General features: G+C 42.3%; 2 protein-coding genes across 2 annotated transcripts; both read left to right on the forward strand.

The window, feature by feature from the left end:
* The first annotated feature begins 46,478 nt into the window (after positions 1–46,478).
* LOC122640535 (50S ribosomal protein L18, chloroplastic) lies at positions 46,479–46,842 on the forward strand. The gene is made up of 2 exons (XM_043833757.1): positions 46,479–46,648; positions 46,817–46,842. The coding sequence occupies exon 1, from the start codon at positions 46,479–46,481 to the stop codon at positions 46,623–46,625; it is 147 nt and encodes a 48-aa protein (XP_043689692.1). The 3' UTR covers positions 46,626–46,648; positions 46,817–46,842.
* Positions 46,843–57,677: 10,835 nt separating this feature from the next.
* On the forward strand, positions 57,678–59,392 carry LOC122638880. The gene is made up of 3 exons (XM_043831731.1): positions 57,678–57,810; positions 58,700–58,810; positions 58,866–59,392. The coding sequence occupies exons 1-3, from the start codon at positions 57,678–57,680 to the stop codon at positions 59,390–59,392; spliced, it is 771 nt and encodes a 256-aa protein (XP_043687666.1).
* The last annotated feature ends 12,697 nt before the right edge of the window (positions 59,393–72,089 follow it).

Consider the following 72,089-nt stretch of genomic DNA (forward strand, 5'->3'; position numbering starts at 1 on the left):
TGTGGGGCCACATGTTGGGCCGCATAAAATGGGTAAAAAGGGAAAAAGATGAATCTGGGAATCCACGGGGCCGCAAGGTAGGGCCATAGTGCACATGTGCGCCGCATGGCAGGGCCGCACAGGCGTGCGCATCACCGTGCGGCAGGGCCACACAGGCTTGTGCATCACCATGCGGCAGGGCCGCACAGGCTATGCGCTACATGGCAGGGCCGCACAGGCCACGATGCTATCTTGCAAAGCTGCACAAGGCATGCAGGGCTGCCTTGCGAGGCTACGCAGGGTGCATTAAGCTGTGTCTTGTCTGCAGGGCTATCGTGCGTACGATGTACGCCTTATAGGATGAATGGGGAAGTTTACGATGTTTGAAGAGTTGGTTTTTAGGGACATTTTCAGTCTTACATCTGATTGTCATCATCATTGGGGGTGACAAAATTCAGCGTCTACAGTTTGCCCCTCTTTGGCCGAGGCCTGTGCTAATAGCGGAAGAGCGAAGACAAAATATCATTTAATTTTATTACTAGGAGCATATACTATTGCCACTTTGCTCAAAGGTGGCGAAGTTAAGCGATAAAACCATGTCTCGTCTGAACCATTCTTGAAAAACCTGAGTATAACGATAAATGAGGGTCATGATTATAAGGAACTACTCGACTAAAGACGAGCACTGTGAGGGTCACTTGTGAGAGTTAGAAAGAACCACTCAACCAAAGATGAGGGTCGGGAAGGCCACCCGTGAGGGTAATAAAGAACCGCTCAATCAAAGATGAGGGCTATGAGGTCCACCCGTGAGGGTTATAAACAACCACTCAACCAAAGACGAGGGTCGTGAGGGCCACCCGTGAGGGTTATAAGGAACTGCTCGACTAAAGATGAAAGTGAAATGGTATTACCTGATTGGGTTCTTACCTTTTGAGGTAACATTGCTTGCATGAACTCTGATTTTTGTTGAACATTGCTCGGCTGATTTTTCTCCTAGCATTCGAACATTGCTCGGTGGGATTCTGATCTTTGAACAATGCTCAGTTGTATTTCTTCCTGTCGTTCAAACATTGCTTGGTGGGCTTCTGATCTGAAGTGGCATTGCTCGCCTGTACTTCTGATGATGTAATAGCATTGCGACAATGAGACGGCATCGTGACCGAGTGATGATAGTGTATGATGAGATGACATCGTGATCGAGCTTTTTGAAAATGTAACGATGAGACGACATCACTACCAAATTTTTAAAAATACAATGATGAGAAGAAGGCATCGCGACTGAATTATTGAAAGTATAACGATGAGATGGCATCAAAACCTTTTTAAAATATAACAATGAGACAGCATCGCGACTGAATTTTTTTGAAAGTGTAACAATGAGACGGCATCGCGACTAAATGTTTTAAAATGTAATGATGAGACGACATCGCGACCGAATTTTTTTAAAATATAACGATGAGATGGCCTCGCGATCGAATTTTTTTGAAAGTGTAACGATGAGGCAACATCGTGATCTAATTTTTTGAAAGTGTAACTATGAGACGACATCGCGACTGAATCTTTTAAAAGTGTAACTATGAGATGGCATCACGACCTTTTTTTTTTTTTTTGTTTGTTGAAATACATGATGTTCCCCTACCCAAAGTTTTTGAAAGAAGAAAATAACTTATGGTGATAGCAATAAGGCCCAAGGGAAGTCATGGCATAGAGGCCCAAGAAAAAAAAGAAATGGCATTGAGGCCCCAAAATTTTTTTTTCCCACGAAAACTGCGCGGTGCAACTGTTCGGGGCACTGGCCAAATGGAGCTTTCACGCGGGGCCGTAGCTAAGCCACAGCGTTACCAAGCAGCGCTGCCAGGCCTGCGCCTAGCTCCCTTGCTATAAAAGAGGGGCTCCCTCATTCCTCACCCCCTCTCTTCGGCTTTCCATTTTAGAGCTCTACCCTGTCTCTTCTTTTTCTTCTACATTTCTTTCTTATTCTTTTCTGGTTTTTGGTTTTTGATCTCCTTCATCATGTCTACAAAGAAAGCTCGGTCTGGAAGTCCTTCCTTGGGGTCAGTGGGTGACATGCAAACATAATGGTACATAGGTACCACTATCATGGACACAGCCTGCCACAAATGCTGCACTATCTGGGGTCAGGGCCTCATAAATGTAAGTGACTCTTGCCTTCTTTTCTTGCATAGCATGTGCTTGGTTCAGTTTTTTTTATTTCAGCCATTCGTTCCGTAAGATCTCTATTCCCCTGGTTATAAGAAATACTATCATACAAACCACGTTTGGACGTGGTATTGGTAGCTCCACCCTACTATGCAAGAGAGGGTGGATTGCATGGGGCTTGGTCGTACGGCCTAGGTAGTCGCCCCAACTGTCTCTGTAGGAATTCCTACGAGACCATTGCCTGGAGCTTCAGGATTGCTTAAATCTTACATGCATGGTTAGTTTTAGGGGTTTTGTATGTGATTATACTGCCTAAGCTTACTGTTACAAGCATTCTAAGTTCTAGCCATGCATTTACCTTGACTTCATGTCTGATCATGCATGCAAACCATTGACAGTGAGCTAAAATGCATAAATCCTTACATGCATGAACTGATTTGCATTCTAGGGCCTGAGATTGTAGCTAAAATGCATATGCATACTTGCTGTTATGTGTGTAGATAAGGTTTAAATGGCTGCATGTTCAATCTCAGCCTTCCTGGCTTGAATTATTTGATGTCAGAACCCAATCCATCAACCAATTGATAAACCCAATTTGAAAATCCCTAAGACCATTGCATAAGCTTAATCCTAGGCTATGCTACCCCCAGAACTCATCCCAAATCGAATTAGGGAGGAAACCTATTGCTGAAATCAAGTTTTGAGTAGGAAACTCATGTTCTACAGGCACTGGAGCATGTACTGGATGTTTGGTCCAAACGTCCAGTAAATCGTCCAGTGTAGCTGTTTGATGTAGATTTGATTCCAGCCTGTTTGATTTGCACCTGTACACCTTGGACTGTGTTAGGGGCATAAAAATTACCCTAAAATCATACCCCAACCATCCTTGCTGGTAACCATGTCTTGGGGTGCCAGTGGACCCAAAAAGGGGGTCAAAACCCGTAAAGTAAACCAATCCAGACCTGGAATAGAACCTTGCTACTGTTCCCATAATTGCTGAACAATGTTGAGCAAACCTAAACAAAACCTGGAACTCTAAGACCCTTTTTAGATAATATTTAATATGTTCTAATGGTCCGGTCAACATAGGTTATAACCCCGAACACGAGGTCTTGTGTCTGACACCAACTGAGACAGAGCTTGCTGAAGGACAAACAGGATTAACACAAGGTGAGTGGAATTACACCATGGGTATAGGTGTAACATGACTGATAAGTCATGACAACAACAACAACAATATTTACTATCTTATTTATTAAATTGCTTTATATTCCTATTTGTTTCTGATTCGTATCTGATGGCTATTGGAATTGAATGTTAATGTTATACTGGTGGAAATGCTAGATTAGATGTCGTAGCCGGCTTGGAAATGAGGCTTGTGGTAGCCTGTAGAATGGGATGCGATTGACACCATCCGACTCATACTATGCCATATAGAATGCATTGGGCTAGAGTATCATCACCCGTGGTACGAACCCTTGCCAACAGGGGTTAAGGTGTTGGATGTCTGTGGGAGAACCTATATCTAAAGAAAAAGGAGAATTATGTTACACCGAAAAGGTGATTACTTAGCTGAATTCCAGAGAAAGAAAAATGTTATACCAAAATGGTGAAAGGTGATTTCATAAACTAATCCCAGAGGGCTAGTCGGGCTGACCATGGAGAGCATGCTGGAGCCGACTGGTCCTCTCTGACAACTCAATGGGTGTATCGCGAGAAGGGGTTAGAAGCCCGCACCAAGGATACATGTATTGGGTATTGTAGTAGCACTTTTTCCTACCTTAGTTGTGATGCTAGGTGGCTTAATAATAAAATAAACCTCATCTCATGTAAGACTCATTTGGTTTTGCTTGCATATGCATACATGGTTATATTTTATTCACGGGCTCGGTGGAGCTCACACTCTTGTATATCTCTTTTTTTGTTTAGATGATCTTTCAAGAGGATGTGATGTTGGCTGGGAGGCTTATCACAAGAAGGAAGGTGGTTTTGATTATGATTGTGTAGATGTGGACCCGGACGGAGGCTATCCCTCTGGTACGGGTGATCTCAATGATGGTTGAAGATGGCCCGTGAAGGACGGGCAGTTTACCTCTCCTAACCTAGGGAATTCTTTTTTATGTAGATACTTGTCTACTGACTTTTTCCTTTTTTGTATAGCTTGTGTGGGGCTTCTATTGTCTGCCTCTTTTGTTATTTTGTGAGCTATTGGTTGGAGGTATGGTGACTATCCAGATGGTGGTGTTGAGAAACAATGAATGTACGATTGTATCTAAACTTGAAAGTTTATGTAAATATTAGTTTCCTTTGCACTATGTAATTATGTTTTATCCATATTTATGGGTGTTTGTGTTTATGAATGATATTAATAGCTTCTAGATCCTTGTGGTTTGGCAGATTGCTACTGTGCAATTCGAGTCACCTACCTAATCTTCCCAAGGGGTGGTTTGCGGTGTAACACGTACAACATCCAACATCCCTTACCTCTTGAGTTTGAAGAAGAGGCGAGTGGCTGTCGTATTGCCAAAAGTAAATTATCTGGGAGGGGTTGATTGCTCAGCCTGGATTACTAAAGGAGCAGCAACTGTTGGTGAAATTTGTTGCTCGGCGTATTGAGCGGTAGTAACTGCATTCACTTCGGTACCTTTCGCTCTTCCTCCTCTGTTATTTATACCTGAATAAGATCTGGAAGGCTCTTCGGCATAAGTCTGGGCTTGTTTTCCTTTGAAGAGCTTGTCCTCAATGCGCTTCCTAATGGCTATGAGTGCTTTGAAGGTCTTAATGTGCTGACATAGAGGTGATCATGGTACTCTCTATATAGGTTTTCCAATATGATTTCAACCTATTCTGATTCATTTGGGCGGTTCCGCATCGTGGACGCCTTTTCATGGAACCTCATGATGAAGTTAGAAAATCCCTCGTCAGCTCCTTGGCTCAGGGTTTCCAACTCAAGCCAGGTGATGTCCACTTAGGTGTCATAAGAGCACTATTTGATGAATGCCTTCATAATTGCCGACCATGTTTGAATCTGAGTTTGGTCCAATTGGGTTAGCCACCTCAGAGCTGATCCTGCTAACGAGTAAAGGAATGCTTGTCCCATTTAGTTTTCTATGAGGCTCCATGACTTGGCTACTGTAATAAAAATCTTCAAGTGAGCTCGGGGATCTCCTGCCCCGTCGAACTTGTCGAGCTTCCATTTGAAATGTTCGGTATTCTTTCTCCAGTTAAGCAGACCATGTATTCTTCTGGTTTCTCAATAGCCTTTCCTTTCATTGCCACTTTGATCTTCTCAACTTTCTCCCTCATCTGCTTCTCCCTTTCCATTTCTGGTGGGTCCTGGTGAACATTGATGGCTATATCCTCTTTTATTATGATCCTGGGGTGTGAGGCCCTAAACATCATTGGGGTCACCCTTAGCTCCCCGGGGGTTAGTGCATTGTCTGCTCGAGATTGACCTTGCATTGACTAGACCAACTGCGTAACTAGCTGTTTCATCCCCCTCATTTTCTTCCACATGTTATCCATTACCTGACTCAGTAATTCTTTTAAACAATTAGCCTCTGGCGGATCCATGGTGCTCGTGACAGGGGGTGACCATGTTAGACTTTGTCGGGGACTAGAAGTCAAGGGAGGTGAACTAGAATTTTCAACAAGCTTAGAAGGTGGAATCGGGTGGAGATTGGCCTAGTTCAATCGATCGCCATGACAGTTCCACACTGGTAATGAGGATTTTCTTTGTCGCAGAAACTGTGCCTTGCAAAGGTAAAAGGGGACTAATTTAGGACTCAAGAGGGGAGATTCATTTTTTTTTTATCTTGTTTTAATATTTATATTTTTTTTTGTTTACGAGAAAATATATACACGCATATATGTATACAACCAAAGTGAAGGTTCACTGTTTGGTCTCTCGATTCTATTTCACTTGGTTAGTCGATGGTAAGGTTTGCATCTACGTTCAAGACTGCTCAGGAACAACCCTTGCGATCTTGTGGTTTGATGCAAGCTTACCATAGATCCTTCATCGTTTAATAGTTCTCAAAAAAAATCATCACAAGGAGATCTAATCGAGGACTTCTCAACAATGTATCTTTTCCTAATACAGAACACTTCTGTCACACCCCAAACCACCCCCTAGGGGGATTGGGTAGGTGACCCGAATTGCATAATGGCAATCCGCCAAATCCCATGGATCTAGAAGCAGTGCTTACGATCATGGAACCATAACCATCACTTTACCATAGGTAAGATCAGAGTGTCGCAGATAACCACAATTTGATAAACAAAAGGAAACGTAACGATACGGGAAAAACAGTGATAACATATACATATAAAGTTTTACATTTCCCATCAACCCACACACGAAGAAAACAAAGTAACAAAGCTGATAAGTACAGTACTACATACAAAGAAATATACAGGGCGAGCATACTCAACCCCAAAAAGGAAAAAAAAAGAGTAAAAACTACAACGACCAAGTCAGAACGGGGATAACTCTTGATAACCCAAAAAGGAGTCCCCAAGTCAAAAAGCTATCATGATCACACTTCAATGGTCTTCATTAATAACCACCGAAAATGTGCGCAGGATTGGTATGACCTCCGTCGGAGTCCACACCAACATCATCGTAACAACCAACAGTCTCTCCTCAAGATGGCCCGCCATGCCACAGCGGCATCCACCTGCAAAATCATCTAGGTAAAACATTGCATAACAGAGTGTGAGCCCCACTGAGCTCATGAGCAAATAACATCAATCATGCATACACGTGCAATTACAATTCATAATTTATATGATCCTACATGATATGCCCGTTTAGATTATTTATTAGCCACCTAGCAGTACAACTAAGTTGGGTCTGTGCCACTACAATCCCCAATACATGTATCCCTGGTGCGGGCTTCTAACCCCTTCCCACGATACACCCATTGAGTTATTAGAGAGGACCAGTCAGCTCCCGCATTCGTTCACCAAGGTCAACCCGATCAGCCCTCTGTGATTAACCTGTGGGACAATCCATTTCTTTCTTTTCTGGCTTATAGCTCATATGCACCATTCCGGGGTTCTATTCATTTCATGCACCATTTCGGTGTTCTATTCATTCCTTTTTCTCTTTTCTCATTTTTCTGATGGTCGCCCCCACAGGCATCCAACACCTTAACCCCTGTTGGCAAAGGTGTGTGGCACGGGTGATGAAACTCTAGCCCCATGTCTATATGGCATCGTATGAGTCAGGCGGTGTCACCTGTACCCCATAATATGGGCTACCGCAGGCCTCATTTCCAAGCTGACTACGACATCTAGTCTAACATTCACAATCATCATGGAAGAATTCACAATGTTGATCAACAGATAGTCATTATACAGTGATTTGAGTAGCTTGAACAGAAGTAAATAACACAGCAATTTTATTCAATTCTTATTAGCCGGCATCAAATCATAATTACATATACGCATGTGATAGTGCTATTCACTCACTTGAGTTGGGTTCTAAGCCCTCAATTGCAGTTCCCACATCAGTTTGATTGTGGTCCTCGAGCACGGGATCAAGTCCTAGATTTAAATCAAAAGTTGTCATGTTAAGTTGTCAGTCTGTAACTGGGAGTCCTAGGGTTACCCTAAACTTATTGGGTTGACCCAGGGTTCAGTTGGTTCTCACTTGGAATCACTCAGCCTTGCACTGGGCCTTAGGTCATGTCCCGGTGCATTATTCAGTGTCAGTGGCTCAAGGGGTAAAATGGTCATTAATAATTGTCTGCACTTGACTCAAAGTTAGAACTTGATCACAGTGTTGTCCACAGCTTGACTGTGCTGCAGGACCAAGCACAGCAGGGTTTCTTCTACTTGCAGGGCCCACTAGGGTTCTAAAGCATTCCCAATAAAGGACAGATGTGGGGAAGGGTATTTTAGTCATTTCTAACCTTCCCACAGTGTCCAGGGGGTAAGTGGGTGAGATCCCCCAGGTCTGGCCACCATAATAGCCCATTTTACCTCACTGGGCGATGGCTCTGGGCCTTGCTGCATCACCCAGTGGCTGTACAATTGATACAGGATGAGTTTCCAAGATGGGGCCTACAAGGCCGGGATCACGCCTGATCCTCTGCATGTCAGAGGGGTCTAGTAGCCCCTGAGCTGGCCTACCCATTGGTTCAATTGGACCCTCCATTAGATCCACCATCAAACTGCCAGAGGTTGCCTAAGCAATCCAGATGAATAGTATTCAGGGTTTTTGCCAGGCTTGGGGCTGGTTTCAACCACATGCAAGGCTGGAAAAGCCTGAGAAACAATGGTTCAAGGCTGCAACCACCTAGGAGTTGGTCTCTGTAGCCCTAGCTTGCACCCAGGGTTCGAAATCTCAGAACAATAAGGCCAACTGGCAGTGCAGGTGGGCACAAACAGATTTCGGCCCAAGGAACAGCATAACTAAATGTTTAAAATGCATAAATATTTCAGATCTTCCATGCACAAGGTCTGCATGCCAGATCTGGACCAGTACTGGGCAAACCCTAGCTGTTCTGGGCTGCCCAGGGAGCAAAACACAAGGAAAGCAAGGAAGAGATAGGGAACAACAGTATATGTGGGTGTTTTATACCTACACAGAGCCAAGAAAGGGCTCGGTTTCTGGCTGAGCAGGGGTGGTGGCAGCTCCTCCTCTTCTCCTTCCTTCTCCCTTCTTCTTCCTTCTTCTTCCCCTTCCTTTTCTCTCTTCTCTCCTCTCTTGTCTCCCCATGGTTTCAGAAGAGAATAAGATCTCTAAATGAGCTCAGGCCTGCCTATTTATAGGCCCCAAACCAACTGAGGTCTATTTGGCCATTAAGGCTCTTTTTAAAAATCTATTTTTGAACTGATTCTGACTGATTCTGGGTTCTCTGGTGGGGTCCACAGTGAACTGGGGGCATGAGGTGGTCCCTCAGACTCCCCTCTATCAGTGGAGGGTGCCCATGTCCATAATGGGTGGTTCCTATAATTAAAATCCAATTAAATAATTAAAATCAGTCACTGGGCGATGCCACTGGGCCTTACTGCATCGCCCAATGCCATGGCCTAGAGAATTCTAGCAACTGAAACTCAAAGGGGCTTGCACAGGGATTTGACCCTTGGTCAGGGTGTTGTCCCCATATGCCCAAATAGGGGTTTTTGGCACATTTTACATAGGTGGGTCCCACCATTATAGGGAGGAGAGAGATTACCTGGGGTTTAAGCCATACATCAGGCTGTGAGCTGTGCAAGAGTAGGGGTCCACTGTTCATCTTCTCACAGGCATAAAGGAGGACATGCATAGGGTTTCTTCATTGATCCATGTCACTGGAGTGATGCTCCACATGGATCCTAGTTGCCTGATCAGGGGTTCCTATCCTTGAACCAAAATTCCAGCCAGTCAGGAGCAGGGTTTGACATTTCTCCCCACCTTACAAAAATTTTGTCCTCGAAGTTTTCTTACCTTGTAATCCAAAAAGTTGAGGATACTTCTCCCTTATTTCTTCCTCACGTTCCCATGAAGCTTCTTCTACAGGGTTATTTCCCCATCAAACCTTTACGTCGGCGACTGTACGGTTTCGGAGGTTATGCTCCTTTCTGTCTATTATCTCCGAAGATTGTTCTTCATAGGTCATATCCACGTCCAACTGTTCAGGTTCAGTTGATAATACATGTGTCGGATTGTTTAAGTTCTTCCATAGCATTGACACATGAAAAACATCGTGGATGCCTAATAAGGATGGTGGTAGAGCTAGTTGGTATGCTACGGGTCCCACTTTATTAAGAATTTCGTATGGACCGATGAATCTTGGACGTAACTTGCCCTTCTTGTTGAAACGTAGCAATCCTTTGGTTGGAGAAACTCGAAGGAATACTTTTTCTCCGACATCAAACTCAATATCCTTCCTTCAGTTATCTGCATAACTCTTCTATCTTGACTGGGCTGCCTTGATCTTCTCTCTTATGATGTTCACCTTGTCGCAAGTAGCTTGAATCATTTCGGGTCTGAGATATTTTCGCTCACCAACTTCATCCCAATAAAGCGGAGTTCGGCACTTCCTGCCATAGAGTGCTTCGAACGGTGCCATGCCAATGGTGGAGTGATAGCTATTATTGTATGCAAATTCTACTAGTGGTATGTGAGCATCCCACCTGCCATTCATTTCCAAAGCACAGGCTCGGAGCATATCTTCTAAGGTTTGAATGGTTCTCTCCGACTGTCCATTAGTCTGCGGATGGAAAGCTATGCTTAGATTTAGTTGAGATCCCAATGCCTGTTGCAAACTTCTCCAAAACCTTGAAGTAAATCGAGGATCTCTGTCAGACACAATACTGACAGGTACGCCATGTAAGCGGACTATGTTCTCAATGTATATCTGGGCAAGCTTCTCCATTGGATAACTTATTTTAATTGGTATGAAGTGAGATGCCTTTGTCAGTCCGTCTACGATCACCCAAATCGCATTCATGCCCTTTCTACTGTTGGGCAGATTCGTCACGAAATCCATAGTGATTCTTTCCCACTTCCATTCAGGTATGAGAAGTGGCTACAAGAGTCCATACGGTCGGTGTCTCTCCGCCTTTATCTGTTGATAGGTGAGGCACTTGGACAAGTATATTGCTATGGTCTGCTTCATTTCTATCCACCAGTAATACTTCTTCAAATCCTTGTACATCTTTGTACTTCTAGGGTGGATAGTATAGGGTGAGCTGTGCGCCTCTTTCAGGATTCGGTCTTAAAAATCAAAATCATCAGGCACGCACAATCTATCATGAAATTTCAATACACCATCTTGGGCCAATGAAAAATCTGGATCCTTATGAATACCATGTTGAACTTCTTGAATTATCTTGGCCAGCTTGGGATCCAATGGTTGCTTCACAATTATCTCCTCTCGTATCGACGGTTGTAGCTCCAACGATGCTAACTACACAGTCGCTTTTTTGACCACGAGTTCCAAATCAAATTTTTGAGCTTCTTCTACTAACTGCTCACTTATAACCAAGGATGCGAGGGACACAGTTTAAGATTTTCTGCTTAATGCATCTGCCACAACATTGGCCTTACCGGGGTGGTACTAGATTTCACAGTCATAATCTTTTACTAATTCCAGCCACCGTCTCTGTCTCATGTTCAGCTCCTTCTGGGTGAAGAAATACTTCAGGCTTTTGTGATCGCTGAAGATCTCGCTCTTTTCACCGTATAGGTAATGTCGCCAAATTTTCAACACGAAGACTACCGCAACCAACTCCAAATCATGAGTGGGGTAATTCTTCTCTTGTTCTTTTAAATGCCTAGAGGTGTAGGTGACCACTTTACCTCTCTGCATCAGGATGCCACCTAAACCTGTTCTAGATGCATTAGTGTATACCACCATTCCTCCAATTCCGTCCGAAATGGTTAAGACTGGAGCTGTTACCAATCGGTTCTTCAATTCCTGAAAACTTTTCTCGCATGTTTCATTCCACTCAAACTTGGCACCCTTCTTCGTAAGCTTTGTCATGGGTGCCGAGATACGCGAGAAATTTTCAATAAATTGATGGTAATAACCAGCCAATCCTAAGAAACTTTGGATCTCCGTGGCATTCTTTGGAGTTTCCCACTCGAGAACTGCTTTCACCTTGTCGGGGTTTACTTTGATGCCATCCTTGGTGATGATATGCCCCAGGAATCCGATTTGGTGAAGCCAAAATTCACATTTGCTGAATTTGGCAAAGAGCTGGTGTTCTCGCAACCACTGCAACACAATAGTAAGGTGTCGTGCGTGCTCTTCCTCACTCTTAGAGTACACCAGGATGTTGTCAATAAATACTATGACAAACTTATCCAGCACGTTATGGAATACTCTATTCATCATATCCATGAATGCTATTGGGGCATTGGTTAGCCCGAACGATAAAACTAAAAGTGTCTGTATCGAGTTCGGAATGCCATTTTATGAATGTCACCGCTTTTGATCTTCAGCTGATGGTATCTCGAGCTAAGATCAATCTTGGAGAAAACTCTCGCTCCTTGTAGCTGATCGAATAGGTCGTTAATATGCAGTAATGGGTATCGATTCTTGATCATCAGTTTATTCAACTCGCGGTAGTCGATACACAGCCGCATACGACCATCCTTTTTCTTTACGAATGGGTGCTCCCCAGGGTGATACACTGGGTTGAATGAATCCCTTCTTTAGCAGGTCTTGAAGTTGTGCCTGCAATTCTTTCAATTCGATAGGTGCCATTTGATATGGTGCCTTGGATACAGGTACTGCTCCAGGAATCAAATCGATCGCGAACTCTATTTTGAGGTCCGGCGACAGCTGAGTCAAATCTTCTGGAAATACATCAGGAAATTCTCTGATGATGTGGAGTTCCTCCAAGGGTTTTATCTTTGCCTCTGTGTCCATCACAGTGGCCAAAAAGCCTTGGCATCCTTCTTCTAGTAACTTCCTCGTCTGGAGTGCAGATAATGTTATCCTTCTGGATTTCCTTCTTGGTTCACTTTGATAGGTGAAGTCTGACCCATCTTCCAGTTTAAATTTTATCCTTTTCTCCGCACATAAGATGTTTGCACCATAGACAGTCAGCCAATCAATGCCTAATATTACGTCAAAATCATTTATATCCATCTTTATCAATCGTGCGATTAGTTTCTTCCCATAAATTTCAATCTGACAGGGGTCGTAGACCTCCTTCAAACTCACGATACTCCCTGTTGGCGTGCTAACTACTAACTCATACCCAATATCTCTTGGTTGATCTTTCATCTTACTCGTAAAGGTTGAGGAGACAAAAGAGTGGGTCACGCCCGAGTCGAATAATACTTGCGCGGGTATGGTTGAGATATTCAGGGTACCTAGGATTTGTAGGTAATTTAGGTTACATGAAGTAGGCCAATTATTCCCTATAGTTAAGTAGTGTTCAGCAACTTACCTGTCAATACGTTGGGGTTTGCCTCAGCTTCTTCATTTGTCAAAGCATACACCTTTCCTTGTGTCTGATTGTCCTGTGGCTGAAATGGCCTAGTGTAGGGATGATTTGGCTAGTTGTTGCTGTATCCACGCGATGTACAATCTCTGGCCATATGCCCTTCCTTGTTGCATAGATAGCACTTAAAGGGTGGAGCTCCAGGTGTCAAGGCTTTACTTGCTTGACTTATTTCTGGTTGGGCTGGCAAAGTTGCTATCGTCGCTTGACTCATAGTAGGTTGAGCAGGTCGATTGAATGTGGGGCGGAAAGGGGTCTATCCCATGATCGGCCTATGGTACAGACTCGAAGTAGGGCTTGAACTTGTTCCTCGGTAAACTTTGTTCGGCCAGCCATAGGTTTGAAAATTACTTAGCCTTTTTTTCAAACCAGACGACATAACAATCTTTTCTTTTTCCTTTTCCTTAAACCTATCCTCCATTCTCTTCAACTTATGAACCATTTGAGCATAATCCCAAATGTTCATAATTGACAGTACTGACCCTATTTTAGTTTTGAGTCCCTTCTCAAATTTCTTAGCCTTACTAACTTCCCCCTTCAGGTGCTCTGGAGCAAAATGGAATAGATCTTCAAATCGCTGTTGATAGTCCAACACTGATTTGGTTCCTTGCACTAGTGCAATAAATTCCGCTTCTTTCCTGTCCTTAAAGCTCTTAGGGAAGTAGTTCTTAAAGAAAATTTCTTTGAATTATGACCACGTGGGATTTGGGTGAGCAGCTTCCAAATTAGGCCTAGTTTCCTTCCACCAAGCTTCGGCTTCATTCTGCAATTGATAACCCGCACAAATAATCTTTTGTGCGTCCGTGCACTCGAGTACTTCAAATGCCTTTTCTAGGGCACTGATCCATCGTTTCGGCTGCATTGCTTCAGAGGTTATTTTTGAAAATGCAGGCGGTTGGAGTTTCTTGAATCTCTCCATAACCTTAGCGGTGGAATTTTCTGCTAAATGCTGAGGCACAGGTGGTGGGAATAGCACTGGTCAATTGAGTGGTGGTGGTGGTGGAGCACGCTCATGCATCATGGTTGCAAATTGCGTAGACATCTGGCCAAGCAACTCTTGTTGTTGTTACATGGTCCGCATCATCGTGGTCATGAATGAAGTCACGTCATCGGCTGCCACACTTGGCTAAGGTGCTGCTACAATAGTTTGTGCAGCCGCTGGTGCTCCTAATGAAGCAGCCGATGCCTCAGAGTTTTGAGCCTCCGTTCCGTTTGGCCACTAACCTCCGGTACAACTCTAGGTTGTTTACCTTTACGACCTCCACGAGACCTTCTAGTGTTGACCATTTTTGCTTCTCTGAAAAGAGGAGCGTGTTCAATATTCCAATTCTATCATGGATCAGTAGTTGTTTTCTAGCTAAGCAGGTACAAATCTAGTCCACAGTTCCAATGAGTATCATGAGTCATACCAGTAAGGTGGATTGTTAGATTCATTGTCTTGGTTTATTAGGTGACGTATCTTATTGAATGCTTTATGTTTCACTTTCTTATGCATTTTATGTGTCAATATGCTATGCATGGCACTAATGATAAAGTTCAGATTTTTAAATAAAGTCTTTTAATTATTTACCTGATCTAGCAGGCAAGCATCTCCAGCTTCTTCCCGGTCACAAACTCCAAGGCATGCAAGTATCCTATGTTGGCTGTAACCTCCTCAACTAAGGATAAGTAGAAATCTCGTTCTCCTTGTTCAGTGGCGTCTGCAAGTGCTAAATATACTATAAGTAGGTTCTCGGCACGGCCTCGAGTATCACGTATCCTAATCAGTCTCCTCCTGAGCTGCCTAATAAGTCGCATGTCGTTGGGATCTCTAGGCCTCAGGTAAGGTAATATCTGTCACATAAAATGGTTCTAGGCATGAGGGCATACTTAATTAAAAGAATTAAGTACACAACTACTGAAACTTAAATAACTAAAGATCAATGAAACAAATTCTTGGGTTGGCTCGAGGTACCTTAACATCTAGGTGTTCGATTTACTACGGACCCTATTAGGTCCTATTCTCAACTATTCTAGGCCTTGATTAGGATGAGATCTATGCTCCCCGTACTTACTAATCCCTTGATACAACATACTTACATATCTAAGTTCTATTTGCATAGCAGCACACCAAGTAGTTCGTACATCACAATATTCAAACATGTAGTAGTTAGGTAGTATACTCCAATCATTATACACATTTATTATATATATATATATATATTAAATATTTATCATAAACACAACAACAAAAGTTTTTCCCCTTTTTTTTTTCCACGTCCTATGTGCTCTATTCAACCCTCAAACAGAAATTTCACCCCTTTGGATTTAAGAAGGTTGTGTTTGCTTAGTACTTAATTAATTATTATTATTCTTTTTTTTTTTTTTTTTAAACCATCTGAAAAAGTTCATATTTTATGTTCATTAAGGGTAATATGGCCAAATCTCGAGTCCTTGTATGTAAATAACCCAAAACAGCAAATCTGCACACACTGGGCAATGTCTCTGGGCATTGCCACATCGCCCAGTGCCATCGCCCAACGAATCGGGCGCAGGGTTTTTATATCCGAGAGGGGCCCATTTGTCTCCTATTTCATTCTAAACCTCTTTAAACACTTGGGAGAAGTCCTTGGAGGGTAGTGTAACCTATTCCACACCAAATCCTCACATTCCCCTGTGATTTTCGTGAGTCTACACGTGCCTAGGTATGCTTTCTTCTCTACATTATCTAAATAGTTGTTTGTTTCCTTAAATCTTTCCTTGGGTTAGGGTTTCTATCATTTTCCTTGCCCTAACCTAATTGTTTTTTCTATTCCTTGTAGGAAATGTCTACAAGTCGCTGTACTACACAGAAATCGATAGCCCAAAAGAGGTTACGAGTCGAATCCGAGGAATCTTCCTATTCTTCGGTTCCACCATCATCCTTTAGAGATGATTCGTCTTCAGAGGAATCGGATTTTGATCACCATATTTTCCCTAGGTATGTTTTCTTTGGAGACTAGGAGGATAGTTTTCATAGCTTTGATAGGTTCAGGGAACACTCTTAAGTTTGAGACTGCTTATAAACCTAGTGCCAGGGTGATCAATAGGTGTGTAACCTATAATATTTACCCTAAGGGTGGGAACAAGGGAAGTATTTCCATGATGAGAGCATATATTACTTACTGCCTCTTGGGAGCTGGTCAGGGGGGCCCAGTCATCAACCTCCCCTATTTATTACTTCAGGTGATGCTCTATCATGGTAGGAACCCGGCTGATGGGAACCTTCCTTATGGGAAGTTTCACACTTTGGTCTTCCGATATTTTGGGGTTCCATTGGAGGGCGAGTTCATTGATAGGGTCCGATCCAGGCCTATAGATAAGACTTCTATCTTAAAGATGAAGGTGCTTGGTGAGGATCTAGTAGAGGGTGAGGAACAGATGGAGATGCCTAAGGGTGAGCAACAGGGTGGAGAGCAAGGTGGTAATTCCCTTGATGAGGGGTTACTTAGAGATGAGCAGGGCATAGGTTAGGGTGGTTTCGAGGACATTGGCACTCAGTTTATCAACTTACCTGCCTATGAGATGACCAGTGCCACAAGTTCGTAGGTTCTAGGGCCTCCACAGTGGGCTCAGATGATGTCACACTTCCAGAGTCTTGGCACTCAGCTCTCCAACTTAGTGACCAGGGCTTTACTTCTTTGGAGATGAGAGTGGGGTCTATGGAGCAGCGTCTAGATTTCTGGGACAGGTTTTATAGAGTTGATTCTCGCCAGACTCAGCCTCCTCCTAGTGATCTGCCTCTGACTGAGTAGTCCCAGCAGTTCCGGGCTTTCGTGCTACGTGGTTCAAACTATTTTTTTTTCTTTACGCTTATGTACTTTTCTTTGTTTGAGATGAATCTGGTTTAGTGTATGTTGTTTTTTTTTTTTTATCAGCTATGTAGTTATTTCATTTCAGTCCATGTAATTAAAGCTTATGTAAAGACTTAGTTGTAATTATCTTTTAATTAGTGGAATTTATGCACTTTTGTTCATTTACATCTGCCCCCCCCCTTATGGCTTTTAGTTATTACGTGTTTTACTGTTTAAAGCTTATTAGTCCTAGTCTGCAAACCATAATCGTAAGAAGAGCCTCACGCTCTGATACCAAGCTCTATCACACCCCAAACCACCCCCTAGGAAGATTGGGTAGGTGACCTGAATTGCATAACGGCAATCCACCAAATCCCACCGATCTAGAAGCAGTGCTTACAATCATGGAACCACAACCATCGCTTTATCATAGGTAAGATCAGAGTGTCGCAGATAACTACAATTTGATAAACAAAAGGAAACGTCACGATATGGGAAAAACAGTGATAACATATACATATAAAGTTCTACATTTCCCATCAACCCATACATGAAGAAAACAAAGTAATAAAGCTGATAAGTACAGTACTACATACAAAGAAATATACAGGGCGAGCATACTCAACCCCAAAAAGGAAAAAAAAGTAAAAACTACAACGACCAAGTCAAAATGGGGATAACTCCTGATAAGCCAAAAAGGAGTCCCCAAGTTAAAAAGCTATCATGATCATACTTTAATGGTCTTCATCAACAACCACCAAAAATGTGCCCAGGATCGGTACAACCTCCGTCGGGGTCCACACCAACATCATTGTAACAACCAACAGTCTCCTCCTCGTGATGGCCCACCATGCCACAGCCGCATCCACTTGCAAAATCATCTAGGCAAAAACATTGCATAATAGAGTGTGAGCCCCACTGAGCTCATGAGCGAATAACATCAATCATGCATGCACGTGCAATTATAATTCACAATTTATATGATCCTACATGATATGCAAGTCCAGATTATATATTAGCCACCTAGCGGTATAACTAAGTCAGGTCCGTGCCACTACAATCCCCAATACATGTATCCCAGGTACGGGCTTCTAACCCCTTCCCGCGATACACCCATTGAGTTGTCGAAGATGACCAGTCAGCTCCCGCATTCGTTCACCAAGGTCAGCCCGACCAGCCCTCTGTGATTAACCCGTGGGACAATCCATTTCTTTCTTTATTTTCTTTTCTTTTCTAGCTTAAAGCCCATATGTACCATTCCAGTGTTCTATTCATTCCTTTTTCTCTTTTCTCATTTTTCTGATGGTCGCCCCCACAGGCATCCAACACCTTAACCCCTGTTCGTAAGGGTGCGTGGCACAGGTGATGAAACTCTAGCCCCATGTCTATATGGCATCGTATGAGTCAGGCAGTGTCAATCGTACCCCATAATATGGGCTACCACAGGCCTCATTTCCAAGCCAACTACGGCATCTAGTCTAACATTCACAATCATCATGGTAGAATTCACAGTTTTGATTAACAGACAGTCATTATGCAATGATTTAAGTAGCTTGAACAGAAGTAAATAACACAGCAATTATATTCAATTCTTATTAGCCGGCATCAAATCATAATTACATATACACATATGATAGTGCTATTCACTCACCTGAGTTGGGTTCTAAGCCCTCAGTTGTAAACTCAGTTCCCACAACAGTTTGATAGTGGTCCTCGAGCACGGGATCAAGTCCTAGATTTAAATCAAAAGTTGTCATGTTAAGTTGTCAGTCTGTAACTGGGAGGCCTAGGGTTACCCTAAACTTACTGGGTTGACCCAGGGTTCAGTTGGTTCTCACTTGGAATCACTGAGCCTTGCACTGGCCCTTAGGTCATGTCCCGGTGCATTATTCAGTGTCAGTGGCTCAAGGGGTAAAATGGTCATTAATAATGTCTGCACTTGACTGAAAGTCAGAACTTGATCACAGTGCTGTCCACAGCTTGACTGTGCTGCAGGACCAAGCACAGTAGGGTTTCTTCTACCTGCAGGGCCCACTAGGGTTCCAAAGCATTCCCAATAAAGGACAGATGTGGGGAAGGGTATTTTAGTCATTTCTAACCTTCCCACAGTGTCCAGGGGGTCAATGGGTGAGATCCCCTAGGTCTGGCCACCACAATAGCCCATTTTACCTCACTGGGCGATGGCTCTGGGCCTTGCTGCATCGCCCAGTGGCTGTACAATCGATGCAGGCTGAGTTTCCAAGGTGGGGCCTACAAGGCTGGGATCACACTTGATCCTCTACATGTTAGGGGGGTTTGGTAGCCCCTGAGGTGGCCTACCCATTGGTCCGATTGGACCCTCCATCAGATCCACCATCAGACTGCCAGAGGCCGCCCAAGCAGTCTAGATGAATAGTGTTTAGGGTTTTGGCCAGTCTTGGGGGTTGGTTTCAACCACATGCAAGGCTGGAAAAGCCTGAGAAACAATGGTTCAGGGCTGCAACCACCTAGGGTTTGGTCTCTGCAGCCCTAGCTTGCACCCAGGGTTCCAAATCTCAAATCAATAAGGCCAACTGGCAGTGCAGGTGGGCACAAACAGATTTCGGCCCAAGGAATAGCATAACTAAATGTTTAAAATGCATAAATATTTCAAATCTTCCATGCACAAGGTCTGCATGGTAGACCTGGACCAGTACTGGGCAAACCCTAGCTATTCAAGGCTGCCCAGGGAGCAAAACACAAGGAATGCAAGGAAGAGATAGGGAACAGCAGCATATGTGTGTGTTTTATACCTGCACAGAGCCAAGAGAGGGCTCGGTTTCCAGCTGAGCAGGGGTGGTGGCAGCTCCTCCTATTCTCCTTCCTCCTCCCTTCTTATTCCTTCTTCTTCTTCGCCTTCCTTTTCTCTCTTCTCTCCTCTCTTCTCCCTCCATGGTTTTAGTAGAGAATAAGAGCCCTAAATGAGCTCAGGCCTACCTATTTATAGGCCCAAGACCAACTGAGGTCTGTTTGGCCATTAAGGCTTTTTTTAAAAATCAATTTTTGAACTGATTCTGACTGATTCTGGGTTCTCTGGTGGGGTCCACAGTGAACTGAGGGCATGAGGTGGTCCCTCAGACTCCCCTCTATCAATGGAAGGTGCCCATGTCCATAATGGGTGGTCCCCACAATTAAAATCTAATTAAATAATCAAAATCAGTCACTGGGCGATGTCACTGGGCCTTGCTGCATCGCCCAGTGCCATGGCCCAGAGAATTGCAGCAACTGAAACTCAAAGGGGCTTGCACAGGGGTTTGACCCTTGGTCAGGGTGTTATCCCCATATGCCCAAATAGGGGTTTTTGGCACATTTTACATAGGTGGGTCCCACCATTATAGGGAGGAGAGAGATTACCTGGGGTTCAAGCTATACATCAGGCTGTGAGCTGTGCAAGAGCAGGGATCCACTGTCCATCTTCTCACAGGCATAAAGGAGACATGCACAGGGTTTCTTCATTGATCCATGTCATTGGAGTGATGCTCCACAGTGATCCTGGTTGCCTGATCAGGGGTTCCTGTCCTTGAACCAAAATTCCAGCTAGTCAGGAGCAGGGTTTGACAACTTCTCATCAGAATTCTGTCATTGTCGCATTATTTAGACAATGTATCTTTCTCCAAGGGACAATCGAGGCTACATTTTTTTGATACACCGATCGAAATGGATATGCGATATGCATCGAGGGACATTCGAGGGACAAATAGAATTCTTCTCTTGATTGGTATTCTGCATCAAAATTCGGTCGCGATGCCATCTCATCATTATAATTTCAAAATTTTTGGTCACGATGCCGTCTCATTGTTACAACTTCAAGATTCGATCATGATGTCGTCTCATCATTACTATTTCAAAATTTGGTCACGATGCTGTCTTATCATTACACTTTCAAAATTTGGTCGTGATGCCATCTCATCATTTTACTTTCAAATGGTTGCGATGCCATCTCATTGTTATAGTTTCAAAATTTTGATCGCAATACCGTCTCATCATACACTATCATCACTCGATTGCGATATTGTCTCATCGTTACACTTTCAAAAAGTTGGTCGTGATGCTGTCTCATCGTTACAATTATAAAAATTTGGTCGTGATGCCATCTCATCATTACAATTTCAAATTTTTTGGTCGCGATGCCATCTCATCGTTACAACTTCAAAATTCGATCGTGATGCCAACTCATCGTTACAATTTCAATTTTGGGTCACGATGTCGTCTCATCGTTATAACTTTAAAATTCGATCGAGATGCCATCTCATCGTTACTATTTCAAAATTTGGTCGCGATGCTGTCTCATCATTACACTTTCAAAATTTGGTCATGAGACCATCTAATTGTTACACTTTCAAAAAGTTCGGTCACGATGTTGTCTCATCGTTATAGTTTCAAAAATTCGATTGCGATGCCGTCTCATCGTACACTATCATCACTTGGTCAAGATGCTGTCTCATCATTACACTTTCAAAAACTCGGTTGCGATGCCATCTCATCCTTACACTTTCAAAATTTTTGGTCGCGGTGCCATCTCATCATTACGCTTAAAAAAAATTCGATCACGATGCCGTCTCATCGTTACAATTTTGGTCATGATACCATCTCATCATAAACTATTATCACTCAGTCACAATGCTATCACATCATCAGAAGCACAGGCGAGCAACGCCTCAAAGATCAGGTTCCCGCCAAGCAATGTTCGAACGCCAGGAGGAAATCTGGCCGAGCAATGCCCAAAGATCAGATTCACACCAAGCAATATTCAAATGCAAGGAGGAAATTTGGCAGAGCAGTGCCCTAAAGAGCATGTTTCCTCCAAGTAATGTTCAAACGCCAAATGGAAATCCGGCCAAGCAGTGCCCAAAGATCAGGTTCCCTCCAAGTAATGTTCGAATGCCAGGAGGAAATCCAGCCGAGCAATGTTCAAAAAGATCAGAATCCCCGCAGGAAGATGTTCAAACTCCAGGGAAAAACCCAGCCGAGCAATGTTGCCCCATCAGGTAAGCACGCGCTCAGGAATGCCATCTGAAATCTCAAAAAGGATTTAGCAAATGATTTTGCCAAAGTGTTGTTTGAAAAAAAACATCTGTCACCCATGAGCAAAGTGACAGCAGTTTTCGCTCATCAAATGGTTTTGTCGAAACGAGGTTTTATCATTCAACTCTGTCACCTATGAGCAAAGTTGCGGTGATGCATGCTCTTGGTGTCAAAATCAAACGATCTTTTGTCTTTGCCCTTCGGCTATTGGCACAGGCCTTGGCCAAAGAGGGGCAAACTGTAGATGTTAAATTTTATCACCCCCCAGTGATGATGATAATCGGACACAAAAGACTGGCAATGTCCCCAAAAACCAAACACTGTATCAGAAAACACCTCCACTCCTCCAGAAGGCGTGCATCATGTGCATAACCCCCACCTCCCTAGATGGCCCCAAACAGCCCACAAGGCAGCGTCACGGTTGTAGCTCCGCAAGGCAGTGCCCTAGACTTCACGGCCCCGCCACCCGACATGGTTTTATAGCTCAACTCTACCACCTATGAGAAAAGTGGCGGTGATGCATGCTCCTGATGACAAAATCAAACGATCTTTTGTGTCACACCCCAAACCACCCCCTAGGAGGATTAGGTAGGTGACCCAAATTGCATATTGGCAATCTGCCAAATCCCATGGATCTAGAAGTAGTTAATACATTCACGAACACACACATCCATAACTTTACCACAAGTAAAATCAGAGTGATGTAGATAATCAAATTATAAGAAGAAAGAGAAAGCATAGTGATACAAAAAATGTTTGTGATACATATACATAAGTAAGGTTTGTCCCATTCCCCATTACACCCACAAACAATACAGTAAAAACTGACATATACATAAGCTGAGGTAAAAATAACTATATACAAGGTGAGACAACTCGACCCCAAAAATAAAAGAAGAAACTAAAACAGAAACAAAGACGGGGATAAACTCCTAACAAAAATAAAAATGGAGCCCCCAAAACAAAAGCATCAAGAGCGCCCCTCACTGGTCTTCATTAATAACCACTGAGAGCACTCGCATCATTGGCATGACCTCCATTGGGGTCCACACCAATATCATCATAACTACAAGGGCTCTCCTCCTGGTAATGAGCCTCCATGCCACAGTGGCATCTATCTACACAATCATCTAGAAAGAAAACATATATAATAGAGTGTGAGCCCCACTAAGCTCGTGAGTAAAACATATCATCATGCATGTATATGCAACCACAATCCACATGATCCTACATGATATGCAAATTCAGATTATTTATTAGCCACCTAACAATACAGTTAAGTAAGGTTAGTGCTACTACAATCCCCAATACATGTATCCCTAGTGTGGCTTGGTTACCCCTTCCCGCGATACACCCATTGAGTTGTCGGAGATGACCAGTCAGCTCCAGCGCACTAGTCCTTGGTCAGCCCGATCGGCCCTCTGTGGTTTAACTTGTGAGATAACCGACTTAATATCAAATTCACCTTTTCGGTGCTTTCCGACATGTAGATCGAGGATAAACTTTGTTTGGCATAAAACCATAATTCACCTATTGGTGCTTCCCAAGCATGTTGCTCGAGGCTTCCCGGCTTATTTGCCCTGGGGCATCCCAGCATGTAGCCGAGGCTTCCCAGCATAAACGACCGAGGTTTTACAGTAGTCCTCACAGTTATCCAACACCTTAACCCCTGTTGGCAAGGGTGCGTAGCACCAGTGATGAATCTCTAACCACATGTCTATATGGCATCGTCTGAGTTAGGCGGTGTCAACCATAACCCATAATATGGGCTACCACAGGCCTCATTTCCAAGCCGGCTATGACATCTAGTCTAACAATCACAATCATCAAGAAATATCCAACAGAGTTGATCAACAGTCATAGGATGTGTAATAATTATGAAATTGAATTGATTAAGTAACAAGCATTATAATTAAAGAATTTAATTGCTGGCATAACAATATTGTTACACATACATACACGATAACATTTCACTCACTTGGGTCTGGTTCTATGAACTCAGTTGTAGTTTTAGTTTCCGCCGCAGTCGTGGGATCAAACCCTAAGTATAAATCAGAAATATTTCATTTAATATTCCAAACTATTTTTGGATGTCCTAGGGTTGATCTAGGTTCACTGGATTGACTCGGTGCACAATTGGTCATCACTTGGAATTCTTTGGCCCTTGCACTGGGCCTTAGGCCTATGTCCTGGTGCATCATCCAGAGATTGTGGCTTAGGGGCAAAATGGTCATTTACCATAGTAGTACATGATCCTAGGTCATAATAGCCTCATAACATTGTACCCAATTCAACAGTGCTGCCGGGCCAACACAGACAGGGTTTCCAAGCCCTACAGGGCCCACTTAGGCACCCAAGGTATTCATATTTGTGGATAGATGTGAGGAGGGGTATCTTGGTCATTTACCACCTCCCTAAACTGTTTATGGTCCATAAGTGGAGGCCCCTATAGCAGATTAGCAAAATTACCCTTTTTAATTCTCTGGGCGATGTCTCTAGGTGATGTTTGCATCGCCTAGAGCCTATTTAGAACGTAAATAGGCTCCAATTCCTAGGTTCTGCAGCATGGGCAGTGCCCTAATCATCCCCTCATGCATGTTAGGTCATCATGGACCCCTTGGGGTGTACTTTGCACTAAATCTCATGGATTTTTACCTAGACCCACCACTTGGCTGCCAGGAGCTGCCCAGACAGCCCAGTTAATAGTAACCCAGTGTAGCTTCAGCTGCAGACCATGGATTTAGCTACATGCAAGGGTGGTTTCACATGTAATACAGTAATCTAAGGCTGTTGCAACTCATGGTTAGGCTGCATGTAGCCAGGGCTCACAGATCTAAGCCTAGACTGCCTGTTCTTGGTGTAACAGTGCAGTGTAGTTTGGCACAGGCGTGGTTTTGATCTCAGGCATGTAACAGCCACCAAAATATAATCAAAAAGCTCAGATCCTCCATGTATCATCCTTGCATATTGGATCTGAGATGGTTCATGGCAGCCCCCAGCTGTTCTGGGTTGCCAATAGCCAGAAGGGCATCAAGAACACCAGAGATTCATGGAGAAGATCAGTAGTAGCACCACAACAGCAGGTATAGGTTCAGTTTTATACTTAAACTGAGATGAGAATGGATGCAGATGCAAGGTGAGCTCTTCCGCTTCTTCTCCTTCTCTTTTCTCTCTTCTTTCTCTCCTATGGTTTCAATAGTGCTAGGAACCTCTAAAATGAGCCTAAGGCCCCATAGTTATACGCCAGCCTCATACTGAGGCCTGTTTGCTTGCTTAAGCCCCTTTTGAGAATGTGTTTTTAAACTGATTCTCAACCATTCTGGGCACTCAGGTGGGGTCCACAGGGGTCCAAGGATATGAGGTGGTTCCCCAGACTCCCTTCAACCTATGGAGGGTGCCCATGTCCAATATGGGTGGTCACTACACATCTGTATATTAAAATAATACATTTTTCCACTCTGGACGATGTCTCTAGGTGATGTCTGCATCGCCCACTGCATCGCCTTGAGATTACAGCAGGGTTGTTTCTCTTTGGGCTTTCATAGAGGTTTGACCCAAGGTTAAGGCCTTGCACCCACATGCCACTCAAGGCCTTTTGCACCTATTTTTAGGTGTGGAACCCACATTCATGGAGAGGAGAGAGAATACCTGGAGGCCAAGCAATACATGATGCTGTGGGCAATGCAACTGCAGGGATCAACAATCCATCTTCTGATAGGTATGTAGGAGGACATCCTCAGGGGTTCTCCATTAAATTCAATCACTAGAGTAATACTCCACTGTGTGCATGGATGCCATGTCAGGGGTTTCTGTCCTTCAATAAAAAATCCAGCCAGTCAGGGGCAGGTTTGACATTTCTCCCCTCCTTACAAAAATTTTGTCCTCAAAATTTGCTTACCTTGTAGCTTGAAGAGTTAGGGATACTTTTCTTTCATTTCTTCTTCACATTCCCATGAAGCCTCTTCTATAGGATTGTTTCCCCATCAAATCATTACAAAGGTGACCGTGCGGTTACGGAGGTTATGTTCCTTCCTATCCAATATCTTCGTAGGCTATTCTTCATAGCTCATATCCACGTCCAACTGTTCAGGTTCAGTCGAGAGTACATGTGTCGGGTTGTTGATGTATTTCCTTAGCATCGACACATGGAAAACATCCTTGTTGAGAATGCCACTCAGTATGCTACGGGTCCCACTTTGTTGAGAATTTCATAAGGACCAATGAATCTTGGGCTCAGTTTGCCCTTCTTGTTAAAACATAGCAATCCCTTTATTGGAGACACCCGGAGGAATACTTTCTCTCCGATATTAAATTCAATATCCTTTCTTCGATTGTCAGCATAACTCTTCTGCCTTGATTGGGCCGCCTTGATTTTCTCTCTAATGTCATCTACCTTGTCATAGGTTGCTTGAATCATCTCTGGCCCGAGATATTTCCATTCTCCAACCTCGTCCCAATACAACAGGGTCTGGCACTTTCGACCATAAAGAGCTTCAAACGGTGCCATGCCAGTGGTCGAGTGGTAACTATTGTTGTATGCAAATTCCACCAAGGGTATGTGAGCAACCCAACTGTCATTCATTTCCAAGACACAGGCTCTGAGCATGTCTTCTAGAGTCTGAATAGTTCTTTCGGATTGTCCGTCCATCTATGGATGGAAAGTCGGCATAAGATTTAGTTGAGATCCCAGTGCCTTTTGTAAACTTCTCCAAAACCTTAAGGTAAATCGAGGATCTCTACCTTCATATATATGAATATCAAGAATTAATTATTTCATTTTAATTAGATTACCTCAAGGTAGACAATGAAGACCCATCATCATCAATCTAAGAATTTATGGAGCTACAGGTACTCGTGTGGGCGTGTGTTTTACTTTGCTGCATGTGTACATATGGTTTACTAGTAATTAAGCTTATTATTGCTAATTAAAATGATGCAGGGGAGAAACTATGGAGAAGGCCGAAGGTTAGAGTTGGAAGAAGCAATTATAGGAGGTAGAATAATGGATATTGATCAAAGCAGTGACTATGCAGGACCCGGGGCTAACCACCACCATGACCCGAAGACTCCACCACCATATTACACTGAGACTCCATCCGGGAGAAGTTAAAATTTGAATCTTCAATATCTGTGTCAACATATGCAAGGAGAGTGGAAACCTTGGTTTGGGTTTGGCTTGTTAATTAGCTGGTGTGTTTATGTAATGTATATAAACTTCAATTTGGATCGTCTATGGCATGCCTGACCGTTGCAGCCATAGCAGCACCCTAATGAGGCGCGGTACTTGTGTGGGTTTTTTCGTTCACTTCATTGTATATTAAATAAACATGCATGCATGGGTTGGAGATCGAAGGTCTTTTGTGGGCTAGAGATCTTTCTAATCTTTGGGTTGAGTGTGACTTCAATGCAGTCTTTGTTCTTCTCTCCAAAGGCTTAGTCCCATGGTTTGTGGGGTAGAAATGGCTCTCTTTTCAGCCCTTCCTTTTCTCTACTGAATGGTATGTTTTTCAATGTTACAAAGAGGACAACTCGATTGTGGATTTCTTGGCTAAGTTGATTGCCAAAGATGAGATGTCCTCTGTGATGATAGATTTTCCTACTTCTATATTGTTTGAGCTGTAGATGGACGCTCAACGAAGGGCTCGGTTTCGTGCTTGCTAATTCTGTTTTGTGTTGCTTTGTGCCTTTTAGTCCCTCCTGTTGATGGCCATGCCGAGGGTGGGAGGGTTTGTCTTGCCTTTTGTTTGAGTTCTTGGTATTGGCCTTCTCTTCTTTGTAATTATTTCTTTCTTTTAATACAAATCATCCTTTTAGCGGGAAAAAAAAAAAAAAAAGATGCATGCATGAGATGAATAACTTCTTGATGATCGTTCAACATTCACATTAAATACACAGGAAAAACTATGAAGATATGAAACTTGATTCTGGCAATAATGGAAGGAAGGGTATTAATTTATGATGATCAGATCCACCATCTGGATTCTCAAGGGAATGAAGGGTTTGGACTGGGTTAATACGGTTCAGCCAATGGGTCCAACTAGCTCAACCTGATGCCTGTAAGCAAGCATGGTCGGATCTTCACAGCTAGAACTGGGCAAGAATTCCAAAAATAAAAAAAAATAAAAAAAATAAAACAAAAAGAGTCTAGGGCAGCCCTTAGATTAGGATACTTAGAAATGAAGTGAAACTAAATTTTTTCTAAGAGAAAAAATAGTGAATCGAGAAAGGAAATATTTGCTCTATTTGGTAATTATAAGAAGAAAAAAAATTAAAACTAGGGTTTCTCACACTTCTCAAAGTTTGTTGATCTTTTCAAACAAAACAGATTTTGGAATTAAACATTTTATTGGGCTCTCCTTGACATGGTTTATATTTATGTTTCTATGCAATTTATGAAAAATTATTTATAATAATGATTTGTGGATTGTGAATAAATACCATTTGGTTACCATATTTAAAATGACAAATAGAATAATTTCTATAAATTGAAGTGAGAGAGAGAGAGAGAGAGAGAGAATATTATATGTTAGAACATTGAGAGAGCAAATATAAATGGTAGAAAGTTACTTTTATGGTAAGAGCTTTCAAACAATTACTTGGACTGCCTCTTTCAGGAACCTGTAACAAAAATTACATTAGAAAATTGATGGGTTGAGTTGTGTCACTTGACATTGTCCTTAAGACCGTAGACGCTAGGTGTAATCGGGAATTTTACGAATTGGCCTCCAAGATAAAATAGTCCATTGGCTCCCCTAGTAATCATGCACTCGACTACTAGACCCATTTGAATACTACAGGGTTGTGCTCAAACTAAAAAAAAAATACTTACAATAGTATCATTTTCAAAATTCAACATAACAATGAGAATAAATATTATCAGCACATCCATACAGATGACACAAAGGGGGAATCATCTCAAGAAAGACTTGATCAATTGTAATAGAGATTAATTAATCTCAAGACAGTCTTGAAGCATCTTAAGAGGAACTTGATCAATCTCGAGAGAGAGACTTGATTCATTGATGTTGCTTAAAAGGATAAGCCTCCTTCCCCCTATTTATATTTGTAGGTATACACATTGATAAGGAGGAATACAGAGAAGTCTTTAGGAAGAGGAATTAAGATGAGAATTAAGAGGATAATTTAATAATTCAATAACAGGATAGAGTTTTTCTTTTCTCAAGAAGCTTCAAGAGGAGGCTACATAGCAACTTGAGAACTAGATAAGTAAATAAAGAGGCAAATGTTATGAAACTTATTTTTAATTTAAACCTATTTTGAATCTTAATATGTTTTAAAACTTCATTTAAAATCCGGTGCCCACAACAATGAGTTATGCAAGGAGTTACTAAAAGGATGCAAAAGAAATTTGAAATGTCTATGCTTGGTCAATTGTCTTTCTTCCCAGGTCAAGTAGCTTAAGTCAAACATTTTCAATTCACAAATCAAGTATACCAAGGAGCTGATTAAGAGTTTCAACATGGAGGATTGCAAGTTAGTAAGTACTCCAATGATGACAAGTCACAAGTTGAGAAAAGATGATGACTCTCCTATTGTTGATCATACCATGTACAGGTCCATAATTGGTATGCTGTTATATCTTATAGCTTCGAGACCTAGCATTTTCCAAGCTGTGTATGGTACCTAGGTTCCAATTTAGTCCAAAGCAGATATTCATGTTGCAACCGTAAAGAGAATTCTCAGATACTTGAAAAGAAGCATGGAATATGGTCTCTTGTATCCAAGAAAGAAAAATTTTGTGTTGATGCCTACTCAAATGCTGATTGGGCAGGTTGTGTGGATGACAAGAAAAGCACCAGTGGAGGTGCATTCTATCTTGGAAACAATTTAGTTTCCTGGTGTGAGGATCCTTTTTTTTTTCTCCTTTCTTTGCGGGCGTATGCCGTACAGAGGGGGTTTTATTGTGCTCCTCTGTTGGAGAGAGAAGGAATGCATCTTCTCAAAGGTCATGATTATCAGGGGGATGGGGGTCATATAATAATTATGAGATGGAGTCGCCACCTAGGATTAGGGCCTAGGAACCATTGGTGTAGCCCTGGAAGGTCTACGAGACTTCGGTTGGTCTAGTCAGAGATTCGGGATAAGTGGTCAGGTTACGAGAGTGGGAAGGTGTTAGGCACCCACCTCGCTCGATTAAACCGGTCTTTCTACTAGATGTTGGTTTTCAAATATTCTTCCTTTATAAATGTCCTATACCCACATGTATGGCTAAATAATGATGCACAAGCTATTTAATTAAATTAAACTATGTTACACTAACTACTGTATACTACACTAGAATATTTGAAAGGACTACATTATACTAAAATTAAAAGTTAATTGAGGAAATGTATACCTATATGCTTTAAACAAATGCAATTATGAAAGGCAGACAGCATCCCCCAACTCAGGTGGAGGCAAAAGATTGGCTTTGTCCCTTCCTCAGACAGAGTAATGACTTACAAGTGTTGGATCTTAGGATCTCGGACAGAATAATGGTGTTCCAAGGTTTTGGAAACTAGGGGCTCAAATGCCGGACAGAGTGACTACACCACAGGAGGTCTCCTAGATTTGGGCGAAAGGGGTCCGAGAAGCTGGACTCAGATAGCTTGGACTTCGGACATGGGGATAAGGCTCGAAATAGGGCTGGGGCAGAGCTCTGAAACAAGGAAACAAGGAAACAAGGAAAAATTTGGAAAACTGGAGCTCTAGGGGGGCCCCCTCTCCCACAAACTTCGAATATGCAAATGAGGGGGTAAGGGGGTGCAGACACTGATTTTTGTCACCCCCTAATTGGCGATGATGACAACGGGACATGGATGATGGACGATGCACTCTCCCTCTTTCTAGACCCAAGATACCTGACCCATAAGACCAAGAACCATGCTGAGCACAAAATGACCCATTTTAGGCCCAAAAACAAGAAAAAATGGCACTACACCCCCACGGCGCCGTAGACTCCTTCCCACTGCACAATAGACCCCTTCCCACTGCATCGTGGGGATGTGTACCGGATTGCCACGGTGCCATGAGAGGGTGTGACATCAGCTTGCTGACATCACACACGGTGCCATGGAGGACTTATCTGGCCAAGAGAGAGAGGGGATCCCTCCCTATAAATAGGAGGGTCCCCCTCCCTCATTTTCTAAGGAATTTTGTGTAGAAAGACCCTCCCCAGGTGATTTCTACCCTCTTTGTCTCATTTTTTTACCCTCTTTTCTCTCCTTTCTCTTATGAGAGTGTGAGTGAGTGAAATTTTCTTGGTCGTGGATAGATCCTTCGATTATCCCTTCGAGCATAGAGCACTCCTGCTCCTAAGTATTGTTATCCCGTCAGTGCACGGATAACCATCAAAACCCCTCAGACGTTATTTTATCTGTCTTCTCCCCTCCAAATCATTTGAAAGAGCTGTTACTCTGCCCAGAAAGAATCGGCATCAATCCATTCATCTATCTCTCCTAAGGCAGGGGAATACAACCATACAGGTATAATTACTGCATTCTTGTTGATTCAATGTCGTCCTTTTGTATTTCATCGTTTTAGTCCGTATTTCTCATATATGTAATGTAGTTTATTATGTTTTAGTTCAATTCATAGCATCTGAATGTAGTTCATAATATCCCCCATCCCCGTAATAAAAAAGAGAGAACATTCGTCTTTATGTAGCATCTAATACAGAGAGACCGGCTTCTGCCGGGCGAGGTGGGTGCCTAACACCTTCCCACACTCGTAACCTGACCCCTTACTTGAACCTTTGGTCAGACCATATGGAGTCATGTAGCCTGATTCCGTTTACAACGAATAGGGTTACACTTAATGGGTCCTAGGCCCTAACCCTAGGCGGCGACTTCATATTATATTAGCATATTTTAATGCATGATCGTAATCCCCCATTTATCAATATTATACATTGACAATATTATCTATTATCCATCCATATATATATATATATCAAACCCATGTCTCCTATAAGGCTGAGGAACCCTCATCCCAAGGACCACGGTACTTATAATGGCGACTTCACTAGGGATGTGAGTGGACAAACGTCCACTCGAGGTCAAACTTTCTAAATAGGTGCTATCAATAAATGACAGAATGTTCTCTCCAAACTTCTATGTAAAAAAATAAAAAAAAAAAAATAATATATATATATACAAAATAAAAAAAGAAAAGAAAAAATGTAAAAAACAAAATACAAAAAAATAAAAATAAATAAATACCATAATATGTTTGTCTTGGCTAACCCCTATGTGTACTAACTGCATCATGCATTGTGCTCGAAGTGAAATCAAACGGCGAGGGTACTCCCTATCGTGCCTTTACCCTCGGGGAGGTCAGGCACGTCAAACTAAGTACTCTGAGATCGGATGATAGCCGCTTCCTGTACCACTTTCTTGCACACACACATTGCATGGGAACCCCTCTTACCCCCGTAGTTAGTCGTTGGACCCCATGAGTAGTCATGGGTAATTCGCGGCGAAGCTACAACCCTTGATATTTATTGTACGAGTTTAGAATCACCAACGAGAGTATTCACTAGTGTGCTGTGGGGTGCTTTAGCCACCCAAAAAAGGTACTAGCTTGATTGCTCTGAGACTGTGTGACCTACTCTCTAGGTATATTAAAATAACCGCATGCCTGCAATTCGTGATCACGAGCGATAGGTATATCGGTTCTGTCAAGGGTGACCTTGTTCTGTCCTATTAAGCCTACCCATTACATGCATCATGTAGGAAAATAGACCATATATGATTAGGGTTTGACACAAACTAACCCTTGTTAGCTATGAGAAAGACCGAGCTTAGGGTCACTTGACGATTAACCTGGCTTTACTATGAGATGCCACCGAAGGTAAGGAATTCCATAGTCCCGCTATGGTCCCTCGAAGAAAAATGGAAGTCCGCTCCCATGGAACCTTACATGTCCCTAGAAATGAGAGCATCTCATGTTGAGCCCAGGCACAATCATCAGTAACCCGATAACTAGGGTCTTTCTTTTGTCTGTTTTTATATGGTGTGAAAAAAAAAATAATAATAATATGCTTTGGCGACGATGGCATTTGAGGTAGGGTCTGAAAGAACTTCTACAATGTCAGGAGCTCCAATGACAACTTCGATTACTTGAGCCAAATACAAAAAAAAAATTGATAAAAATAAAATACAAAAAAAAATGTTTAAAATAATATTTTTTTTATTCAAGTAAATTCCTTGTGACCAGAAATAATTCTCTCTGACTTTCCCATCAAAAAAGAAAAAAAAATTTCTCTCTGACTTATGTAAAGCACAATTCACACCAAAGGACTTCCAGTTACCCGCGTGAACCCGTTATGACAATAGGCTAACCCGAATTGGTCCGGTCCAATCCAAAGGTGTTCAAGACTTCCCCTTTTCCACTCAACATCTTGAGGTAGAGTTCGATCAGGCTTTTCCCGGATAGAATCATCATGGATTCGTTAGGCAATGATCCACCTGAAGTACAGTTGGGTCAACAAATGGACCAATTACAGGCTGAGATGGCAGAGATGAAGCAACTTATGGTGCAAGTCTTGCAAACAGTACAAGACATGTCCCAAGGAGGCACAATACCCACTCTTGGGGAGCCGGAGTATGCTCAACCAATGACCCCCAAGGTAGTCCCGACAGTGTCTAGGTTACCCGCCAGGATTGTGATGGAAGAAGAAGATGCCATGATCAACGTAACTCAGGAGTATCCCGAGACTGAAAGGGAGCGTATGATGAGGGAGAAAGTTAAAAAGCTTGAAATTGCTATCAAGGATATGGTTCGCGAGGAGCCTGAAGATGACTTGGTGTTCTTCCTTGAAGGAAAGATACCCAAAGACTTCAAATGAAAATTGGATAAATTTGATGGTTCAGGTGATCCTAAAGCTCACCTCAAAATCTTTGCTACAGTGGCTAAATCTTGGGGATTCATGGAAAATCAAATGGGGAAGACTTTTCTCTACTCGCTTGCTGGACCTGCTTTACGATGGTTGACACAGTTGGATCAGGCACAGACTCAGACTTGGTCAACGGTGGTGAAAGCTTTCATAAACCAGTACTCATACAACACCGAAGTGGATGTCACACGGAGAGAGTTGGAGACACTAAAGCAAGGCCCTACTGAAGGGTTCTACAATTTCATTATGAGGTTTAGAGAGAAGGCTGTAAAGATGTGGAATCGCCCGACAAAAGCAGAACAGGTGGAGATGATCCTAGAGAATCTGTATGGAGAATATCAGGATTGCCTTTACTACCAACACCTCAAGACTTTAGAAGAGCTAATGGCCGTAGGGAAGTGTATTGAAGACAAGTTGTTCAAAAAGGCACATGGCCAGTATAGCCACACAATGCAATATCAGAACCAAAATTCGGAGGCGAATATGGAAAATTCAAGACAGTGTGAGTTCGTCGATTTGGGTGTGGCTAGGTCTCTTCCATATGCTGAATTGAAGAAACTTGGACTTTTGGGCACGGTTCCTCCGCGACCGGTCAGGGATCCTCCACCAGCTTGGTATGACTCAGATCAATACTATGACTATCATACCCAAGAGGGGCACCCCACTAATGAATGCATTGCGCTTGGGTATGCTATCCAAGACCTACTGGAAGCAGAAAAGTTCAAGCCAGGGGCAAAACAACAGTCTGTTAATCAGATAATCAATGCCCTCGAAGAAGATTTAGAAGGGTTTGATCCCACCTCCTTGATCCAAGCTTTGCCGGTTCCTTTAGAAGAGGTAGTGATAGGTCAAAAGTCTCCATCAATGATGTTCACCCAGGATGTTCACGAATCCTCTCTTCCTTCAACAACTGATATGACCAAGCTGAATGGGTTTGAAGGCCATGAAGAGATCAAGGAAAAAGAAGTTTTGGCAGGATTGCAATATCGGATTGACCTTTTACTTTTCCATCTCCAAGAACAGATCATGCATCAGGTATTACAATCAAGGAGTGAAGATTGCCTGGATTTGTTTCATAAAATTACTCTCCTCAACCGTGGGAATGACGACCTCCAAGGACTTCCTATCCATCCAAAGTATTCTTTCTTCAATATCTTTGGGATAAGAGACCTCTACCAGTTGTCTACTGAAGCCCTTTGTTTTCTTTTGTATCTTTGCGAAAGGTACAGGGTAGCATTCAGCTTTCGTGTTCTAGAATTGTTGACCTATATGAGCTAGGACGAATTACATCCAGAATTTGTTCCTCCTCGGTCAAACACAATGAAATTTCTTCTTCGGTTTCAGACATAGACTCAATGGCTCGAGCAATTATTTAGTTGTACAAAATGGAATGTCCTCTATACCCTCCATAACCCTTATTGGATACAGGAGTCGCGAGAAGAACCAAATGCGAATCTAATCATGCGTCAACCTCACTGCACCTTTCATTTTGGTACACCATTCAATTTGGTGGATTTTTTTAATAGAGGATACAGAAAGGATGATTGAGACAAGATAAGGAATCATTTGTGTGAGATTAACGGAGTCCCTAAGGAGCAGATTCCTCCAGGATTATGGGAAAAATCCTTTTAATGCTACCACCAATTTTAAAAGAGAATATTTCTTTTACATTGCCAGCCTGCAAAGTGGTAGAATCGTCGAAGAAAGTTTTTCGTATTCCTCCGATGGAACAGGGGCAGACACTGACTGAGGACATCACTATCGCCTAAAGGCGTTAAACTACGATCATTAACTTGATGAGTATCAGTTTTGCTGGCCGACTTAAAATGGATCCAACCCTCAGCTCTAGTTAGAAGGGCATTTTTCATGGTACAAACTACATAGTCCCGTGACAAAGCAGTAACAGTACTTCACTCTTGTGTAGACAGGATCGCACTGAAGACATCATCAGCTCTGCATCCCTTAGTTCTTTAGGTCTTTTCATTCAGTCAAATTTCCTTCTGTAAACTCATCCACCGTGTATTTTCCATTAGCCGTCAATGAATATGTTCGCTCGTCCATCTACTCGTTCTCTTTCTTTTCTCTTTCATCCAAATAATAATTTATGATGATCTCATGACTACTAGTTTTAAAAAAAAAAAAATATTACTACCCATTTTTCCAATGTCAAAGTCTTGATGGTCAAAGATCTGGAGCTTTCCATACATCTGATCCCCTTCCAACGAGTCGGAAGCCTGGATGAAGATTTCATCTCATAAAGCCTGTTAAGGGAGGCCCCCTTTGGCTGCTAGTCATCTCAAAAAAACCCTGAGACAATAAAATCCACTACTCCCCCAGTTGTGCCTTAGCCGTTCCCTTTTAAAAAAAAAAAAAAGCCTCACTTTGGCCCACCCACACCTCATTATCCATATGTCCTCTTACTCATTAAATGTCCCATTGGCTTCTAGGGTCTAACCGGAAGTGGTCTCTTGGTGAAATAAGATGTCACAAGGGCAATACGTTTTCGAAGGATGCAAAAAAAAGAAAAAAAAAGAAAAAAAAAAGTGTAGCTCCGTCTCCACAATCAAAATTGGGCCAATCTCAAAAAGAAAAAAAATGAGACTTCAAAATAAAAGAACAAAAAACAAAAAAAAATGAGAGTTCAACAAAAAAAAAAGAGAAGAGAGGATGCATTGGCTCAAGGCATTGTAAATAATTGGGAGCACTTATACCATGGGGCAAAAATAGCCACTTTTTCTTCGGAGACAATATTGTCAAAATTATCAGGGTTAAAATTACCAAAGTCTTCAATTGAGACACGAGAGGGATTGCCAAACTTCTTGATTACATTATTAAAAAAGAAGAAATTTCCCAACAAGTTCAGTTACCAGAATCTTGGTAAAGTTTTGGCAGCAGAAGTGTCGAGTCATGGTTAGACCCTAGGGGCACATTTGAGCATTTACCATCCTTTGGAATCCAGTCCTAAGCCCCATTACAACCTAGTAAAGCCCTCCGGGCCAAATGGTGATGATACTCTCGTCCAGACTTGAGCTCACCCGGCTATGATGGAACTTAATCATCAAGGCTTTGACATTAAGGCATCTTTGTCCTGAACTACGTTTGACCTGATCCCTATTTAGGGTACATAGGCAACTTGATGAAGTGATAATCAAGTTCGGTCCTCCCACATGTACAGTTTTCCATTCGTTCATGTACAACTTTTCATTTTTCCTCACTTGCATCATATCTATCATATTTCTACTTTTTCCTCTTTCCCACTAGTATCCCTCTCTCTTTGATGCGATCCGATGATGTGAAGAAAAAGAAGCACGTCTACCAAGATCATGAAGATTTTTGAAGAGATGATTAGGGGATTAAATGCCTGCAGCATTGTACTCACCCTCTCAACTAGTAAGACGACCAGAAGAATTAACTTGTCACTGAGGCAATCTCTATCCAAGATAAGAAGGACAAAGGAGATAAGAAGGACAAAGGAGCATAAGGAAAAAGGATTTGTTTCCTTAGGGCAATCCACTAGGCAAGAGCATGTGAAATTAAAGGGGCATGTTGTCCATGAGGATCGACTCCCAATCATGAAGAGTCTCAACCTAAAAGACAAAATGACCGTATAAGCAGAGAAGGATGATACTGTCTGGGATAAACTACCATGACTCTCCATGAAGGGAGGGAAGAATGACCTATCCACCCATCTTGTTCATACACATTCTCTCAATTTACCCCTTTGACTCGCTTTGTCAAAAATTTACCCCACACCCGTTCGATGTTGGACAAGCGATGTTTGACGAGTCTACGTGTGTAACGGGATGAGAATAATATGTCTGTGGAATTGTGCATTACTAGGTCAGAATGTAAATAACCATACATTTTCAAAATAAATTTCTCTCACCAATAAAATTGTTTCTTAAAAAAAAAAAAAAAAAAAAAGGGTTTGAGTGAATCTCAGATTTCTCTGCCGAAGTTTTTTTTTTTTGGTAACGTATAATTGTGCATTAAGCTTTTGTGAAGGACAAGTGTTGTGCAACACAAAAATGGAGAATATCTGGTAAGTGTCTATGGTTGTATGTAATTACTTTTCACTTACTTGTATTTGTCATAAACATTTGCATTGAATTGATTACTTGCATAGGGTTATGTTTTCCTTTTTGCATGACATAGTTTGCATTAGGACTGTGATTCCCTTTGCATACTAAAAATAAAAATATATATATAAAAATATGAAAAATTGCTTGCATAAGATTTTTTTTTTTTGTTGCAATTTGGATCATAATGCAACTACCTGAGTTTTAATGGTAGACTTCCTTTCCATTGTCATCATGGATACTGCACATGCATAGGATTGCATTTTCCTGACCAATGCCTTAATTATATACCATCTGAATTCTTATTTTTGACGTACTCTACCAATCATGACAGAATTCGTATACAGTTTGGGCTCTGATCATTTAGTTCCATCGGACCCTCGTACTTCCTACACTCAAGTGTAGTTAGACTATCTGATCACTGTTGAATTCATGTACAACTTGATCTCCAATGATTTGGCCCCATGTACAGTTTGACCAAGTCCTTAACCACTTCTGCACTCATGTGCATTTGGTTTTTTGGATCACTGTTAGTTTGATCTTTCAGTTATACCAGATTCACGTATGGTTCCGCACTCTCGTGCAATTTGATCCTTTTGATCCTTGTTATACTCGTGTATAGTTCGATTACCATTTGAATCTTTTGGTCCCAGCTGTACTCGTGTACAAATTGATTGAACCTTTGACCCTATTGAACCCTGCTATGCTCGTGTATAGCTTGATCATTCATTGACTTTTTTGATCCCACTATACTCACGTATAGTTTGATCACTCTGTGACCTTTTTTATCTTTGCTATATTCGTGTATAGTTTGATCATCTTATTAACCTTTCGATCTTTGTTGTACTCGTGTACGGATTGATCCATCATTTGATCCTTCTCGTACTCGCGTACAAGTTAATTATTGAACTTTCTGACCTTCACTCTACTCACATGTATAGTTCAATCATACCATGAATCTTCAGTCTCTATTGTACTCGTGTGCAAATTGACCCATCATTCGATCCTCATTATACTCATGCACAAGATTGATCCAGTATCTGATCCCCTTTGCACTCGTGTGCAAGTTAATCATTGACATTTCTAATCCTCGCTATACTCATGTATAGTTCAATCATCCCATAAATCTTCGATCTCATTGTACTCGCGTACAAGATTGATCCATTATATAATCCTCCTTGTACTCGTGTACAAATTAATCATTCAACTTTCTGATCCTCACTATACTCGCGTGTAGTTCGATCATCTCATGAATCTTCAGTCTCTATTGTACTCGTGTGCAAATTGACCCATCATTTGATCCTCATTGTACTCATGTACAAGATTGATCCATTATCTGATCCTCTTTGTACTCAGGTACAAATTAATCATTGAACTTTCTGATCCTCCCTATACTCGCGTGTAGTTCAATCAATCTATAAATCTTTCGGTCTCCATTGTACTCGAGTACAGATTGACCCATCATCCTGATCCTCTTTGTACTCGTGTACAAGATTGATCCATTATCTGATTTTCCTTGTACTCGTGTACAAGTTAATCATTAACATTTTTTATCTTCACTATACTTATGTGTAGTTCGATCATCCAATGAATCTTTGGTCTCCATTGTACTCATGTAAAGATTGACCCATCATCCTGATCCTCTTTGTACTCGTGTACAAGATTGATCCATTATCTGATTTTCCTTGTACTCGTGTATAAGTTAATCATTAACATTTTTTTTTATCTTCACTATACTCGTGTGTAGATCGATCATCCCGTGAATCTTCAGTCTCCATTGTACTCATGTACTGATTGATCCATCATCTGATCCTCATTGTACTCGTGTACAAGATTGATCTATTATCTGATCCTCCTTGTACTCATATACAAATTAATCATTGAACTTTTTGATCCTCTCTATACTCACGTGTAGTTCGATCATCCCATGAATCTTTCGGGCTCCATTGTACTCATGTACAAATCGATCCTTTTTAGTCTAAACCCATGGACAATTTATCATCCAAATCATTATTTTATCTAGCCACTACCGGACTCATGTATGGTCTGATCGTCGTGATCTCTTGACCACTTCTGCATTTGCGGATAATTTTGTCATCCAACCATTGTCAAAACTCGTGAATAGCCTTTCAGATGAGACCTGTCCCACACTGAAACCATATCTTTCCCTCGGGATGACTGGAGGTTGTCATTCCATAGATCAGCTAGATCGGCTATAAGTACATCATACCATTGTCTTAGATTGATCAAAGAGTGGCTTCCACATGCCATCATCGATAGAATGATGTCTATACCATGCGAACACCTTCTCTGTGCCACAATACTTCTTCGGCATAAGGAGGGTCTAACCCTATAGAGCAAAAAAAAAAAAAAAAAAAAAAAAAAAAAAAAAACCTAAAAAAAAACTTAAAAAATATTTTCAAGAAAGGCCCTAAAAAGGGGAAAAATCCTCATGCATCATGAATTATACTAACTCTTGTTCAAGATGTTAGCGCCAGGCTCAGTCGAGTCCTCTTGCTCCTAACCAAGCTCAGTCGAGTCCTCTTGCTCATAATCAAGATCAGTCAAGTCCTCTTGCTCCTAACTAAGATCAATCGAATCCTCTTGCTCCCAACCAAGATCAATCAAGTCCTCTTGCTTTCAAGTTCAAGTGAATTCTTTCAAGATCAATCAATCAAGTCCTCTTGCTTTCAAGATCAAATGAATTCTTGCAAGATCAATCAATCAAGTCCTTTTGCTTTCAAGATCAATCAAGTCCTCTTGCTCCTAATCAAGATCAATCGAGTCCTCTTGCTCCCAATCAAGATCAATCGAGTCCTCTTGCTCCCAACCAAGAACAATCGAGTCCTCTTGCTCTTAGTCAAGATCTTTCGAGTCCTCTTGCTCCCAATCAAGATCAATCGAGTCCTATTGCTCCCAATCAAGATCAATTGAGTCCTCTTGCTCCCAACTAAGATCAATCGAGTCCTCTCAATCAAGATCAGTTGAGTCATCTTGCTCCCAATCAAGATCAATCGGTTTATCAAAAGATTTCATCACGATTAACCGCCTGTTTGACAACTCTAGTCGAGTGGTGCCTTATCTAGATCTTCGGTTGAGCGGTGCCTTATCACCCTCAAATTTGATCTTTGGGCCGAGTGGTGCCTTATCTAGATCTTCGGTTGAGTGGTGCCTTATCACCCTCAAAATTCTATCTCCAGTAGAGCCCCTCCTATTTGATCTTTTGGTTGAGTGGTGCCTTATCTAGATCTTCGGGCCGAGTAGTGCCTTATCTTGATCTATGGGCCGAGTGGTGCCTTATCTAGATCTTCGGGCTGAGTGGTGTCTTATCTTGATCTGTGGGCTGAGTGGTGCCTTATCTAGATCTTCAGTCGAGCGGTGCCTTATCACCCTCAAATTTGATCTTTGGGCCGAGTGGTGCCTTATCTAGATCTTTGGTCCAGCGGTGCCTTATCACCCTCATATTTTTGTTGGTCCAGCGGTGCCTTATCACCCTCATATTTTTGGTCGAGCGGTGCCTTATCACCCTCAAACTTGATCTTTTGGCCGAGTGGTGCCTTATCTTGAAATTTGGGCCGAGTGGTGCCTTATCTTGATCTTTGGGCCGAGTGATGCCTTATTTAGATCTTTGGTCGAGTGGTGCCTTATCACCCTCAAATTTGATCTTTGGGCCGAGTGGTGCCTCATCTAGATCTTCGGTAGAGCGGTGCCTTATCACCCTCAAAATTTGATTGAGCAATGCTCATAAGATAGAGATTTGGTTTTTTCGAGTTTTTCTTTTGAGGATTACCGAAAGATTTCATCGTGATCAACCGTCTATTTTTAGCAACTCTATCACCTTTGAGCAAAGCGTCAGCAGTACATGCTCTTGGTGACAAAATTAGTCGATCTTTTATCTTTACCCTTCGGCTGTTGGCACAGGCCTCGGCCAAAGAGGGGCAAACTGTAGACACTGATTTTTGTCACCCCCTAATTGGCGATGATGACAACGAGACATGGATGATGGACAATGCACTCTCCCTCTTTCTAGACCCAAGATACCTGACCCATAAGACCAAGAACCATGCTGAACACAAAATGACCCATTTTAGGCCCAAAAATAAGAAAAAATGGCACTGCGCCCCCACGGCGCCGTGGACTCCTTCCCACGGCGTCATAGACCCCTTCCCACGGTACCGTGGGTATGTGTACCGAATTGCCACGACACCATGAGAGGGTGTGACATCAGCTTGCTGACATCACACACGGCGCCGTGGAGGACTTATTTGGCCAGGAGAGAGAGGGGATCCCTCCCTATAAATAGGAGGGTCCCCCTCCCTCATTTTCTAAGGAATTTTGTGTAGAGAGACCCTCCCCAAGTGATTTCTATCCTCTTTGTCTGATTTTTTTACCCTCTTTTCTCTCCTTTCTCTTATGAGAGTGTGAGTGAGTGAAATTTTCTTGGTCGTGGATAGATCCTTCGATTATCCCTTCGAGCATAGAGCACTCCTGCTCCTAGGCGTTGTTATCCTGTCAATGCACTGATAACCATCAAAACCCCTTTATTTCAGACATTATTTTATCTATTTTCTCCCCTCCAAATCATTTGAAAGAGCCGTTACTCTGCCTAGAAAGAATCGGCTGAAAGAGCCATTCTCTTATACAGCCGTTACTGCATTCTTGTTGATTCAATGTAGTCCTTTCGTATTTCATCGTTTTAATCCATATTTCTCATATATGTAATGTAGTTTATTATGTTTTAGTTCAATTCATAGCATCTGAATGTAGTTCATAATATCCCCCATCCCCGTAATGAAAGAGAGAGAACATTCATTTTTATGTAGCATCTAATACAGAGAGACCGGCTTCGGCCGGGCGAGGTGGGTGCCTAACACCTTCCCACACTCGTAACCTGACCCCTTACCCAAACCTTTGGTCAGACCATACGGAGTCATGTAGCCCGATTCTGTTCACAATGGATAGGGCTACACTTAATGGGTCCTAGGCCCTAACCCTAGGTGGCGACTTCACATTATATTAGCATATTTTAATGCATGATCCTAATCCCCCATTTATCAATATTATACATTGACAATATTATCTATTATCCATCCATATATATATATCAAACCCATGTCGCCCATAAGGCTGAGGAACCCTCGTCCCAAGGACCACGGTACTTACAGGGGGCTATTTATAGGCAAAATTGGTCCCCGCTGTACCGTAGAAATTGTGCGGGGCCGAACGCCGAGCCACAGAAAATGGGTAAAAAGGGAAAAAGAGGAATTTGGGCATCCACAGGGCCGTAAGATAGGGCCACAGTGCGCACGCAACACTGTATGGCAGGGCCTCACAGGCTTGCGCGTCGTCGCGCGGTAGGGTAGCACAAGCTGCGGCACAACGTGGAAAGGTCACATGACAGGGCTGCACAGGCCGCACAGGGCACGCAGGGCTGCCTTGTGAGTCTGTGCAGGGTGCGTTGAGTTGTATCTTGTCTGCGGGGCTGCCGTGCGTACGACGTGTGCCTTACAGGATGAACAGGGTTGTTTATGGTGTTTGAAAAGTTGGTTTTCAGGGACATTTCCAGTCATCTACGTCCGATTGTCATCATCACTGGGGGGTAACAAAATTCAGCGTCTACAGTTTACCCCTCTTTGGCCGAGGCCTGTGCTAATAGCCAAAGAGCGAAGACAAAATATCATTTGATTTTATTACTAGGAGCATATGTTATCACCACTTTGCTCAAAGTTGGCGAAGTTAAGCGATAAAACCATATCTCGTCTAAACCATTCTTGATGAACCTGAGTATAGTGATAAATGTGGGTCATGATTATAAGGAACTGCTCGACCAAAGACGAGCACCATGAGGGTCACTCGTGAGAGTTAGAAAGAACCACTCAACCAACTCAGGGTTTCCAACTTACGCCAGGTGATGTCCACTTCAGTGTTGTAAGAGTACTGTTTGATGAATGCCTTCACAACTGCCAACCATGTTTGAGTCTGAATTTGGTCCGATTGGGTTAGCCACCTCAGAGCTAATCCTGAATAATATGCAGTAAGAGACAACTCCTTCTAAGTAGTTTCACAGACTTGTCATTAGATCTTATAAATCTTAGTATAATCGCCAGTTTGACCATAGGTCTATTGTACTGCTTCCCATAGTTCCTTGGCATAGTTGAGCAAAACAAAGCTTAGATTGATAGTGGGTTCTATTGAGGTGAGAAGAAATGACATAATAAGGGCATCATTTGCTAATCTAGATCCAGCTGTTGCAGGGTTAGCAGTTTGGATGTAGTGCCAGTAATGTAGCCCAAAAAATTCTTGTCGTAGAGAGTGAGAAGACACGTACGAGACCAGGTGTAGTAATTCAGTTCGTTCAACTTGATAGGACCAGGCAGGAGGGAAAGAGTACGGCTAGGGGTACCAGAACGACCCACCAAATGACCATCACCACTTCTTGTGGAAATAACCATTGTTGACTTCCTCCGTCATTGAGTCATTGAACGAAGAATGAGATCACAAAAGATGCAAGAAGATCAACAAAAGCAAGGGAGAGAGACATGTGAAAGCAGGGACTAGACAACGACATGGGTGGCAGTGCAGTGACATAAGAGATCATAGTGGGGAGGTGCCGCGACAAGGTAGAGGGTCATAGCATTTTGGCGGCAATAAACAAGCGACCAAGGGGTTGCGGCGGAGAAGGGCAGCGACCAAGGAGTCATGGCGGCACAATGGCGGCGATGCAGCGACAACAAGGGTCACGGCGAAGAGGCAATAGTCGTGGTTAATGGTGAGTGATGCCGGTTAGGGTTGGTGAGACATGGTACTGGTTAGTCTACCATGTTTAGAGATGTAAACAGATAGTCAAAAATCCGAATTTGATTCGCATCCGTATTCATTTAGGGGTATCCATATTCGGAAAAGAATTATCTGAAAACTATTCGAATCCGTCCAAAAACTAATCAGATATGGATACAAATATCCCATTATCTGATAGGATTTCTTCTCCTATTTTTCTTTCTTCAACTATCATTCTCCTCCCTTCTTTCCTCTGCCTTCTCTCTAGTAGACAATTATCTCATTGATTGATGATCCAACGGTGATCCCACCGTCGACGTTGACAACTGGCAATTTGTTGGTGCCTACTTCAGGCTCGGATCGGTTTTCTTGCCTGCTACTTAAAGCATTTCTCTTAAAGATCAAATCCCCTCTTTACCACACAGCTAGGGTTTTCACGAAACCCTCCCATTACAAGTTCGTGATCAAGTAGAAGGGCACTCATTTGGTACGTCTCCATGCCCATATTTGTCTTCATCTACCATCAATCTCTCCAACACTCTCTTCCATGTCTCCGCTAATCAATTCTTGCTTTTGAGCAACTTCATTGGTCATAGTGCGGCCAGAGTGATGTCATTTCTTCAGAGCTTTGTCAAGGTTCTTCGGTCGCAGGTATGTGTGTAGAGACGTGGAGCAGAGTTGCAAAGGTGAACCATAGGTTGGAGAGGTGAGTGTGGTAAGTGACAGAAGGTGATGCGAGATGAAGTGCTTGTGTGCAAGAGTGCAAAGGTTAGAGATGAGTAGCGGTGCAAGGCGGAGTTGCAAAGATGAGAAGGAAGTGTTCTTCGTTCGACTGAGGAAGAAGAAGTTAGGTTTAATTGTTGTAATGGACCAAAATTGATATTTTGGTGCTTAGTGGGGTTGCATTAATTTAACAGGCTATCGGAGGAGGTGTCGCTGATAATTTCCCTTATTTATATATGAGATATGAGATTAAGAGACAACTGATAAGGAAAGTAAAGTGGCTATGACTCATCGTCACTATCTATAACGACTAGACAATGACTAAGCATAGTTAACTGAACCGTATTTTACTATGATCCATGGGATGGGAGGATGAATTTCCAGTTTCCCATGTAATGATATGGTGATAAGTTTATTTTTAAAACTGAGCCACCTGTTTGACCAATTTGTAACCACAAGTTCATAAAACATGTAGATTTTTCTGGGTAGTGATAGAGACCCTTTCTTTGTATTCTCTTTGTTTTTAAAAGTGCAATACCATTTCGTAGCATTGTGGTTGGTTTTGTCATTTTCATTTGGCCATTTCTTCAATTTCATGCTTTTTCCTATTGACATTTCTCTATGATCTTAATTATTAATGATGCTAAAGCTGTCTTTTCTTTGTTCTATTACTTTCTCAGGTGGAAGGGACACCAGAGAGGCCAAGGTTGTCTGTTTTCCGCTCTAGCAAGTATCTCTATGTCCAAGTGATTGATGACAGTAAGATGCATACCCTTGCTTCAGCTTCAACAATGCAGAAACCCCTCTCTGAGGTGTTTAATTATACCTCTGGACCCACCATCGTAAGTTTGCTAATAAGAACTATGGGGCAAGAAAAACGAATTCCATTTGATTTTTCTTATTGCGTGAGTTGGGTTTGGTAATGTGTATGTTTCTTGCAAATTCTGATTTCCTTTCAATGTGATGAGGATTAGTCTATGTTCTATGTGAATGTTAACTTGATTGGTACCTCAAATGCTAATTATCTGTTTCCATTATTTGCTTGTCATATACTGGATTATGGCAAAGAAGGTGGGCGAAGTAATTGCCAAGTCCTGCTTGGAGAAGGGGATCACAAAGGTGGCCTTTGATCGAGGTGGTTACCCTTACCATGGACGTATTGAAGCAGTCGCTGATGCAGCTCGAGAAAATGGCATCCAATTCTGAGAACTAGATGGTCACTTTTTTTGGTGAGTGATTATTTTTACATTTTTGGTGTTTCATTTCCATATTCAATTGGTTGCTTGTAGTTTTGCAGCATTTATGACGACTCTGATTAATATTTAGCCGAACTGTCTCTTGACGGCTGTCTGATTAGACAGAGGAATAACTAACGAATCTTTCTAAATTACTATTAGGGCATTGTTCCTCTGGACAAGCGTTAAACACACACGGAAGAGAATAAAAGGGGGAGTGGGAGGTTTCTATCATGCCTTCACAGTGAGATTCTGATCTTGTTGGTGGGAAGCAATAGTTTTCATTCCTTTCTTTTAGTCTTATTTTTTCTGCTCCTTCTAGTGATCTTACTATGCTTATATTTCTTCTCTGAGTTGAGTTAAATCAGTCTTCATTCACCTACTATTATTCATACTAATCTGTTATTATTGATTCATATCTGGGAAGGCCTATTAAGCCCTACGGCTGCTCTGTTTTTAGAGCTTGTTTCAGTCTGAACTGATACCCCACCAGAGTTGGATATGACCATCAGATCAGGGTAAGCTTTTGGGGCATTCTAGGTCTCCCTAAGAGGATTTGGAGTGGATCAGACTCTCTGATTTCCTGATATAGATTTTTCCCCCAATTTTCCCTGTTTTCTGTTTCAAACCTGAAGTTTCCATAATTATTTTAAAACATGACATAGAAGTTGATACAGCAAGGATTATCTCACATACTTCCCAAGAACAAGAAGAACCAGGATGCTCCAATTCCTGCACTGCTATGTCCACCTAGGGAGATGTAAGTCAATGGAGCTTGAAGAGAAGAAAATTCCAGCCCTTAAGCCCCATGAGATAGTAAGTTTTTAGGCCCCCAAAGGGCCAGCCATGAAGCCCATTGAGCCCAACATTTTAAGTCACTTATGTTTTAAGTTCTAGGCCCGGTTAGGTCTCGGTCCATTGAGGCCCTTAACTTATGTCTAGCGTAGGAGGCTACTATGTGATGAAGGCGAGACAAATTTGATGTGGAACGAGATGATGGCTTGAATTAAGAATGTTGCAAAGGAGGTACTAGGGGAATCGAAAGGTAAACGTCTTGCCCCTAGGGAGTCTTGGTGTTGGGATGACAAGGTCCAAGCAGCCATTAAGACTAAGAAAACTAGTTTTAGGACATGGCAAAGGACTAAGGAGGTAAAAGACCTAAAAAGTTATACACATGCTAGAAATGAAGCCATGAAGATTGTGGTGAATGCTAGGACAAAGAAATATGATAGTCTTTATAACAACCTGAATACTAAGGAAAGGGAAAAAGCTATCCTATCATCTATAGGATAGCTTACGCAAGAGAAAGGATGAGTAGAGATGTCAACCATGTTAGATGTATTAATGATGAACATGGTAAAGTTTTAATAAGAGACAAAGACATTATGAAGCGACGGAATGAGTATTTCTGCAGTCTCCTTAATGTAGAACTAGAATAAAAGTTCAACCAGTCCCAACACAGGATCTGAATCAGGGGAAAAGGGGTTCAATTCGATGGGTTTAAGGCTGGAATGGTTGAGAAGAATGAAAACAATGATTGAAGAGTAACCTCCTGGGTTTCCCACCGCAAGGAGTCAGCTTGGATCACATACGAGCTCCATCACCAAGGATCAAATACCATGGATTTACTTCAAAAGAAAGCAACTGCTTATAACAATATTCAATTACCCAAGTTGTCCTTTTGGCTGAAAACAACCTTACATGTAAATAGAAGCAAAAGCTTCCATTCTACCCAACTTTTCCAATACTTGACATTAGGAAACCTCCTACCAAATAATGACTTATTACCACCAACCCCTACCTAACTTTGGCATTAAAGCCTCCCTTTGACAATGGAGCCTTCTTTTGACAATAAGGCCCCCTTTATTGACAATATCTACCACCCACACATAACACATGTTAAAAAACATAGATTGACTAAACCCAACTTGCATGGGTTGGGCCTTAGTCATGGGCCAAGGCCAAAGCCCATTAGGACTAATAAAAGTTGGGCCTATGATATTGGATTTGATCCACATCAATAGTCCTAGTCCATTATGGGTCAATAGGTCTAGCCCATTAAGGTTGGCCTGATCTTCATCACACAAGCAACAACCTTCTTCTTTTTCTTCCTTGAGTACACCGTTGATTCTGCATCACTCCTAAATGAGGATGTTTTGAGTAATATTGCCCCTATGAGCTATATTACTTATTGTGACACCACTTGCCGTAGATATATACACAAAATTAGGATGTCTGAAGTCAAAGAGGCCTTAAAAAGGATGAAAGTAGGCAAGACTCTAGACCTAGACGGAGTCCTTATCAAAGTGTGGAAGAGCTTCGGATTATGTGGCTTAGTCTGGTTAACCAAGCGGTTTAACAAGATTTTGAGTAGAAAGAAAGTGCCAGATGATGGGAGGAGAAACATTATGGTTCCAATTTATAAAAGTAAAGGTGATTTTCAGAGCTGTAATAACTATAGAGGCATATAGCTAATGAGCCACACGATGAAGTTATGGGAGAAGGTTACTTAGACTCACTTGAGAAAGGAAACAATTATTTCACAGAACCATTTTGGCTTTATGCCTGGTGGATCCATGAGGAAGCTATATTCTTACTTCGGAGACTCATGGAGAGGTATAGAGAGGGTAAGAAGGATCTTCATATGGTCTTTATTGACCTGAAAAAAGGCTACGCTAGAGCCCGTAGAGACCTAATTTGGCATACACTAGAGAAGAGATATAATTAAAGATATGTATGACGATGTGGTGACTAGTGTAAGATCTGCAGGGGTTCATGGTGGTGAGTTCCCAATTACGCTTGGGGTACATCAAGGATCATCCTTAAGCTCTTACTCAATTGTGTTTATCATGGATGATTTAACATGAGACGTACAAGATGAGATCCCTTGATGTATGTTTTTTGTTGATGATATTATTGTGGTGGACGAGACAAAAACTGGGATTTATTCCAAGTTGGAGCTGTCTAGATCTACTTTGGAATCAAAAGGTCTTAAGTAGATCAAAGATAGAGTACATGGCGTGCAATTTTAGCCACACCATGATGGCGAATGAGGTGGTCAATGTCGAGGATAAAGAGATACCTCTAAGTGATTTTTTCAGATATTTGGTCTCTATCATAAATAAAGAAGGCGATATAGAGGATGATGTTCTCAAATAATTAAAATAGGATGGTTGAAGTAGAGAGGTGCAAGTGACATTCTGTTTTATCGGCATATTCCTTAAAAACTTAATGAAAGATTTTATAGGACAACCATAGCCATGTTGTATGGTGCGGAATGTTGGGCAGTGAAGAAACGGCACATTGATAAAATAAGTGTGGCAGAGATCAGGCTGTTGAGAAAGATGTGTGACAAGACTAGGAAGGATAAAGTTAGGAATGACCGCATTAGAGTGGAGTTGGGAGTAGCCCCTATACATGAGAAGCTATAAGAGAGTTGTTTGAGGTGGCATGGTCATTTCTATGGAGGCCTTGGGATGCTCTAGTTCGGAGGAGTGACTTGATTCAGATTAAAAGAGCTAGGGGCAGTCCTAAAATGACCTTAGGAGTAGTGAGGAAAGACATGTATAGTTTGGGCCTCCTCTCTAGCATGGCCTCGAATGAGATGTTTGGAGGACCTCGATACATGCTGCCAACCCCTTTTAGGTGGCTTTATCGTGTTTTCTGTAGATGTTGTGCTCTTTCCCTTTATTTTTTAGTTTGAGTCTTTGCAAGGATTCATGTAGCCGACCTCATTAAGTTGAGATTAAAGGGCAGGATAGAGCCCATAATTCAAGTATTGAAAAAAAAATAAATAAATAAATAAAAGAAACTTTGCTTTGGTTGCTGTGGGATTCAACTATGGTGTGAGACCAAGGTCAGCGAAAGACTGATCAAGGCCATGGGTGAGTGGCCTTGGTCATATCCCTTTCTTATTCTTCGCCTTCTATTTTTTTTTTTTCTTTCCTTTGTTTCTATTCGGTTTTTCTGCAACTATGGGATCATACTGAAGCTATTCGGTACCTTTCACTGGAGCTGTGAACACTGTTCTTTTGTACCAACATGGAAGGAACCATTGTTGTTGACAAGAGGTACTGTTGGAGTCTTGTTTGTTGCAACTACATACCCTGAGGTATCCTGCTGTGAAGTTTTGTTACAGCAGCATACATTCTCCTTGCATCTGTTCATCCATCCATCCATCCTATTGATCCTCGTGAAACTTAGAAGAGTTCTTCTAATGCTGGAATCCCTCCTTCGACCTGAGTTTCAACTCCACCCAGTGGCCAGATTTGCTACAACTTAGTAAGCTTCTAATCTGTTCCTACTTGCTAATTTCAGGCCTTTGTTACTATCTACTCACTTCGCCATCAGATCCATAGCCTATTGCGGGGAATTTTCCCAGTCATCAATCTCCACCTGTAGTGATGGTGAGTTACTGTATTGATGTGAAGTTATAGCTAGATTGCTAATTCTGAAACCTAGTTACTATTTTCGTATTGATACGATATCTCTCCATCCTACCGTTGGATTGATAACAACTTTTGGGGTATTGAAGACCCTAAGGAGACCTATTAATACTGTTAATTTGGGGCTGATCAGACTTGTAGACTGTGGATTAATTATGGTGTTCAAAACTTCAACATGCTGGGTTTGTGAGCTCTCCATTTCTGTTGATAGGATTTTGATCTTTATGATCATATTAGATTGAATCCACCATGGGGGGATGGGCATCATTGAACTGGAACTACAAGAACTGAAAGATTAAAGGGTCTCAATCCTAAATAATTCAAATATTTTTTCTATGAAAGTTCTAGAAGGATCCGGTACATTAGATTTTCCTCGTAATATGATTTTGTGAGGAAGTGTGGCCCTTATGTGTACATGAGGGCCAATGAAAGTACACACATTAGCATTATGGGGATCGGGGGTGGGATTTCTTCCTTTCATGGGGGTGCTGATGGTGATTTTGCCACCCCCCCCCCCCCCCCCACCTCGATGTCATGGACGACTCTCCCCCATAGAGAACTTTTCTCCAAAAAAAATTTAAAGAAGAATCGATCGAGCCATCCTTCAATTAACGCACCATACCTTGAAAATCAATCCAAACTTCTATTTCTTCTCATCCATGCTCTTGAGCACCTTGTAATCCTTACTAAAGATCCCTGATTTCCAACTCCTGTGTGCATCCTAAAATACCATGACACATTCATGCAACAAGAAAGTGGGAGTTATAAAATACAGCCGAGGCCCAATTTGCACTCACAAGTCACAAGTCACAGGGTATGCTCAAAGGGAGTCGGAGGATAGCACTAGCCTCTTGAGCAAGAAAGAGAATTAATCAGATTTTTATTCCAGCTTCCATCAGATTTAAGATCACTAACCTCAAAAAACCAATTGAATGGGACATACTCTGTTAAGAATTATGATAAAATTCTCCATGGGTTGTAAGCAAGGATCATTCCAAATGTAGAGGAAACAATTTCTCATTAAATCACTTGGCAAGTCATTATAATATATATACAAGTTGAGTGAACCATAGTGCTCAACAGAGGCACATGGTCAGTTACATCAGTTACATAGGAAATGATTCGGCATATAACCAGCTATGGTGGTTTATCACTAACACGCCCCCTCAAGCCAATGGGGGGAGAACCAACATTGAGCTTGCCGCAAAGCAAATGAAACCGTTGCCGCGATAGGCCTTTGGTGAGTATGTCTGTTGTTTGATCGACAGTGGAGAGATAATGAACCACAAGCTAGTGTTTGGCAACCATATCATGAATGAAGTGAAAATCAATCTCGATATGCTTAGTACGAGAATGAAATACCTGATTAGCAGACAAATAGGTCGCACCAACATTGTCACACCAAATCAGCGGAGTGGTAGCGAGATAGACACCCAACTCCTTTAGTAATGACCTGACCCATATTAACTCAATAGCAGCAGCAGCGACGAAGCGATATTCTGCCGTAGTAGATGATTTGGAGACTGTCTTCTACTTGCGTGAACAACAAGAGAACAGATGAGAACCTAGAAAAATCCCATAACCTGATGTGGATTTGCGATCGTCGGGGCATCCAGCCCAGTCAGCATCCCTGTATCCATGAAAAGTGAGCGACGATCGTGGGCCAAAATGAAGACCATCCGCCATTGTGGACTTCAAATAGCGTAAGATGCGCTTAACAGTTCTCCAATGCACATCCGTCGGGCAATGCATGTATTGGGCCACTTTGCTAACAACGTAGCTAATATCTGGTCTAGTCATCGTAAGGTACTGTAGAGCACCAACAATATGACGATACATGGTGCCATCCGCCAATGGAGAACCCAAGGTGGCCTAAAGAGGTGATGTTGCAATTGGAGTGGAGACAGGTTTAGCATCAACCATATTGGACTGGGCTAGAATATCAGAGATATACTTGTGCCGGCTTAAGAACAGCCCATCAGCAGTCCGGGTTACTTGGATGCCCAAAAAATAATGCAAGGGCCCAAGGTCTTTCACAGCAAATGCCGTAGACATAGCACAGATTAGATCTTGAATTAGGGATGGTGAGTTGCCCGTGATCAACAGATCATCAACATACACCAAAAAATATATCACAATGTCTCCTTTGCGATATATGAACAATGAAGTGTCCGTTTTGGATGTGGTAAATCCTTGTGAGAGAAGAAAATTGCTGAGTTTGGTATACCAGGCTCGTGGCGCCTGTCACAGCCCATAGAGTGATTTTGTCAACCGACACATATAGTGAGGAACAACAGGGTCTTCAAAGCCCGGTGGTTGAGTCATAAAGACAGACTCATATAGTGTTCCATGTAGGAATGCATTTTGTACATCTAATTGGCGGATGGGCCAGTGATTAGTGACCGCAAGAGAGAGGATAACTCGAATTATTGCTAGCTTGATCACTGGGCTAAAAGTGTCATTAAAACCTATTCCAGGGCGTTGATGTAAGCCCTTAGCTACTAGGCAAGCCTTGTAGCGCTCAATTTCTCCAGTGGCTGTGCGCTTTAAACGGAATACCCACTTACAACTAATGACATTTTGAGAGCGTTGAGGTGGGACTAAAACCCAAGTACCATTGCGTAATAAAGCATTAAATTCATCGTGCATAGCGGCTCGCCAAGGAGCGGATTGCATGGCCTTTGTGTAACATGTGGGTTCATCACTAGGCCCTGGAGCATGCTTAGTAGCCATGAGATTGAGCCTCTGACGTGGCTTGAGAGAGCCAGTCTTGGTACGAGTACGCATAGGGTGAGACGATACAACAGTCCCACGAGGCTTGCTGGATCCGGCATCCACAGATGGCCCATTGGGCTTAGTAGTAGCAGTTCCATTGGGCTCAACAGCCAATTGGAAGTCATTAGGCTCAACATCAACATGCCCGTGACTAGGTGTTGCAGCAATGGGAAGAAGAGTGGGCTCAGTATTGGACTGAGGTGACCCAGCTATGGTGGTTGAAATAAGCTCCGTTGGTGGTACAGTAGGCCCAGTCGCAGTAGGCCCAGTTGCAGTAGGCCCCGAAATGATGAACCCAGGTGGAGAAGATGGAAACCACTGTGTGGAATCCTTTGGCGTGGGAGAACGTGTTTGAAGGTTGAATATGGAAACACAGATTCTACAAATGTTACATGTCGAGAGACAAAAAGACGACTAGAGGAAACATCAAGGCATCTATATCCTTTATGAGTGTTTGAGTAACCAAGGAATAGACAGGGCCGAGACCTAGGTTCAAGCTTGGTAGAGCTGTATGGGCGCAACCATGGATAACACAGACATCCAAAGGTGCGTAAAAACTTATAGTCTGGTTCCACTTCGAAGAGTTTGTGGTAAGGATTGTCATTCTGAATAGTTGGTGTGGGCAGCCTGTTTATTAGATAGACTGCAGTCTGGACAGCATAGGACCAAAACTTTGTAGGCAAGTGCGCATGAAACAAAAGAGATAATGCAGTTTCTATGACATGCCTATGCTTCCTTTCAACAACCCCGTTTTGAGCTTGGGTATGTGGGCATGACAATCGATGGGAAATGCAATGAGAGGCAAGAAAGGGTGCCATGGCTGTGAACTCACCACCACCATTAGTCTGAATAGTTTTGATTTTACAAGAGAAGAAGTTCTCAACTAAAGACTTAAACGTGGTAAACACAGAAAGAGAATCAAACTTACGAGCTAAAGGATATGCCCAGCTGTACTTGCTATAGTCATCCACAATCAAAATGTAATATCTATGATTGTCCATGGACACTGTTGGAGCTGGACCCCAAAGGTCACAGTGAAGCAGCTCCAAGGGTTGAGAACTAACAGAAAGAGAAGGTGCAAATGGGAGCCGATGGCTCTTAGAACAACAACAAGAGTCACAGTACTTAAAAGAACACTTGGTAGAAAAAGGTAAATCAAAAGTTCGAAGAACAGCACCCACAGTACGCTGCGAGGGGTGCCCAAGAAGATTATGCCAATCGGTGGTGGAAGCAGCAGCAAGAGCTTGATGACAGGAGACAACAGTAGATGAAAGTGGCATGGAGTAAAGGCCATTGCTACTCTGGTCGGGATAGAGGATCTTCCCCGAGTGATTGTCCTTGATGAGAAAGAAATCAGAGTGAAATTCAAAGAATACTTGATTCTCAATAGCAAATCGATTGATAGATAAAAGATTGCAATGTATCCCAGGAACAAAAAAAACATTAGAAACTTTGAAAGAACAGCTAGGAGAAATAAATGTTCAAGAACTAGAATGTGTAATAGGCAGACCTTGGCCATTACCAACCACAATTTGGTCAGGGCCAGTATAGGGATCACTTATAGCAAGGTTGCTAATGTTTGCGGTTAGATGGTTATTAGAACCAGAATCAAGAATCCAAGTAGCAAATGGAGACACAGAAGAGGAAGTGTACATACCCATGAAGGCATGATTGAAATGCTCAGAACAATGGGAAGCCGTATGACCAAAGCCATTACAGATCTGGCAATAGTCACGAGTCTGATGAGCAAATCCCTATGATGGGTCACTGTAGGCAGCCTGAGTTGCTTGTGAATCAAAACCTTTGCGATAACCACTCGAAGTAGAGGAGTGATTTTGAGTGTTCGCTGCAAAACGATAACCACTAGGTTGCTGTGTGTTTGGAGATGTGTTCTGGTTGGAGTAATTGTTACTTGCCACGGTATTGACCGCGATTAGCACCACAGCGAGAGAATCCTCGATAGTGGCCATTGCCACGGCCAAAATCTCGATAACCACCATTGACATATCCTCGAGCACCTTGAGGGCGTGCAGTAGCAACATTCGCAGTGGATAACACAGACGAGGATTTTTCAGTAGAAAAAGAGCGAAAGAAGCTTTTGTGGCTCAACAACAGACCACTAAGCTCAATAAAGCTCACCGGATCAGCACGAAGGTGGACTGAAGTAGCAAAGTCATGATACTCAGCACCGAGACCACGAAGAGCTGCAAGAACCAGATCCTCATCTTGGATCAGTTGATCGATCGCTGCCAATGAATCTACAATCGATCGAATTTATAGAAGGTAATCCATGATAGAATCGGATCCTTTGGTAACCCTAGCAAGATGATCCTTAAAGTCAAGAACTCGACTACGGGATGTAGGAGCAAAGACTCTGCCCAAGATCGTCCACACATCAAGAGCAGTCATCGCATTGACAACGTGAGAAACAGCAGCTTCAGACAGAGTAGAGATCAGCCAGATCAAGATCAATTGATCTTGGCGATCCCACAGAGTGGTAGCAGCAAGCTCAGCATCCGTCGACAGTGAGGATGGAGCAGGTCTCGGGTTTGAGCCATCGACAAATCTAAGAAGTCCATATCCACAGAGAAGAGGAACAAATTGAGCACGCCATAACATGTAGTTTGTTGAAGTAAGCTTCAATGACAGATGATGAGTGACATTGGGCGCAAGAAACGCCGAAGAAGACACAGAGGAAGGACTCAGAGAACTCGTCTCAGATGCAGAGGAAGCCATGGAAAGACGAAAGAGAGCTTTCAAGAAAAGGAAGTTCGCAAGAGACCTTTCAAAATAGGTCAACAGCATCTGACAGAGCTCACATGAGCACGAGAAAAAGCTGATACCATGTAGAGGAAACAATTTCTCATTAAATCACTTGGTAGGTCATTACAATATATATACAAGTTGAGTGAACCATAGTGCTCAATAGAGGCACGTGGTCAGTTACATCAGCTACATAGGAAATGATTCGGTGTATAACTAGCTATGGTGGTTTATCACTAACACCAAATAGAGATACTCCCTCCATCCTCAACCCACTAACACAAAATAGTATGGAAAACCTTAACAATATTTATTCCAAACAGGTGAAGAAAGCTTTCTTGCGGCATGTGGACTCTATGATAGTTTTGTATTTGGTTTGGGATCTACTGAATCTGCTTCAGACTTGCAATGCATTGCCATACTCTTTTGAGTGGGGGGTAGGGAGGTGATTCTTTTGGAGGAAGCTGGAATGAGCTGGATAGTATCATCTTCTATTTCCAGAAACTATGGACCTGGAAAGATCAGAGATTAAATAGGAGGGAAAGAAATTTGGTCCTTATTCCAAGCCATTGTGAGTTGGAATTTGCCATCCTGAACGGAAAAAAAATGAAGCCAACAAACCAAATATAAAACTATCACAGCACTCTAATAAAACCAATGAATCTTTAACAGGTAAAATTATATGAAACCAAGAAACTCTTATTAAACCTTCCAGCATATATGTGACCTCCCTACTAATTCCAGCTTTATTGCATAAATCTCTCCTGCCTCAGATTCTTGCCCATGGTCACGGTCCTGATCCTTTCTACTTAGACACCCAAAAGCCTCCAACCAGTGTCTATAATAAGTAATATAAGGGTCTTTTTGGTATCATTTGTCATTTTGTTTTTGGCCTATTTAAAAAAAACATCATTATTGAAAACCATTTTGATCAAAAAATAAATACTATTTGACAACTACTAATCACAATAGATTGTAGAATGAAAAATAAGTTTGGTAACTACCTATGTGTAAATAATTCGTATAACATTTTTGAACAAATGGTCCCAAGTCATGGAAATTCAGCATTGAAATTAGTGGAAGGTGAAGAAATTTTGCCATCTCCCATTTCTTCTTCTTCTTCTCCCAACTTTTTCCACTGCCTTCCAGTTGCCTCTGTAGCAGAGGAAAGTCGTATGTGGATTCAATGCTGCTTTAGCCCGCCAATTACAGTGGCGCAATCGAGTTCTTCTACTACTTCTATATCACCTTCTCAATCTCAATGTGGCTCTTTCAGTCGCATTGTCCCAAATTCTGCAACAATTTCTGTTAATTCTAACTCTTATCCCTCAAAGCTAGGGTTGTGATTGCCCAAACATTTTATTTCAATGCAAAGTTATGTCACTTGGGCCAGTCCTGTATTTAGCAATTTGGCTTTGTGGTTTTGGGCTAGACCCAATTTTCTGCTATTGGAATTTGTAGTTTTGGGCCAAACCCATTTTCAGTGTTGGTTTAAAATAGGTAATGTTTTTCAATGGGGGTGTTTTTCTGTAATATTTCCAATTTCTGTCCTAGTGTTTTTTGAGCATTATTTCATCAGAAAATTGTAAAGGAGAAGGCTCCACATAGGATTACTTAGGGTTTATATTTCTATTACATGTCCCTATCATATGTAATCCATGTGTATGAGTTAGTTCTTAGTTGTGACAGATGTCTTGTATCTGACCCTATGTATATGTAACTTCTTACATTAATTCATTAATGGAAAACTCTTAGTCTTCACATGGTATCAAGAGCTACTTCTCTCTCATGAGCCATCTGCCATCTTCTCATTCCTGTTTTCTTTTTTTCTTCTCTGACAATGTGTCCTTTCCGAAACCTTTAACGAGCTCAGTTTTCTAGCTTTCTTGGTTTCTTGTTCTCATTTTTGTTCTTCTTTTCCTCCGTTCCTTGTTTGATCTCGCCATTTCTTGGCAGTTCCTGCTTGTTTTGCCATTTTTCTGTTTGCCTTTCTTGGTATTTCTTGGTAGTTCCTGCTTATTTCGCCATTTCTCTTGGCTTTTCTTGGCATTTCTTGCTACAGATCCTGTGATGTCGCAACCTATGGTGTTGAATGTCTCTCCGTCTTTGCTGTTGAAGCTCATAGCGACTAATTACCTGCTACGGAAGGCGCAGTTTCTTCCTTTGCTGCGTGGTCAGTCTCCTCGGATATATTGATGGATCGCTTCCTAGACCATCGTCTTCTCCAGAATCATCTTCTGGCTCTGAGGTAGCAGATCCAGCGACTGATCTTTGGTTTTGGCAGGATCAACTGATTCTCAGTTGGCTCATTTCGTCACTTTCGGAGGAAACTCTCCCTCTTGTGATCAGTTCCAGAACCTCAGCCGATGCTTGGCAATCTTTGGTCTGTGTTTTTACCCCTTCTTCTCGTTCTCGTATTATGGATCTCAAAGATTGCTTGTTTCGACTGGCAAGGGGTACCTCGTCTATCTCTAAATTTCTTCTTGAGGCTTGCTCCCTTGCGGATGCTCTTGCGGTGGCCAATAGTCCTATATCTGACGAGGATTTGGTTCTTGCCGTTCTCCAGGGACTCGACGATGACTACAAAGATTTTTCCACTTTTGTCCATGTTCGCACAGATCCAATCTCCTTTTTGGATCTTTTGAGACTTCTTTTAAGCCAAGAATCTTATCTCTCCGCTACTGCTACTACTGTGATTGCCTCCATTCTCACACGGCCAACACTATGGTTCGGGGATCTGATTATCTCGTTCTGATTGGCGCAACTCTCGCTAACGTGGTGCTCATCGTGGTGGTCAGAACTATTCTTTTGGCCATCGATAATACTCTAATAGTCGCTCACCTAGTTCTGATGAGCAAAAACCCAATCAATCGCCCACTGGTTATCGCAGTGGCTACTCCACTGATCGATCTCGTCGGAATTCTCAACAACGCTATTATCCTTAGAACACAGAGTCCTCTGCCTCCTTCAAGAGTGTCGATTCTTCACCAACATTTATTAATATGACTCGGAGCCTTTACCAGATTTGCCGCCTGGAGGGTCACCTCTCTTCGCAATGCCCTCAACACTTCAATCACGCATTTCTTGGTAAATATTGTTCCTCGGCTTTGTCTTCCTCGCAGTCTCCTTCCTTATGGCTCCTTGATAGTGGTTCTAACAATCACATAACTGCAGACCTTTCAAATTTAGCAATATGTGATTCATACACTGGTACTGACAGTGTTATCGTTGGTAATGGGCAAGGTTTGTTCATCTCTCACTTTGGTTCCCTGTCTGTTGCTTCAAGTTCTCACATTTTCTGTTTGAATGGTGTGCTTTATGTTCCACAGATTCACTGCAACCTACTATTCATCTCATGGTTCTATACTGACAATTCTATGTATTTTGTTTTTACTAACTCCTCTGTCATTGTTAAGGACTGCCAGACGAACAGGATCCTTTGCCACGACCTGAGTGACAACGGCCTCTACTACCTGCATCTGTCTTCGGTGCTTCCTTCTATTGCTGATGCATCGGGCCCTATTTCTGCTCCATCTTCGTTTCATGCTGCTTCATCTCTCACTCTTGATGACTGGCACAGACACCTCGGTCACCTCTCTAAGCAACGTGTTTGTCACATTTTATTGTCTTCTGGAATTTCTTTTACAGATTCCTTTTCTACTTGTAATGCCTATAACTGTTCTAAATCACATAAACTTCCATTTGTGCGCTCTGATTCAATTATTGTTGGTCCCTTGGAGCTCATCCACAGTGATCTCTGGGGACCTGCACCCTTATCATCTTATGACTCATTTAGATACTACATCAACTTCATTGATGACTATAGCAAGTATTGCTGGCTTTACCCACTGTGTAATAAATCTGATGTATATGCTGTGTTTGTCACGTTTAAGGCACTTGTGGAATCCTATTTCCAAACTAAGATAAAGGCCCTGTAATCTAATGGTGAGGGGGAATTTCAAAAGTTGACCCCTTTTCTCACCACTCATGGCATATCTTATAGAATTTCCTACCCTCACACCCAAGAACAAAATGGGGTGGTAGAGAGGAAACACAGACACATAGTTGAATCTGGGCGTGCCCTACTTTTTCAAGCTAGTATGCCTGAGTTATTCTGGACAACAACTTTCCAAACGGTAGTTTCTCTTATCAACAAGCATCCTATTCCTCTTTTAAACAATATGACACCTTACGAATGACTCTTTGGTATAGCTCTAGATTATACTCTCCTCAAAGTCTTTGGCTGCTTGTGCTACCCTTGGCTGCGCCCATATGCTACGTCCAAGCTTTAGCCTCAGTCCCACCCATGTGTTTTCTTTGGCTATTCTCCTGCTCATAGGGGTTATCGCTGTTATGACCCATCCTCTAAACTGGTTTTTATCTCTCGCCATGTGCAGTTTTATGAGACCATTTTTCCTTTTGCGTCTTTTGTTGGTTCAAGTCCAACCATCCCTACCTCATCGTGGTTCCCATCTATGCCACACATTGTGTTTTCGTGTCCCATTGTCCGCCAATGCAACCCGCCTCCTGGTTCTCATGGGCTCTCTGACAGTCCTAGTGTGGGACCCTCTGACAGTCCTAGTGTTGGACCCTCTACTGGTCCTGATGCGGTGTCGATTAGGCCTGATCCGACGCTAGCCCAAGGTTGTGATTCGGCTATTAGCCCAAGTGATATGGCTCCTATGTTGGGCCCAAGCACCTCTAGTGGGCATGCTACTATTGCTTCTCTACATCCCATGGTTACACGATCCAAGACTGGCTCACTTAAGCCATGATCAAAGCTCACTTTGGCCGTTTCCCCCGTATCTGATTCTGATCTGGCACTACCCACATGTTACACCCAGGCAGCACGCTGTCCACATTGGCGCAAGGCCATGCAAGAGGAATTCAATGCCTTGATCCAAAATGGCACTTTGGTCCTCATTCCTCGTTCTTCATCTCAGAACATCATTGGTTGCAAATGGGTATTCCAGGTCAAGAAGAACCCGGATGGTTCCATTGAGTGCTACAAGGCTTGCTTGGTTGCAAAAGGGTTTGATCAGTGGCCTGGCTTTGACTTTGGGGAGACTTACAGTCCGGTGGTCAAACTGGCTACCATTCGAGTTGTGTTATCTCTTGCTGTAATGAGTGGTTGGCCCATTAGACAGTTGGACGTTTCCAACGCCTTTCTTCATGGAGATCTCATTAAATTTGTCTATATGACGCAGCCCCTGCTTCAGTGATACTAACTTCCCTGATCATGTATGTCATCTGCGGAAATCATTATACAGTCTTCGACAGGCTCCATGAGCTTGGTATACCAAGCTAAGCACCTTTGTTCTCTCCCATGGGTTTGTTGCATCTCACACTGGCACATCATTATTCTTCTATTGTCGTGAGGGGGTTGTACTCTATTTTTTTATATACGTCGACGATCTACTGGTCACAGGCAACAATATTGCCGCTATTTCAGCCTTCATAAAGGCTCTGTCAGGTGCCTTTGCACTAAAGGATCTTGGTCCACTTCACTACTTTTTGGGTGTTGAGTTTTCCCGTGATTCCATTGGTTTGCTACTTACACAACGTAAGTATATCAAAGACCTTCTGCAGCACACCAACATGTCTTCGGCTAAGCCCATTAGCATGCCCGTTGCCTCAGGGTCCCCCCTTTCGCTACATGATAGGACCCGGCTCTCCAATGGCACTTTATATCGTCGCACTGTGGGTGCTCTTTAGTACTTATCAGTCACACGCCCTGACATTGGGTTTGCTATGAATCATATTGCTCAGTTTATGCATGCACCTACAGATATCCACTGGTCTGCTATGAAGGGATCCTCTGCTACCTTTGTGGTACTCCTACCCATGGGTTGTTTTTTGTGGCCGCATCTACAGTGACTCTATCTGCCTATTCTGGTGATGATTGGGTCGGTTGTTCGAATGACCGTCGCTCCACCACAGGGTTTTGTATCTTCTTAGGCTCCTACTTGATTTCTTGGTGTTCCCGTAAGCAATGTATGGTTTCACGCTCCTCTACTGAGTTAGAGTATCATGCTATAGCAGCCACAACCTTGGAACTTGTTTGGATATGCTCCCTACTTAGAGAACTTGGGGTGTTTCTCCCTTCAGCCCCTACTCTATGGTGTGACAATGTAGGGGCTACATATCTTATGGCCAATCCAGTGTTCCACTCACGTACGAAGCATCTTGAGATTGACTTCCATTTTGTCCATGAATTGGTAGCTTCCAAGCGCCTTCTTGTACGATATCTCTCGACAGTGATCAGGTAGTCGATGCCCTGACCAAGGGTTTATCACGCTCGCGCTTCACCATTTACATGACAAGCTTGCTGAGTATGACCCGCTACGCTTGCGGGGGCATGTAAAGGAGAAGGCTCCACAGAGGATTACTTAGGGTTTATATTTTTTGTTACATGTCCCTATCATATGTAATCCATGTGTATGAGTTAGTTCTTAGTTAGTTGTTACAAATGTCCTGTATCTGACCCTATATATATGTAACTTCTTACATTAATTCATTAATGGAAAACTCTTAGTCTTCACAAAAATGACTCAGGCAGTTTTCTTCTTTTTTTTTTTGATAATTTTACCTATAAATGGCCTCTTTTTTTTGTAGATTTCTCGTTGAAGAACTTTTACTATATTAAAGAACCATCACAACCTATTATGTCATTTAAGAATGGGATTATCTTTATCAACCGAGCGATCCTCTCTCTCTCTCCATATTTTCTCCACTTACCATGCATGTGCCTGCTATCTTGAGCAATATCACATGTGGCAAATCCATGGATATGAAGACTTACCTTTCACAAACTTACCATTCCCAGGGTTACCATATGTGGCTTTTCCTTGAGTATCAAGACTTACCTTTCCAAGTGATATCACATGTGGACATACCCTTTGTAATATCTAGTTTCCATACTTTGTATTATTCTCTAAGATTCTAAGAGATCATTATAATTCTATATATATACTCTACTACTACAGTAGAGATAATCAAGGTTAATGAACACTTAATCCATTCTCAACATGGTAATTAGAGCTAAATGCTCAAACGAGCCCTCTCTCTAAAACTACAAACTTTTTTTTATCACCCTTGTTCTCCCCTCTCACGTTTTATCCTCTATGGAGAATCAAGGAAGCTCCATTGTGGGTGCTACTAGCCCCTCCTCCACCTCCATTGTGTCCTCTACCCCTGGTTGGGTGCTCACCATTTTCTTTCAATCAAACTCAATTCCGCGAACTATATCTATTGGAAGACACAAGTTGTCCCCTATCTGATTGGACAACACCTCTATGACTATGTCACCAGTGACAAACCATGCCCCGATGACCTTGAGAAAGCAGCAGAGTGGCACATTCAAGACGCTGCCATTATCAGTCTTCTCATTACTTCTCTGGACAAAGATGCATTACCCCTTGCTGTCGGGTGCGTCAGCAACAAAGAAATTTGGGATGCCCTGACGGGAGCCTTTAGCAATCCCAAAACTCCATGGCTCCTTGCCCTTTATTTTGCTCTTCAAAATCTAGTGCACAAACATGATGAAGCAGTCTCTTAGTTCCTTCATCGAGCAAAGGAACTCTCTGATGAACTAGCAGCTGCAGGCAAGCCACTTCCTGACGAAGATTTTAATATTCATATTTTCAGATCTTTATGAGAGGAGTACCAGTCATTGGTTCCTACCATGATGTATCGTCAGCCACCTCTTACATACTCTGAGTTACATGGGCTCCTCATGAGTCATGAGTCTTAGATCACCTCGAGACGTGCTACTATTGACCCTTCTGCTGCGGCCTCTGCTAATCTCACACAGCAAGGCCGTGGCTCTGGATCTTCTTCTTCTGGCTGTGGCGCATCTAGAGGCCGGGGTCATGGACGTGGCTTTGGTCGTTTCAATGCCTATGCACACAGCCCTTGCACCATTTGTGGCTGCACCAACCATCAGGCACCTACATGCTATTATAGCCAGCAAGCTCCGACCACCAATCCCACCACCCATCATAAACCACCCCTCCTCCCTACCCCATCGCCCTCCACTTATAATCCTCCCACGAACCAGCCCATGGCTTATTATACCCACAACCCTCAACAGGCCACACCCCACACACCCACCTCAACCGTCCCCTACCAACAGCCCCAAATCCCCACCCACCCAATGGATCCCTGATACAGGTGCCACCCACCATGCCACGCCTGATCTGCATTCTTTCACTACCTATGATCCATACGGAGGTACCAATCAGCTGCAAGTAGGTAATGGTAATGGTCTACCCATTGTAAACATAGGTTCTGTCTCTCTTCCTTCCTCTAATCGTTCTTTTTTATTATCTGATGTACTGCATGCCCCCTTCCTCACTAACTCTTTAATTTCTATTCAAAAATTCTGCCATGACAATCATGTATGTTTTGAGTTTCATGTCCACTGCTCCATCTCCTTTTGCTAACTTGGCATCTACTTCCTGCTATGATCGTTTGTACCATCGTTTGGGACACCCACATGATCGTGTTCTTTGTCTCATGGTCCCGGATCAGCGTCATCCTCAGTCTCCTTATTTCTGTTCTGCTTGTCAAATGGGCAAGGCCCATTGTTTATCTTTATCAGAAACAGTTTCTCGCAGTTCTTTACCTTTAGATTTAATTTTTAGTGATGTATGGGGACCCCATCCAACTGCCTCTTCTGAAGGCAATCGTTACTTTTTAATTTTTGTGGATGATTTTAGCAAACATATTTGGTTCTATCAATTAAAATTAAAATCTGATGTTTTTCCCTGTTTTCTTAAGTTCAAGGCCTTGGTAGAAAATCAATTTTCTCGTTCTATCAAGGCCATTCAGACTGATTGGGGCGGTGAATTTCGTTCCCTCTCATCCTTCTTTGCCACCCATGGCATCCATCATCGTGTGTCCTGCCCGCACACTCATGAACAACAGGGCTCTGTTGAAAGACGCCATCGGCACATTGCCGAGACCGGCCTTACATTACTCTCTCATGCTTATGTTCCCACCATCTATTGGGATTATGGATTTGAGACTGTGGTATACTTAATCAACCGCATGCTGTCTTCTGTTACTGGCAATATTTCTCCCTACCAATTGGTCACCAAACAGGCCCCTGACTATTCATTTCTGTGTATTTTTGGGTGCCTATGTTTTCCTTGGCTTATACTTTACCATGCCCATAAGATGGGCCCTAGATCGTCTCCTTGTGTTTTTCTAGGATATAGTCCATCACATGTTGGTTACCATTGTATGGATCTTCACACTCATCGCATATACATTTCTCGTCATGTTCGATTTAATGAGGATTATTTTCCTTTTTCTCATCAGGCACAAAATCACCACCCCTGCCCCCCATGCCCACCATTCCTTGGGGCATAGCCCCCAACGTTGTGACCCCCCATATCGCCCATCACCCCTACTCCCCTCCCCGAGACACCTCCAATACCCAATCCCCCCTTCACCTCCAACGCCCACCATTCCCCCCTCTCCCCACCCCACGGTTCCCTTGCCCACTTCCTCCAGCCCCATCCTCAAAACTCGGTCTCTACTAGATCTCTATGCCGACCCCAAGACTATAGCCCAACCCAATGCTCACCACACTAAATCAACCAATGTTGATCCAACATTTGAGCCCACTTGCTTTTCATAGGCAAATAAATTTCCCCACTGATGTCAGGTAATGGATGATGAATTTAATGCCCTATTGCAAAATGGCACATGGTCACTTGTGCCCTATCAGGAGTCCATGAATCTGGTTGGCTGCAAGTGGGTTTACAGGGTTAAACGCAAGGCTGATGGCTCCATTGAGCGTTATAAAGCCCGTCTCGTGGCAAAGGGCTTTCACCAACAACAAGGGTTGGACTACAATGAAACGTTCAGCCCAGTTATCAAGCCCACCACCATTCGAACTGTCCTGTCACTAGCGGTTTCTAATGGGTGGTCGGTCCGTCAGTTGGACGTTCAGAATGCCTTCTTACATGGCGTGCTTGATGAGGTGGTATACATGACTCAACCATAGGGATTCACTGATGTCAACTTTCCCAACCATGTGTGTCACCTTCACAAGTTGCTCTATGGGCTTAAACAGTCCCCACAGGCTTGGTTCCATAGACTTTCAGAATTCCTGGTCTCATTGGGTTTTCGGTCATCCCAAACCGATACATCTCTATTTATTTATTAGCATGGGCCCATTACTACTTATGTCTTGGTGTATGTTGATGATAATTTGGTTACAGGTAACCAGGAATCACATGTCACAAACTTACTATCAAAGTTGGCCAAAGAATTCTCAATTAAAGATCTCGGCCCTCTTGGCTTCTTTCTTGGTGTCGAGACAGTATACCAGCTGAATGGACTTTTATTATCACAGTCCAGGTACATATCTGATCTCTTACAGTGTACTGGCATGATCGATTGCAAACCGTTTTCCACTCCCATGGCTAATACATCACCTGCATCGGATTCAGGAGGTGCTCCTATGACCGACCCCACTCTCTATCGGTCAATTGTTGGTGCCTTTCAGTATATCACACTGACACGCCCGGATGTTTCATTTTCTATCAATCGGGTTTGCCAGTATATGCATGCCCCCACTGAGGACCACCGGACTATGGTGAAACATATTCTACGGTATCTCAAAGGCACTCATGACCATGGTCTACTTTTTACCAAGTCTAATAGCACCCAACTACAGGCTTTCTCGGATGCCGACTGGGCTGGTGATAGTTCAGATCGAAAATCAACAGGAGGTTATGCTATCTATATGGGTCCTAACTTAATATCTTGGACCTCGAAGAAGCAGAAGACCGTGGCTCGGTCCTCCACCGAATCTGAATACAAGGCCGTGGCTGATGCATGTGCTGAGCTGACCTGGCTGCGTTCCTTATTTGGTGAACTTGGGATCCCTGTCACAGCTGTTCCTATACTATGGTGTGACAATATTGGGGTCACCTACTTATCAGTTAATCCGGTCTTCCATGCTCGCACAAAGCATGTGGAGATCGACTTTCATTTTGTTCGAGACAAAGTAGCTGCCCGGGAACTACAGGTCCAGTTCATCTCAACCAATGATCAGATCGTGGATGTATTTACCAAAGCTCTCAGTACCGCTCGTTTCAAGTTTCTATGTGACAAGTTGTGGATTCGGCCGATCAAATCCCCACCTTGAGGGGGTGTATCAACCGAGAGATCTCTCTCTCTCTCTCTCCATATTTTCTCCACTTACCATACATGTGCCTGCTATCTTGAGCAATATCACATGTGGGCAAATAGTTGGATATGAAGACTTACCTTTCACAGACTTACCATTCCCAGGGTTACCATATGTCGCATTTCCTTGAGTATCAAGACTTACCTTTCAAAGTGATATCACATGTGGACATATCCTTTGTAATATCTAATTTCCATACTTTGTATTATTCTCTGAGATTCTAAGAGATCATATTGTAATTCTGTATATATACTCTACTACTACAGTAGAGATAATCAAGGTTAATGAACATTTAATCCATTCTCAACAATCTTTAGGGCTTAGGAGCATCCACAACATCTTAGGACATTGGTCCAGTGATTAATTTTTCGTTTTGGGGTAAAAAACCATCAATTCAATCCCTGAGCTCCCTCACTTCACATCTTCTGTAGGCTGTATGTAGTGCAGAGGATGCTCCTAGCTTGGGTTTAACTTAAGAATGTACAACGCCTTGAACATTCTAAGGTTGGTTAAAGCCACATTTTTCGTCAAATGTATAGATGTGACTGAAGTGATATACATAACATCAATTTCCTGATTCAGGGAAAAACAAAAAATCGACAATATTCGTCAAGTGATCTACCCATTTGTTTGAGTCTCTCTGTGAATATGTACATATCCAGTCCAGTCATATGTCCGTTCATCATACTACTCCATTTCAAGACATCGGAGGGCAAACGAATCCCTCATTCAGGCTATTTCCCCCCCCCCCCCCCCGAAACAAGCTACAATTCCATGCCAGGCATAATATCCATTACAGATTTGGATTCGAAGGACAACGTGTTTGGCCAGAATTAGTCTTATTCCATTTCCTTCCAACTTCTCCGAATTAAATCAAAATATCTAGATCATTCCTTACTCATCCTCTTTCAATTTACTTGAGTCAACTCCCATAGACTGAGAAGCAGAGGAATGAGCATCGAGGTATCCCCGCAAACCCTCGATCGGATAGACTAGTTACAAGCAAAGATGGCTGAGATGAGATAAATGATGACTCAACTTCTCTAGTATACAGAGGCTCAGGCCAATATCAAACTAACACCATCAAAAGGAGACAATGATCAGGCCACCCTCAGCTACACCGGGGCAACCCTTGTGACACCTCAAGTCCCTTACAAATTGCTGCTTGAAGAGGAAGTTGTAGCAAATATCCCCCAAGAACCACCAGAAACTTAGAGAGAAAGGGGGATGAGTAAAAAGCTTGAGAAGTTGAAATTTGTCTTCATAAGCAGTAAGGGTATGGGAAATCAGATGTTGGACATCGAGGGGATGTGTTTCTTCCCTGACGTCAGAATGGCTAATGTTAGGCTAGCTATTGTACACTATGACATCAAAAGGAAATTACATGTTATCCCTATACATATTTGCTAATCATACTTTATTCTATGTACAATACCACAAGTCACATTAGATTATCTACATTCAATCAAAATGACTGAAAGAAGAAGAAATTATACTTGAGGTACCGTCGACCCTTGATAAGGGTCGAAAGAAGAGGGCCCTTTCTCTCCAAACTCAAAACTTTTGTGGTCTCCCAATTTAGAAGGAGAGGATCTACTTACTCTCTCTCTCTCTCTCTTGAGGGACTGTACGACTCGGGATCTTTTTGGGAATTCTGGGGGCATAAGGGCAGTGGGGTAGCGGGTAGGGGTTCCCAAGGATTCATGGATCTACAAATCCCTATTCAGATTCTTCGCGAAAGGGATTCGTGGATCCGTATAGTGATTTGCGGAACCACAGTGGATCGCTTGAAGAAATGAAATGTATGATGACGTCGGCGAAATCCAAGTCTTCCTCGAATACATGGACGGTGCCACGGTGGATCGATCGCTTAAAGAAAAACACATTGCCCATGCATGAACCAACCCTCCTAGATCTGTGGCCTCGCCCTTACTACCGATCGAGAATGGATTGTTCATCAAGATTCGAGACACAAACCCTCATATCTCCTTATCAACACAAGAAATCAAGTTAAGAAGGTTGCAGATTTTGGGGGTTGGTCGGATTCTTGACCAGACCATGATCCATGTAATTCATCGGCACTGAAATTAAGGGTTGAAATAGATTTTGTGGATCCATGGATTCTTCAACCAATTAAAGAGAAAATTGGAATAGTTTCTTTCAGAAAATTCAACCTTTCAATTGAGAGAGAGAGAGAGAGAGAGAGATATGGATAATGGAGATATATAATCTCTTATTACATAGAAGAATTATAGCAAAAATGAACACATAAATCACTCATATTTTGAGTATTTTAATTTAAAATAGCACTAATGGTGTATATAAATTAATTCCATCCAATCAAATCAAAGGTTTACAACAAATTAACATGACATTTTTTACCAAAAAAAAAAAAGACACTTAATTATACCTAAGTATACATTCCAAATTAATTCTCTTATTAATGTCCCTTCTAGCTACAACACACCAATAATAGTAAACTACTACACGTTCTTATATACTTATTTTCAATTCCAGAAGCTATTTGACAAGATTGAGGCAAAATACAATTGTATGATAAGGCGAAGTTGAACCAAAGCATACGAAGAGATTGGGATACTTGCTAGAACGACAATTGGAAAGGAAACCCATAGAACATCGTAGGGAAGCATACAAAAGATGGCTGCCACAAAAGCTATCATCATCCCCATTATAGAGATGAAAAGAAGGAAAAGGGCCAGCATCAACCTTCGAGGTAAAGTTCTTAAGAAGTCTTCTTGTGCATATCTTGAAGTAATTATGGCTAGAAACATCAACATTGAAGCAACTGAAGAGCAAAGCGCTAGTATAACTGATGTAACAAATATTATAGGAAGCTTGCCATGTAAGTAATTGGATCCTTTTGTATCACTCTCCTTAGTACCTGGTACAGTAAACACTGCTGCAAACATAATCGTAGTGACTAGTGTTGCTACCACCATGCATTGTGTTGCTGTATCCTTCATCCATTGAGCTCCATTTTATACTAACTCTGTATGCTCCTCGGTGAATAAAATTCCTGGTGTTTTATTCTTCTTGTTTTCAGATAATTCATGGATGGAAGGCATAATATTTGCCACTTCCTAAAATGAACAGAAAAAAAAAAAAAAAAAAAAAAAAAAAAAAGGAAGAAGAAAATATTAAATAAATAAATAAAAAGAAACAAAATCTAGGTAGGTTAGGCAGGTTACAATTAAAAAACTGGCCAAAGCCAGACACAAATACAATAAAGCTGAGAAGGAACACTCCCAACTGCGGCAATGCCATCAGCAGGAGGGGACTGCAGCTACTAAAAGGAAAGACTATAAAAACCGATATCTCGGAGAAGCAATTAATTAAGGAAGGAAATTAAAATGAGGAATTAGTACCTTATACCAAAGTAGCTCACGTTGCATTTGGAGAGCTGCACCAGGAACTTGATTGAGCCTTTCAACAGGTGCTTTTTTCGCGGCTAGGTGTGACATGTAGTTTAATGATTCATCCTTACACTTAGCAAGATCATCCTTATTTGGGCCCAGCTGATGGATGAGACTGAAAATCTTTTCTTGGCAGTGGCTGATTGCATATTGAAATACTGTTTGGCCTGCAAATTCACCTTCGGAATTTGGATGCTTTTCCAATAGAAGTTGAGGCCAATTAGTAATAATCTCTTTGATGAATTCAACAATTCCATTTCGGATTGCTGGAACTACTACCTCCGTCACACATTCAAAGTCCTCACGTTCTGATATTAGCCTCCATGCTTCTTTTAGTAGCTCAGAAGCTTCATAATGTTTCAACTTCTCACGATAGATGTACGTGGAACCAAACACTACCATCCCAGTTTAATTACATGGTTAATTTCATGCATGCATGCATAAGGTGATTTATATATTCTCATCAATTAATTTATTCTCACGTACCTTGTTTAAGTGCTTTCTGAAATAGCATTGGAAGAGTAAGCATAGACCCTTAAAGAACTTGACAATAATGCAATTTGTAGAAGTTGTGCATAGCCCACACATGATCATATTTTCTGCACAAGAAATGTCCTTTGTATTACTAGAGTACTATTGAATCTTTGGCGGTTTGTTTTGGCTTCGAAACGCATCAGAAGGGCCAAAACGTGTATAGACCTTCAATTTGATATGTATTTTGTCCTATGTTGGTTTATGATCGAACCAGATTGAGTGACTTTCTGGTGATAGTTTTGTACTTAATTACGTTGTCTTTCTAACACGAGTTTTCC

The sequence above is a fragment of the Telopea speciosissima genome, chromosome 9 (assembly GCF_018873765.1).
Source record: "Telopea speciosissima isolate NSW1024214 ecotype Mountain lineage chromosome 9, Tspe_v1, whole genome shotgun sequence".
In the NCBI taxonomy this organism is placed as follows: Eukaryota; Viridiplantae; Streptophyta; class Magnoliopsida; order Proteales; family Proteaceae; genus Telopea; species Telopea speciosissima.

Bases quoted from the DNA above. Each gene is read 5' to 3' on its own strand.
- LOC122640535 (XM_043833757.1), top strand. From the start codon at position 46,479: ATGGCAAAGAAGGTGGGCGAAGTAATTGCCAAGTCCTGCTTGGAGAAG.
- LOC122638880 (XM_043831731.1), top strand. From the start codon at position 57,678: ATGGTCCCAAGTCATGGAAATTCAGCATTGAAATTAGTGGAAGGTGAA. The intron at 57,811-58,699 runs GTATGTGGATTC...TTCTTGCTACAG, and splicing joins CTCTGTAGCAGAGGAAAGTC to ATCCTGTGATGTCGCAACCT. The intron at 58,811-58,865 runs GTCAGTCTCCTC...CGTCTTCTCCAG, and splicing joins GTTTCTTCCTTTGCTGCGTG to AATCATCTTCTGGCTCTGAG.